Below are 54,425 nucleotides of genomic sequence, written 5' to 3' on the forward strand. Positions count from 1 at the left end.
TCAAATGCACACTCAAATGCGCACAGCACACATGAAAACCGATCCAGCGCAGTGAACCACAACCTGACTTTCTTTTTTTTTTTAAACAGGGTAGCATGTGGTCTCGAACAAGCTGGTGCTCAGCCACACCATGCCACACACTCTACTTCCTTGTTTACCTGACACCGCCCACCTCCGGCTCTTAAAGGGGTACACTCATAATTTCAAACACCGCCCATCACCAGTGCTTTAGTTAGAAACAGTCTGGGCAACGAAGAGCGAAGGCAAGTTAGACATGCTGCTTATGTTTACGCTCGATAATAATGGCAAAATTAAACAAAAAAGAAATGATGTTGCTTTAATGAATGTCGGAGTATGTGAATAATAATAATAATAATAATAATTGTAATAATAATAATAATGAAGAACAAAAAGAGGTGAAACCGGACTGGATTTTCTATTTTTTAAGGAAAAAAAGTCTGGTCTGAAGCCAAAGTAGAAGGTGTAGGATGAGATGGTGTATAATGTTAAAAATTCCACCTTGGCGCACCCTGATAGTGGATGAAAGCACAGACAATACAGGGGACAAAAAGCTAATTCTGTATTTTAAAAATAGGCGACATCATAACATTAACCTGAAAACTGCAGCAGCAACACCACTTCCTGAGGGTGCTCAGGAAAAACTATCTGGAAGCTAAACTGCTGCTGGCTTTGAACAGAACCACCATGGAGAGCATCCTCATAATCTGCACACAGTGTATGTCTGTGGCGCAAGCCATGGAGGCCTATCCAGACCTTCCCGGTGCTGAGGTTGACCTGTTGTTGTCACATCTTAAACACCATTTGAGGAGTCAGCACACAGCGAAAGATCTTTGTCCATTTGTCCTGGCAAGCACAAAGGCCACAGATTGGCAACCTTCATTTCACTTGCTCTATTCCTCATCACTTGATGCTTATTGGATTCAGTCTACCACATTTTTTGCCAACTTATGTTTTGTAGTACCAGCTTCTGGATGGACACCATACCCGTAGAAATATCACGTCCCATCGGAAACGAGAGTAGGACCCAAATGCAGGAACTCGGAAGACGCAAGGTAGTTCAAGAAGAGACTCGTTTATTGTATGCAGAGTTCGGGGAACGAGCAGGCAGTCCGGTGCAGCAGCGGTAGTTGTGACGTCGGGCGAAGAGAACCGATGAGCGGACAGGCAGGAGTCGGTACACGGGGAAACAACGCAGGCAGAAGGATCAAGGAGTCAGGCTTGCAAGGCTGGTCGGAGAACGGACGAAGGTTGGTACACACAGGATCAATCAGGAGTACGAGAGTGCTGGAACGGGACATAAAGCTCAACGAACTGGCGGAGCACCAGTCGTCATCGGGGTTCTATATATACGGGTGATGATCAGGCCGCATGAGGCACAGGTGTGTGCCTCCCAATCAGCGCAGCCGCACAGCTCGTACTGAAGCGGCAGGATCATGACAAGAAATGACACTGGAAAGTTTCGCATGGTCCATGTGTGGGTCAATGTGCGAGCAATTAATGCTGCCGTTCTAACTCCCACTTTGGCAGTCCCGAACCCTCACTTGACATTGTCCCAAATGATATCAGCCCACACTCATTTCACTTGCATTGACTTGGCAATTGCTTTCTTTTGCATTCCTCTCCATCCCTTTCTGCTTTCACTTGGAATGGTGTTTGTTTACTCCTACAATCTCTGCCCCAAGGTTTTGTCCTTTCCCCCGGACTCTTCCATCTGAAACTTCTTGTCTTGAAGCCACTAGGTCTTTGCTCTCTTCTTTCCATTGCTGCAGCTCTTGCGATTCCTGATTACAGCCGCATGTTCTATCTTGATGTGTCTGTAAAGGTAAGCAGTTTTTCTGCTGCCTTTTGTCAGAAGACGGGAGGAGGAAGTCGACAGTGTGCAAACATCACACAGTACAGTCCAGTACATCACAACTCAAGCTTTCACCATGACTTTATTCATGAACATGGCTGAGGGTCTGCTCGAAGGAGTACCGCACTGAACTCTATGAATAGACACTGCTTGACAACCTGGGCTTGATTCTTTTCACTGACAGATGTTGCTTCATGGGCAACGACTGCCTACAATCTGGATTTGCAATAACCCAACCCACAAAAACAGTTTGGAAGAAGTCCAAGCAGTAAGAATTTTAGGCTCCCAATCAGCACAAAGAGCAGAAATTTTGATATTGACAGCAGCTCTCAGGTTGGCAGAAAACCAGGCAGTAAACATTTACACAGATTCAGCGTATGCACACATGACAGTTCATGTTGCATTAGATTTGTATTGGCGGGAAACGAATCAGCATATCGAGCAGCAAAAAAGGTTGCAGGGTACCAAGCAACACTCCAACTAAATGTGAGTCTGAATGTGAAAATCAACAGGAGGTGACAATAGAAACAGTTAAGTTGTGGCAAGAAAAGGCAAGTCCAGAAGAAAAGGAGTGTGTGGAAGTCGAAAGGGGGTGTCAAAGATGAGGATAGCATATGGTGAAAAGAGGGTAAATCCATTCCATCTCAGACACAATTGAAAAATCTAATTTATGAAGCCCATCTATCATCCACAATCAGAACGTCAGGTTGAGCGCATAACCAGGAACAACAAACCCCTCAACCACGATAAGGTGAGGGGGTACACTGTATAAACTTAACATACTGTGGGGGGTTGACAGACTCTAATTGCTCTAAATGCCAGAAGACTGCATCTTTGCACAACTATGACTCTTCTAATAAATAGTTCCCTATTAAATGAATGTCTCTTGTTCCTGGTTCTTGATGTTTGCTTGTTCTTCTTCTCAGTACTCAACATGTATATTGTACCAGGGCAGCACCGACTATTGGAGACAAATTCCTTGCATGTTGTCACATACTTGGCCAATAAAGCTATTCTGATTCTCTCCCTCTCCCTCTCTCTTTCTCTCTCTCTCTCTCTCTCTCTCACTCTCTCTCTTTCTCTCCCACTCTCTCTCTCTCTGACAGCGAAAAAAGGGTCAGGGGTGCGGGAGATCCATGGGGAGGGGAGTGTTCATTCTCATCACTGACCTCTGCTGGGGAGGGAAAAACATAGTGGAAGGGGAAGAGGGCAATTCAGAGAGAGAGAGAGAGAGAGAGAGAGAGAGAGAGAGAGAGAGAGAGAGAGAGAGAGAGAGAGAGAGAGAGAGAGAGGGCAGGCTGTGTAGAGTTCTGTCCCATATTTGGAAAGAAAGCAAAGCAGTGTACACACATACAGAAGGGCCTAGTCCAGTCTTCTCTCAGGATTAACCAAGCACTGCTTTCAAATGGGATGAACGACATGCAGGCAAGAATAGCTTTAGATCTCACATTTGCTGGGTGCAAAGGAAGGAAGGAGTCGGATGTTGACATGTCCACCACCTCCAAACGTGTGTTTGCTTTGAAACTGGAAGCTGTAGTTTGTGATTGTGGGCTGACTTGTACGTGTTGGACTGTCAAAGACCGTTGCTCATTGCATTATTTAATTTCCACTTTCAGTGACATGAAAGAAATGTACATGCACAACTGCTTATTCTTATTATTTGAGCCTCTTTGTAGGGTGGTCATTTGTAAAGTTGGTCCACATTGTATTGAGTTAAATATTCATAATGAGAAAGACATTATTATTATTATTACTATTATCATAGGAATGAATTTTGAGTAAAAGTTTGGAAAATTCTTCTGTCTTCAACAATTTACTCTTGTGAAGTGTCTTTATTGTTTTGATTTGAACATAGCTGTGTCTCTAATCTGGATAAAGCATAAGAAAGCCAGGGATTAAGATATGTACATGGCTAAAATGAGATATTCAGACAACTTTTCATTAGTCAACGTAACACAAAAATAAATTTCTTCAATTGATGAATGAATTTACATTTTTACCGCATTTTTTTTTTTTTTTTAGTTTGCATTTCAGCAGAGGCCAAATTGATTTGCAAAGAATGTAGTTTTTATAGGCTCAAAGCGTCGAGCTCTGGTATGGGTGAGTCTCATTTGGTGAGGCAGATTTTTGAAAGCCTTCTTTTAAGGGTGCATGCAGCCTCACAATCAACTTGATGCTCGACTATAATGAGCATCCTTGTGTGTGTCCATTTGTTCTTTGTTTTAACACTCCTGACCGGACTTCAGGCCTCTTCCACAAGTCTCTCACACACCATACTGGTTTTTGTTTGTATGTTTTGTTGTTGGTTTTAATATTATTTATTATTATTTATTATTTCCTGTCAACGCTGTCTTTCCCTGGCAGGGCTCTCGGGTTATCCATGCACGCACATTCCAGTGATGGACTACAACCCAACAAACGCTAACTGTCACCAGCATTCATACAGCCGCATTCCTCTTCAGTGAGACCAACTCCACAGAATGCTGAGTCCTATTGTCCCCTATAGTGAGTACTTTGCACCTTTTCTCCCTCACTACTTCTGCATGCTTGTCACAACAAACAACCAGCCAAGTCAGGCTTTAGTTGAACTTTGCCTTAATCAATGAGCACGAACACCCCAACTCCACAACTCCAAAGCAAGCAGGAAGCTCTGTTGAGACACATACAGTGGAACCTCGATTTACAAACTTAATTTGATTCTTGAAGGGAGATTGGAAATGGAAAAGTTAATAAATTGAATATAATTTTTCCCTAAGAAATAATGTGAACTTGAATAACAGGTTCCAGCCTTGACAAAAGTCCTTATTTCAAGTAAGGTTTGCACATTTGAACAGACTGTAAACCTTTCCAGATTTGTTTATCAAACATAACAATGGGTGATCTATTAAAAGTCTTTATTAACAAGTTGACAACAACAGCGGAACAGTTCTCCTCATTCAAATGTAGCAGCCCTATCAACATGCTCCCAAACATTGTCAGGAGTCCCTCTGGCGTGTTCATAGTCTCCAAAATGTTACCATCACAAAACCCTTAAGTTTAACATGCAGATTTCGACAATTATGAAGAACGGAAAAGGAAATAAGTACAGTTTATCTTGACATCTTGGCTTGCAGTTTCCTCTTTTCTTGACAAGAAATTGGCATGTCAGAGCCGCATCTTCTCGCTTCCTAGCTCCTTTTAATTTGTCCAACCGAGCAAGAGCTTTTTGACTTGGTCCAGAAGTTCCTCTCCTGTCGAAGATAAATTCACTCCCTTTACTATGTCAGCAGCAACACTAGTACAATAGTAGAAATTGTGGACTTTTATTTTCCATATTTACAAGCAAGATCTGCAATGCATGCATCATTGATATTCTACTCACAAACATATGGTGCAAGATTCTTTCAAAGTAAAATATATGCTCTAAAATTCTAATTCATAAGCATGAGAAAAAATGGTTTTTTAACTTAATCTTGAAAACTATTACTTTGGGTTGACTTTACTTTGATTGGCATAATATTCCATTTGTATGCAATATAACAACTACAAGCTTTGGTTTGGACTCTGTGCTCCACTATAGAACCTGAGTCTGTAGATTTCAGAGCCCTACTGGTTTTATGATCCATGAGTATTCCTCCAATGTATTTGGGCCCTCAATCATTTACTGATTTATAGACGAGTAGCAGAACTTAAAGTTCTCTTGCTGAGTAGTAGCCAGTGTAGAGGCTTTAGAATTTGAGTAATACCCTCTGACATCTTTGACCATTATGTTTTTAAGACCACAGTGAGTCACTTCCTTTTTCCAAACTTGTCTGTTACTTTTCTTTGACCCATACAGAACTAGAAAAATGTAAAAATAAAGCCAAAAAACACCAAAAACACACGCAATGCAAAGCATTTGGTGACAATTTTGTCATATTGTTTTTTTGGAGTGCATCTCTCTCTCTCTCTCTCTCTCTCTCTCTCTCTCTCTCTCTCTCTCTCTCTCTCTCTCACACACACACACACACACACACACACACCACACACACACACACACACGCACACACGCTCCATTTACTCATGTAAGAAGTGACCTCATTGACATGTTAATTTCTGGCCTCGCCCTCAACTGACTCATTTACACCCCCACCCCTTCCACGCCCCCAAAAAAGGACACAGACATACTCACACATACACTGGGGTTGAGTCGAAAACAGCATTGTTTGGCAGTCAGCATGGTGCTGCCTCAGCCTCTTCCTCCTCTGTAATCCTCCGCAAAGGACCTTTATCAGCATGAGGGTTACAAGACAAAAGGGAGAAACCAAATGCAAGGGTCCATTTCAAAAGTACAGTGCTATCAAATAATACAGTACATAAGAGTCAGAGATATTTGCATAAAAAGCCATAAAGATTAACAAGATTGTAATATTTGTGTAGGTGTGCAACTTCTACCAAGACAAATAAACACCCATTTCCACCTGAAACTGTTAGTGTTGTTCTTAAAGTGATGCTCAGAATAAATCTAAAAAAGGGTTGTCATAAACTCTCAGCTGAATCACTAGCAGTGTACAAAGACACTCTACCTTCTTAGGAACCTTCTGCTCTACGTTCCACTAATTCTTTATGTCTTGATTAATTGTCATTGTGCAATCGTTCTGTGTTTTTTGTCACTGGATTGAGCAGATGTGCTCTGCAGGGTTGGAATCATTGCAGAACAGCTGCATGTGTGTCAGAACGTGTGTAGTGGTGTTACACAGTCACGCTATTTACTTTTATACCGATGACACACAAACACGTCCCTGCGCTCGCTGGTGACACTGTAGCCCGTTGCCTTTTGAGGGAAAAACTGCAGTTGTGATTGAGTCCGCACAAATCGGATGAGAAATTTGTAAAGATAATGACTTTGAAAATGGAATTCTGTATTTTGGAAAATAGAGCTTCCCTGCTTTTTAATGGTGTATACATTGTATTCTAGTATATATATTTTTTTGCAGGTCGCATGGTGGCTCAGCTGGAAAGCATTGGCCTCACAATTCTGAGGATCCAGTTCCAATCCCAGCCCTCCCTGTGTGGAGTTTGCATGTTCCCCCTGTGCCTGTTTGGGTTTTCTCCAGGCACTCAGGTTTCCTCCCACATCCCAAAAACATGTAACATTAATTGCCCCTTGGTGTGATTGTGAGTGCGGCTGTTTGTCGCTATGTGCCATGCGATTGGCTGGCAACTAGTTCAGGGTGTCCCCTGCCTTCTGCCCTTTGACTGCTGTGATAGGCTCCAGCACTCCTGTGACCCTTGTGAGGATAAACAGCAAAGAAAATTGATGGATGGTTGGATATTTTTTTTGTGCTTCAGTAATGGTTGTGACTCAGTTGCTAGTCTTATTCACAATCACAGTCTTACTGCTCTGCAGCCAAAGGATTTCAAGATGTAGTGATCAGGCCTCAGTCAGACCTTTGAGAGATTCCAAGGATCATGGATACTCCTGGAGGGATTTGGTCCAAAGAATCTGTCATCTCTACTTAAAATAAACTCTTAAATCAGTCCCACCCTACCAACCCATGACTGCCCAAGCTCTTGTTGCTCGGGGCCCCTCCTGCTTAGCGATACCTTTTATTTTAAGAGTGAACGAAAGATGAATTGAGAAGCAGCACAGTTCTGGAAGTTTTTACAATTCATCTCCATCTGACCCCTCAATTTTCTCTGTTGCTCGTTTCTTTTTATCTTTGCTACGACATTTTTTGCAATGAAGTGGCTTGCATTGCGGAAAACAGGAGCAAATCTCATGATAACTGAGCTCCTCACCTTATCTCTAAGGGAGAGCCCGGACACCTTGCAGAGGAAACTCATTTCGGCCGTTTGTATCCAGAATCTTGTTCTTTCGGTCACGACCCAGAGCTCGTGCCCATAAGTGAAGGTAGGAACGTAGATCGACTGGTAAATTGAGATTTTCGCCTTTCGACTTAGCTCACTGTTCACCATAACGGACCGATACAAACTCCACATCACTGCCAGCCATTTCTAGCAGACCCTGAAAATGTGTTTGGGCCTGCCACGTCGGAGCGGCATCTTCCCCCACCATCGCAGCCAACTCACAACCAGGTGGTAGTCACTTGTCAGCTCCACCACTCTCTTCACCTGAGTGTCCAAGAAATGCGGTCGTAAGTCCGATGACACAACTACAAAGTCGATGATCGAACTGCGGCCAAGGATGTCATGGTGCCCGGTGCTGATGATTAATTTTTGATGGGGAGATGGCTGCTCCAGTTATGCGGTGGTGGGTTTTTGTTTTTAGGGCAGTCACGTGAAATGTGACCTTTTTCTCCACAGCACCAGCAAATAATTTCTTTTTGATCAAATTTGCGTCCCCTCTCCATTACTCTTCCCCTGTCTCTTCCTCATCTGCGGCCACAATTATTAAATGTTTCGCATAAAACTTCATAAATTTCTTCTTCCTCTGTCAGAAAGGTGTCAACTTTCTTTTTCTTACTTTGTAGCACTCTTTCTGCGTGTAGTGCTTGGTTAACATATTGTTACAGGCTGCCAGTTGGTTTGTCAACTCAATGTTTTTCAGTCCATTGTTTTGTAGGATTATTTGAATTCGCATGAAGAGCATTTTTAATTGCTCTTGATACACACTTGATACACCATTTAAGTGTTAAGATTTTCTCAAGTCTTCCGTTCCCTGGACGAATTATGTTACATCAACTTTATGAGATGTGATACCTTTTACAGCCATCATCTTGAGTCCAATTTTTTTTTTTGTTGTGTGTGTGTGTGTGTGGTGTGTGTGTGTGTGTGTGTGTGTGTGTGTGTGTGTGTGTGTTTCTCTTATTTTATCCTGCAGGTTAAGTATGTATATTTTTTGGGTGTGTGTTGAGCTGGCCAGCAAAGCCATATTGTGTTAGCCACAAATTTAGGTGTTTTGTTTTAGTAGGACATTGGCATTCTACAAACTTGTAGTCCCTACACATTCCTTTTTTTCCGCCCAAGATGTTCTGTTTCAACTATTTTGCCATTTATCAACTATTTTACTATTTGTTTTTCCCCTATTGGAGTCAGTGATTCACCTAGGGTGACTATACTGACTTCCCCCTGAACAGGGGGACAATTACGTTCTGTTTGAGGTAATTCTCAAGCCTCTACCACAAGTAGCGGAGAATTCTCACCTCTACATCCTCAAACAGATGTCTCTCAATTTCCTGTTCAAATGAGGTTGTGAACCTCCACTCACACTTTTACACATGCACGCGTTGCCCTTTTCTCAGTTTTATAGACTAATTAGTCTACTCGATAGAGATTAGTATTCTCGAGGTTTGGTTCTGCCGCAGTCACCCAGATGCGCATTGACTCATTCCTCATGAGTGTGGGAGTTTCCTACTCACCAGAGATGCCTTTACTTCCTTTGGCTTCTCGTCAACTCTCAGCATCTAGACGCAAAGTCGACACCCAGTCCCAGAAAGGGTCTCAAGTGCCATGGTCACGGTCTTTGCCTGGATGTTGACTCAGCCCCTGGAAGCCTCAGGTATCTTAAGATACGGCTCGAAGGACCATGTAAATGTCAGGTTTACCAATAAGACATTCATTAAACTGGACAAAAAGGAAGCAAAGACACCAGTTCAAGACTTGCGAGGAGAGAGGAGAGGAACTGTCTCATACAATCCACCACTTCACTCTCTGATTATCCTCTCCTCAGCACCTCTATTTATTTTGTTTTAAGACGCCCCTTATTTACAATGATGTTACAAAAAGGAGACGGCAAGCAAAATAGTTGGAAACAAAGTGTACTTGTTTGTTCATGTGTGTGTGCATGTGTGTGGAAGATTGCTGAGTACATGTGTGGTCATCATTTCCTTAACAGGCAGCTGTTCTAACAGTTCCGATGATTAGATGTTTTTGTTCTTGCTATATCCTGTACATATAGCTAATAAGATCGTAATTTCGATCACACCCATGATATTTACTTCGCCTGGCATGGGTCCTCCGAAGTACGTTACATACACAGGACTTGTAAAAGGGTTAGGTAATCGAACAATTATGGGCCAGTCATTTTGAATATTTTATCGGGTCCCTCGTCCACCTCATCTACCCACTCGTCTGTGTCTGTCGGGGAGTTTGTTGTCAGTGGAGAAGTGATCATCTAAATATGGCCCAAAACGGTATGATAAAACAGCCCCGGTTGCTTCACCCGCTTCTGAGATGTTTTCTTCCACCAAAAGACCTTCAGTCTCAGAAGGGGCATCAGAAAAATAAAAAATCGCTCCAGTGTGATGCCTGCACATGACATCACGGACAAATATGTGTCAAGTCAGACTTATACAACTTTACAGTTTTATAAAACGCTCCCAGCTCACTTTTTCCGACTGATATTATCATCAAAGTGATTATCTGTAGTTTTGAAAACAATACCCATTTTAAAATGTGATTTTTTTGTGCCAGTACCACTTTAAGACTACGTTTTTAATCCTCAATCCATTACATAAGTACTCTTTCCATCTCGGCAACAATCGAAGAACGTTTGCGATTCCTGTGTTCCTCATAGAAGCGAAACCCTTCACGTGGGCTAAAATACGTGCTTTGTCCCGAAAAATAATAGCCACGGTCTTCCGACTGAAGGCCAAGTCTTTACCGATGTCGGTGTTATTCCTTTATCCGATCTTTTTATGATGCTAAGCTTTGTTTCCATGGTCATGCTTTTCTTTTGACTGGACCAGCATTGCTAAAAAAAAACACAGACTTCTTCTTTTGGGCCATAATGTGTAAAAAAGTGGGCAAAAAAGTCAAAGAAACTGCCAGCGCACAAACTCAGATAAGCAATATGCATGAGCTAAGCAGAAACACTACAGTGCTAGGACCAAAATGGCAGACAAGACACAGGCATCGTAAAGTCGAAATGTTTTAGGTTGAGAGCATTTTAACGCAAGAATTCCCTATATACTACAAAATCGATCAAGAATGCATTGGCGTCTGTAGTGTGCATCATCACGGAGCATGTGACTAAAACGGACAATCACGAGAGATGATCACCGCGGCTACAATTTGTGTGCGCTTCAAGTGACGCATAGGGGCTATGCAGGGCCGGTCGGCTCTATGCAGCAGTCACGATGCAATGCAGAGACTATTGGGCACGCAACTGCAGGAATATTGAGTCCTGAACATGTTCACAAAGAATCAGGAAGATTGGTGAGTGGGGCAGATGAACAGAGTGATTTGTCATCATCATCGTCATATTGCCCATATGCTGTACTGCTAGAACATTTTTCCCTTCTATGAAATTTAACAGGACAACCCACTTCTGTGGCCCCTGAAGGGTGCATCATAAGCAGCAACACCCAGGCAATGTGCATCAGTCCCCCATCTGATATTTTCCCACCTCCTCATCACTCCGTGACATACCGCCAATAACTGGGAGGCTGAGGTCATAATACTGTTGTGCCAGACTTCCAGAGGGTACTTTAACTAATGATGGGCGTGCCTTGGGCTATGTGAACTCGCAACGCAACTCAAAGCGAGCTAACCGACAATACATGTCATCCAAGTAATAGAAAACACTTTACACATCAGGGAAGATGTATTTTTTTGAGGTGTAGGCAAGGTTTGATGGCCAATTGCATGCTATACAGGGAATAATGAGTTGCATGGTGTAAGGATGCCTGGTGTTTATATAGTGAGGGAGGTAACTCGTGCCAAAAAATAAATGCCACAGCCTGTTGTCATCATGAGGCTAGTTTTTACCTCTGCTATTTAGAAACAATATACAAAATGTAGTTTAGTTCAGTATTAAAGGTAAACTCTACCACCTGAGAAGAACACTTGTCTACAACAGCAGGATTCTAAAAGCAACAAGTATCACTGAGATGTAAACACAGACTCTCCCGCCACGGATCTACTTCCCACATGTTAGCTTTGCTTGCTAGATAGAATTGTTTTTTTGATGTTTTCAGTGAGACGCAATTCCAACATAGAGCATGGCAGTCTGTCACATAACACTACGTAGAGTTTAGGACCTGGATGTGGTTGTCAACTAATAGCAAGTGAGGGAATAGCAAGTGAGTGATAGTATTGTTGATCTGTGTGGCTAGTAGCTAGCCTAGCCTGGATGCATCTGTGTTTACGTCATTTTCATGTCCTCACATACTGCCTCAGGAGCATCCTCCTCAGGTGTCATGGAGCAGGTGACTGAACAGAGTACAGTGCATGTTAACTGGGACTTCACAGATAAGTGTGAAAAAATTGCAGGGTTAGGGTTCGGGTAAATTTACTGTCAATAACCCCATTTATGAGGGCATACATCACTTTTTTTCAGACTCGTTCAAGAAACTATAAAAGAGATTAATCCCCTGGACTAGATGGAACACCAGGCCCCCCACGAAGCTTATTTTGGCTAAAGTCAGCTCTGCCATTGTCTTCATCACGCTTGTTGACAAAAGGATGCAGCTCAAGATGTTCCTTCACTAAATCCCAGGAATGCACAAATGCTCTCTGTTTACTGCTGCTGAATAGATTAATAAGATTTCCATAATTAGAAAGGCCTCTCACAATAGAATGCCTCAGCCCTTGTCTCAGGGGCAGCATCAATGTTCGAACTGTGTGTCGGCTGGATGGTCATCCACTACAATGGCCGCACAGATAGCAAGGCTGTCAGCAAAGGGACAGCTGTCCCCCCTGGGACCATGCAAGACTCACACATGCAGTGGGAAGTTTGAATGTGTACTGTATATCCTTGAGCATTTTATCATTTCTCTTGCAGCCGGCTGAGGTCACTGGTCAGCAGAAAGAGGTGCATTTTCAAAAGTTTACATACAGACAATAATAAAAAGTTGGGCAGTGCAACTGCTCAGTTAGTAGAAATGAGCAATTATATTTTTTCCTCTAAATAAATACAGGTTTTTAGACACTATTCCTTGGACTTTACACTGGTAGCATGGTTAGGTGAACTCCCATGCACCCTCATGCACCCTGTTGAGGGTGAAGAGAGGGTCCACTGTTTCATGGTAAGGACGAAAACTACATTGCTCCTCCTGACTCTGAGATTCGAATTGCTGATGGACCCTCCTCCCCACCACCATTGAATGGACCTTATTGGGGAGGCTGGTGAGTATGATCCACCTGTAGTTGGAACACATCCTCCGGTCGCCCACCAGGAGGACCACCATCCAAGTCTGCCAATCCAGAGGCACTGTCCCTGATGTCTATGCAATGTTGCAGAGGCGTCTCAACCAGGACAGCCCTATGAGATCTAGAGGCTTTAGGAACTCTAGGCAAATATTATACACCCCGAGGCCTAGCTACCGCAGAGCATTTTAACCACATTGATTACATCGACCGCAGAAATAGGAGACCCTGGCTTTGAAACCCCAGACTTTGCTTCCACAGGGAAAGGCATGTCAGTGAAATTGAGGTGGTCAATGCAGTACTCGCCTCATCAACTCAACATCCCGAGTCGAAGTCAGCAGCATCCCATCCTCACTCTACAGAGTGTTGATGGTCCACTACTTCCCCCTTCTGAAATGCTGTATGGTGGATGAGAATAGAGGCACTGAACATGGTCCACTCGGACTCAATATTCCCTGCCTCCCTTGCAATGAGGGTGAAGTTCTGCCAGAGGTAGGAGTTGAAAATCCTTCTGGCAGAGGATTCTGCCATATGTTCCCAGCAGACGAACACAAAACATTTGGGCCTACCAGGTCAGACCAGAGCAACTCGCCACCAGGTGTGGTCTGTGACACCCCGCCTCCTCTTTATACCAGTCCAAGGTACCAGTTCAATGACACGATTACAAAGTCAATCATTGAATGCAAACCTAGTTTATCGTACTGCCAAGTGCATGTATAGACACCATTGTGGTTGAACATGGTGTTTGTTGTGGACAATCTGTGGTGAGCACAGAAGTCCAATAACAGAACACCATTCAGGTTCATATTGGGTGAGTTGTTCCTCCCATGTCTTACTCTCATTGCCCACATGAGGATTGAAGTCCTCCAGCAGAACGGTGGTGTTCCCAGTGGGAGCAAACTCGGGCCGTTTGGAGCAGAGGTGTCCAGAAGGTGAAGGGAGGCTATGCTCTCGTCGACCAGGGTGAACCCCAATGTACAGGCGCCGAGCCGGGGAATATAAGCATACCCACACCCAATGTTCCCTCTAAGCTGCGCACCTGCACAATTGCACACTTGGAGTGTAAACTCAGTGCAAATGAAAACCGATCCAGCGCAGTGAACCGCAGCTTGACTTTTTTTTTTTTTTACCACAGCAGCCACAGTCTCTAACAATCTGGTGTTCGACCACACCATGCCACACACTGTATTTCCTTGTTTACCTAACACCGCCCACCTCTGGCTCTTAAAGGGGTACACTCATAATTACAAACACCGTCCACCCACAGAGTCTGGGCAACGTAGAGGACAGACGAGTTAGACATGGTGCTTTTGTTTACGCTTGATAATAATGGCAAATGAAAAAAAAATGCTGTTGCTTAAATGAATGTCAGAGTATGTGAAAAAAATAATTGAAATAATAATAATAATAATAATAATAATAATGAAGAAAAATTGGTGAAACTGGATGAGATTTTCTCTTTTTTGAATAAAAAAGGTCTAGTCTGAAGCCAAAGTAGAAAGTACAGGATGAGATGGTGTATAATGTTAAAATTCCACCTAGATGCAGCCTGATAAAGGATGAAAGAACAGACAATACAGTGCACAAAAAGCTAATTCTGTATGTTAAAAATAGGAGACATCATAATATTAACCTGAAAAATGTTTGGTAACATCGTTCAGCTTTCAACATGCATTACTAAAGATATTGTGCAAGCAATAATTCCGTTTTACACCAATAAAAAAAGATGGGGATATCATTCTCGGTTAAAAATAAATAAATGAAACAAAGTTGGAAGTGACATTTCACATTTACAGTTCATAATTGGCTTGGTTTGGTTAGAAATATATTTTTTTGTTGACATTTTCAACGCAAGTTTGCAAAAACACAAATAAAATTGTTCTTAAAATTTTCTGATGGTAATGTAAATGCTGTAATCTGAATCTTTTAATGAGGCATGTAACTTCAATGGAAAACACCAATCTGACCACAGTGCATACGCCTGATGTTGCTCACACCGGTCAAAGGGAGTGGTCACGGGCTTAGCGTGTTTGCTCAGACACGTCAAAAATTAGAGGGAACATTGCCCACACCTACTCTGCACCTCTCTGAAAAGTCTCCAACCCCTCCCAAGAGGACTGGTAACAGAGCTCAAGTCTTGTGTGGAGGTGAGCTCGATTATACCTAGTCAGAACATCTCGACCTTACACACCAACTCGGGCTACTTCCCTGCCAGAGAGATGACATTCCACATCCCAAGAGCCAGTTTCTGTACCCAGATCCGATTGTCAAGGCCCCCTGTCTCCGGCCACCACCTTGCTCACACTGCACCTGACCCCTATTGGCAGTGAACCCACAAGAAGGGGTACCAACATTAGCCTTTCAGGCTGCCCATGGGTCCAAGACCGGCCACCTTCAAGCACCACCTCCAGGCCTAGCTCCACAGGGGCAGCCCCGGTGATATGTGTCTAGACAAGGGAATACCAATCATAGGGGTTGATGGAGCCATGCTTTGGTCCCTCACCAAGGAACTGTTTGCCATTGGTGACCCGACAAGGGACATGAAGCCCCAAACAACTTAGCTCCAAGGATCATTGGGACACACAAACCCCTATTAAGGCGACAAGGAGAAGGGTGCGGATCAGATTACAAGACAAATGAGCTTTTCCGCAATTGCACAATGTCAGACTTCGGCAATAAAATCTTGTATTCTAGAATCCCTTTATTCATTTATTTATTTTAACATCATTGGGCTTCATCTATTTAACTGAAATGTAACTAGATGACAACATCATTGGATCACACTGACTGTATTATAAGAAAAAAATGGAAGGTGGGGTGGTGTTGATGCTCAAGACGAAGGAGGACATTCATGTCTGGCTTGAAGTATATTCACATACTTTTAATACGATATGGCTTCCAAGCCATCAACAAAACTTTACGTAGCCTAGCAAACCCATGCAGGCACTTGTGGTTGTGTGTAAACATGCTATTATTCTGTTGAACACTAATTGACCAGAGCTCTGAATTCCAGATCAAAACCTGTTTGTGGCCAAAACATTTAATTGAGAAGTAAATATATAAATGGGTTGGACAATGGAACAGCTGTAAAGCAATGGCCTCATAGTACTGAGGACCCGGGTTCAATCCCGGCCCACCTGTGTGGAGAATGCATGTTGTCCTCATGCTTGCCTGGGTTTTCTTGGGGCATTCTGGTTTCCTCCCATGTCCCAAAATCTTGCTTTAATTAGAGACTCTGAATTGCCCTCAGAACGTGAGTATAAGTGCAACTTGTCTGTCTCCATGTGTCCTGCGATTGGATGGCATCCAGTTCAGGGTGTACCGCACCTCCTGCCCGATGACATCTGGGATTGGCTCCAGCACTCCCACATCCCTTGTTAGGCTTCGTGGTGAAGAAAATGGAGGGATGGATATCTAAACATTTCTTAGTACGTGACATCATGTGATTAAGACAGCGTAACTGGATTGGCTGGGTGTTGGGTTCTAACCAGTAGTAACCCTGCCTTCTTAACACTGAATTTAGTAAATTTCAGACTGTGAATTGTAACCAGTTGAATTTCAGACAGCGAATTGTAGCCAGTTGAATCTCAGGAGACTGAAAATATTGCGTATGAATTTTAAAGATTTAATTTTTTTACATGGTGACTTTGTTAAAATTGAAAAGTTAAACTGAAATACAGCTATTGAAAATGTTATCAATTTGAATTTTACAATATAACATTTCAGTGGCATTTTTAATTCACATCAAGGTGTCACATATTTACTTCCAAAGTCGTCTTCCGTTTTCTGATATGTCTGATATTTTCCTTTCCATTTTAATGCATTACAGATCATTTCAATTCATCTTCATTTAATGCAGCCCAATGGGGCCACAAGCCAGTGCTAACTGTTGGATGCTCCCAAGCCCAGATGGTTGCATCAGGAAGGGCATCCGACTTCAAACCTTGCCAAACTAATATGAGCATTCATCAAAAGAATCCCAGAGAGGATCGGTTGTCACCCTTGTTAACAACGCCCATCCCTGGCACCTTTAACCTCCAGGGCGTTGACAGAAATTCAGCTCCTGTGGGTTGAAGACAAAGAAGAGGAAGAAAGCGAATTTGTCGGCAGAATAAGAAGAGAAATGTATAGAGCCTACAACTGGGTGTAGGGACTTTGAACCTTGGGACGATGACAGGAAAAGCCCAGGAGTTGGTAGACATGATGATTAAGAGAAAGGTTGACATATTGTGCATCCAAGAGACCAGGTGGAAATGTGGAAATGTAGTAAGGCTACATGTTTAGGGGCAGGGTTTCAATTATTTTACCATGGAGTAGGTGGGAAGAGAAATGGAGTAGGGGTTATTTTACAGGAAACGCTGGAAAAGAATGTCTTGGAGGTGAAAAGAGTATCAGATTGAGTGATGAGGCTGAAACTTGAAATTGAGGGTGTTATGTATAATGTGATTTGTGGCTATGCCCCACAGGTAGGATGTGACCTAGTTGAAAGAGAAATTCTGGAAGTAACTAGATGAAGTCGTTCTGAGCATCCCGGACACAGAGAGAGGTGTGATTGGTGCAGATTGTAATGGATATGTTGGTGAATGAAACAGGGGCAATGAAGAAGTGATGGGTAAATATGGCATCCAGGAAAGGAACTTTGAGGGACAGATGGTGGTGAACTTTGCAAAAAGGATTGAAATGGCAGTTGTGAACACCTTTTATTAGAAGATGAAGGAACATAGGGTGACCTACATGAGCAGAGGTAGAAGCACACAGGTGAATTACATTTTGTGCAGACAATGTAATCTGAAGACGCTTACTCACTGTAAGGGGAGAGTGTAGCGCAACAGCATAGGATGATGGTGTGTAGGATGACTCTGGTGGTGGAGAGGATGATTAAGAAGACAAAGGTAGAGCAGAGAACTGTGTGGTGGAAGCTGAAAAGGGAAGAATGTTATGGGGCCTTTTGAAAGAGGATGGAGTGCAACGGTTATAAAAAAAAAAAGGGGGTGAGGACAGCCATGATGTACGAATTAAAGATGGTGGCACTGAAGAGACAACTGGAAGCAGATTTGGAAGATGTGGTTCTCTCTTGGAGTGAGCAGGTTAGATAGGATTAGATATGAACTCATTAGAGGGACAACCAAAGTTGGATGTTTTGGAGACAAGGTTCGAGAGAGCAGACTTCGATGGTTTGGACATGTCCAGAGGTGAGAGAGTGAGTATATTGATAGAAGGGTGCTGAGGATGGAAGTGAGAGGCAAAAGAGTGGGAGGAAGACTAGGTTGATGGACTTTTTGACAGATGACATGAGGGCAGTTGGTGTTAGAGAGTAAGATGCAGGAGATAGGCTTAAGAGGAAAAAGATGACATGCTGTGGCGACCTTTAACGGGACAAGCCAAGAGAAAAAGATTTTAGCTGAACAGCCTCAAATTTTTTGCACCACTTTATAGGGTTTCCCTTCTCCAATCAAACTTTTAATCAAAGTAAGCCATTCTGCTGAACGTGTTGAACAAGCGTCCCAGGTTTTTCAAGGACAATTGCATGTTCAACAAGTGCTGGCTTCATCCTTAAATAGGGACTACCTGACTCACAAATGTTTTTCACAAAATCGATGACCTCAGTCTTGAATCCCACGCTATTTTTTTAACACACCCCTTTCAACAAATTGATTGACAGCCTTAAGAGTGTGCATGCCATGAATGCTGGGTCTTGTTTGTTTTCTAATAATCTACTGCACCAACTGGTAACGTGTTTCACATTAGCAGCAATAAAAAAATAGTGAAAACATGAACTCATCTGGTTTGTCACATTTGACTGCTATTATTTTTAACACTATTGAACATGCTTTCAGCCTTCTACAATATATAAAATAAAAGTCCAACAGTGTCTGTCCATTAAATCTCTTTTTAAAATATTTTTCCCTGAAAAAAAACTGCTTTCCACTAGCCCCCAGTTGCATATCACTGGTTCTCAGGTCTCATGATTAACCTGAATAAAATCAAGTGAGAGAATGTGCATATTCTCCTGGGATTGTATTCTTTCGTTTCCATCAACACAACAGTACCACATCATAGATTATAGCATTTGGATTGCTAACAGGAGTAACAATTTTCCGTTTGAACACTTCCTGAGAGACATGTGAACAGGTGTCCAGCACTTGATCGATGGCAGTAAAAGGGATTTGTGGGGATTTACTGTGAAAGAAGTCCATTCTCCACCAGCAGTATGCTTATTATGGAGCGGACAGCATTTAATTTGCTTCAATGAGTACTCTAATGTCCATTCTGGCCCGCCAGGAGGACCTAGCGCCTGCTGTAAACTTTGCCCTCTCTTCACCACACCTTCTTTCCATGACTTATCCCTGAAGGTTTTATGAGTTCCTATCTCTGATTTGATATGAAGGACATGATAATCCCAAAGCCATCTGGTCTGATGGTCTCATCTGTCTGAATAAATAATGTGCGTCATCTGAAAACACACAGACAGAGGGAAGTTTGGAAAGAGTAAATAAAGTGTAGTTAGCAGTGAGTGGAATCTCCGGCTGCAGATGTCGAGGTTTGATTTACAATGCACTAAAAACCCTGGGTCCGACATAGTCAACTATGAATAATGAATCATCGTGAAAAGCTATAGGGCCAGCAATGGCAGCGGCTTATTTTATGTACTGCTTTTGCGGTCTCTCTCTCTCTCTCTGACTCCTCTCAACCTCAGGCTCATCTGTGACAGTTCAATCATGGCAAGTTATGTGGTGAATGTCAACGAGCATATGCTGCATGAGGTAGCCCACGTCTATGAGTTACTCGTGATAATAGTTGCAAGTCGGCACGGAGCACAACATGCAATTAAAGTTCCATCCAGTCAGTTCATGTCAGTGTAACCAAGTTAAAAAATTGCTATAGTTAAAATAAATAGAGTAGCATTTAGGTTATAGATTTTCTTCATACAAGGTGGGGGAATATTTGTTAAAGCGTGTGCTGAATTTATTTTCTTTTGAAGGGATTTTTATTTAAATGTGTTTTATTAATTTGTGAAAAGAAATACGTTTGTTTGTCATTTTATTATTGTAACCAGTGTTTAAGAAGGACAGGACATGACGTGTTGAGGAGAAGTTGAGGAGAGAGAGAGAGTGAAAGAGAGAAGAGGAGAGAGAAAAAAAGAGAAGAGGTGGGAAGGAGTGCAAAAGATAAGTGGCTAGTTTGAATAAAAGAAAAGTTAAGGGCAGATATTTATCAACATTGAGCAACGTGTTCGACAAGGATGGTTGACAGTTCAATTGTGATAGTGTGTCGTTAGAGTGGACTACTCAAATCACGTCGTAACATCATGGAGTTAGCCTAATACAGAGGCTAAGTGGATGTATAGAACTTTGGGAGGACACGAGGCGTGTGTTGGACAACGAGGAAGAAGACAACAACGAGGATGAAAGCTTCACAACAGATCGTAAGGACTTGGATGAGGCTGGACAAGTGGACACAGCCTTTGACTTTCTTCACTCCTGCCGCTTGAAACACTGTAGGGACATTGGGATTTGAATTATTTTGTTTTGCCGGCTATTTTTCTATTTGTTTGGGCCCTCAAATTATATTAAATTACCTTGGATTATTTTTTGCGAGCATTTTGTACCTGTTATGTTCACTTTATTTGAATGATTGTTTGTTTTGTGTACATATTTAATTTTCCATCCTTTTTTTTTAAATTAAATGTTCATATTTTTTGTTACATAACCAGGTCTATTACTTGACTATCTGCAAGAAGGTGAAAAAAATTGGGAGTTTATATGGTGGCTTGGTTGTTTAAATTAGGATAACCTTAACTCATAAAGGAAATATTATTTCAGAGACCTTATGATAGGGAACAAGTGCACAAGTATATAGTAAAGTTGTCATAGAAGTTTAGAGTAATTACTATTAATTGATTAGGTCCTCATTTTGATTGGGGAAAGAATTCATGTTAGCCACCTCTCATCAAAGTATTATACACTAGCGAGGTGCGACATAAAATGGACGCACCGCTTGGATTCTAATGAAATTTATTTGTGCATTTATTTTGTTAAATTTTGTGCCGGTAAATGTTGATATCTTTAGTTCTAAAATGGATACACAGACTGAGTTGGTTGACATTTAGCTGCAAAGTGTTCAAACGCAGAGAACCAGTCTAAAGTCATCAAATACTGATTCAAGCCCTGAAGCAGGCAAAGTGCAATCAACCATCAGGGGATGCCTCATCAAGCAAAGTTAACTGCTCAGTCAAAAGGAGTGCAGTTGAAGTGCCAGAGACTACAGACATTCCTGATGGTTGGACCACCTAGTCTGGTGCCATTAAAAGTAAATGGACAACCATGTACGGCCCTAATGTATAGTGGGTCGCAAGTGACAATAATATTTGAGCCCTGGTATAAAGTGTACTTAGCTGATATTGCAATTCATCCTGTATCTGGTCTATCCCTCTGGGGATTAAGTGAGACAGAGCTTAGTTACCCTTACGTTGGGTATGTTGTAGTTGATCTTGAATATCTCTCTGAGGTGCTGGGAGATAGTAAAACTGTCACTGTTTTAGCTCTCATATCTCCCAGACCCAGGATGGACGATAAGACTTCAATCATTGTGGGCACAAATGCTAGCCATGTCCGATGGTTGTTGAACCAGTGTAGGACAAAGCAGAGGTCAGGAATGCACTCGGTCTGAGAATTCATGGGAGAGAAGATCATATTAGGGCTGAAAATAATGATTCCTTAGTTGAGGAAGATGATGAAGCTGGTTGTGTCCGATGGATGGGACCATTTCCTTTGCTCTTATGATGTCAGTAAAAAGCCATCTGGAGCGGTCACTAGTCAGCTCATCCTTCCCAAGGAGTTCCGTCAGATGGTCATCCAAGCTATCCATGATGATCTTGGATATCTTGGACAGGAAAGAACTGTCAACATCCTCCGGACCAGATTCTTTGGGCCCAAAATGTCATTGGAAGTGGAAGAATACATCAGAAACTGTGGTGTGTGCGCCACTCACAAGACTCTGGCACAGAGCGTTGCTCCATTGCACCAGATTGTGAGCCATGGACCTAGTGTGCATGGACTTCCTTTGCATGGAACCAGACTCAAAGAAAATTAACAATGTCTTAGTGGTCACAGATCATTTTATGAGATATGCACAGGCTTTTACCACCAAAAGCCAAAAGGCTTCAGTTGTGGCAAAGGTCCTAATAGAAAAATATTTTGTACATTATGGACTTCCTGCAAGAATTCATTCAGACCAAGGACGAGATTTCGAGAGCCGACTAATCAAAGAAATGTTGAATTTGATGGTGATACGAAAATCGCAAACCACCCCGTATCATCCACAAGAGACCCACAGCCAGAGAGGTTCAACATAACTCTAATCTCCATGCATGGTACATCATCATGCATCATGATCATGCATGGTAGCCAAGAAAAGAAGCGTAACTGGAGTCAACATGTGCCATATCTCGTTCACACATACAACAGCACAAAATGTGATTCAACTGTATATTGTCTGTACCATTTAATGTTCGGCAGGGAGGTAGGACTTCCTATTGATCAGTGTTTTGGAACATCGGCTGGTGAGATAGAAGATGCATGTCACACTTGCTATGTGTCCAAGCTTAAAGAAGATTTGAAACAAGCATACAAAGTAGCCTCTGATGTTGTGAACAAAAGGCACCAGATAAACAAACAGTTATATGATTGAAGATAAATTTTTCAGTGCATAGAGGTGAGAGACAGAGTTCTTCTTCGGAACTTGGGCCCGAGAGGAAAGCACAAGTTAGAAAGCAAATGGGATCCTCAACCCTATGTTGTCGTTGGTAGACTGCCACATCTGCCTGTGATTAAACTCAAATGAGAAGATGGTAGACCAGGGACAAAGACAATCCACAGGGATCACCATTAGCCGATTGGACAGTTTTTCAGAATACCACCAGTTAGCCAGAGCCAAGATCCACCTGTCAGACCTAAGTCCAGAGCAGACGTCTGTAAGAAACAGAATCCTAAATTCAGAGACTCCAGAGCTCCAGGACTTCTCTTATTCATCCTCAGATATGGAGTATTTTATCACTCATAGAGCTACCCCATCACCGTCTGCTCAGAGAGTGTGGAATGCTGCAAGGCCAATGGAAAACATTGGGAATGGCGCTGAATTAGCCAGTGATTATGCACATGAGCCAGAAAGTGTGCAAGTACTTGAGTCAGAGGATGTGAGCAACAATGAAGGAGACACAGATGCTGATCTACCAGAGGATAAACACCCTGTCCTTAGATCAGTGGACGAGAGTGAAGTGGAATGTGAAGAGGATCCTGAAGTTTTTGATGAGGTAGAAGAATCTGGTTCTGAAGGCTGGGAAGACAGTATGAACACCCGCGCTGAGCTTAGACTGAAACGAGCCATTAAGCCAATCATTAAACTCTCATATGACAAGCTTAGTAGGTCCAGTGACAGGCCTTAACTATAGTGCATAGGGGTATCGCCATCGAAATTAGAAAACATCAAAACACAACTTGTGCCTTACAACCCTCATGTTAGCGTCTGGTGAGGACACAGTTTAAAAGAGGGGAGGGTGTAACCAAGTTAAAAAATTGCTATAGTTAAAAGTTAAAATAAATAGAGTAGCAATTAGGTTAAAGGTTTTCTTTAAAAAGTGAAGAAAATAAGTATTTGAAGACCCTGCTATATTGCAAGTTCTCCAACTAAGAAATCATGGAGGGGTCTGAAATTTTCATCATAGGTGCATGTCCACTGTGAGAGAGATAATCTAAAAAGAAAAATTCAGAAATCATAATGTATGATTTTTAAATGTTTTTTTGGGTTGTGATACAGCTGCAAATAATTATTTGAACACCAGTCTATCAGCTAGAATTCTGACCCTCAACGACCTGTTAGTCTGCCTTTAAAAGTCCACCTCCACTCCATGTATTATCCTGAATCAGATACACCTGTGTGAGGTCGTGAGCTGCATAAAGACACCTGTCCGTGATTTTTGGATGTTTCTTTTTAGAATATGTCTCTCACAGTGCACATGCACCCACGACGAAAATTTCATACCCCTCGATGATTTCTAAGTGGGAGAACTTGAAATATAGCAGCGTGTTCAAATACGTATTTTCTTTACTGCACAAGGTGGGGGAATATTTGTTAAATTATGTGCTGGATTTCTTTTCTTTTGGAGGGATTTATAATTAAATGTGTTTTGTTAATTTGTGAAGAGAAATACATTTGTTTGTCATTTTATTGTTGTAACCAGTGTTTAAAAAGGACAGGAAGTGATGTGCTGAGGAGGAGTTGAGGAGAGAGGGAGATGGCGTGAAAGAGAGATGAGGAGAGAGAAAAAAGAGAAGAAGCGGGATGAAGTGCAAAGGACGAGTGGCTGGTTTGAAGAAAAGAAAAGTTAAAGGCGGACATTTATCAACGTTGAGCAACATGTTCGACAAGGACGGTTGATAGTTCAATTGTGGTAGTATGTCGTTTGAGTAGACTACTGAAATCACGTTGTAACGTGGTAGAGTTAGCCAATAATACAGAGGCTAAGTAGGACGCTAGTGACAAAGTAATGCAAGCTCGCAAGGCCTGTGTTGGACCACAAGGAAGAAGACAACAACAAGGACGAAAGCGTTGCAACGGATCGCTAGGACTTGGATGAGGCTGGACAAGTGGACACAACCTTCGACTTTCTTCACTCCTGCCACTTTAAATGCTGCAGGGACATTGGGGCTTGAATTTCTTTTGTTTTGCCGGCCATGTGCATATTTGTTTGGGCCCTTAAGCTATCTTAAATTAGCTTACATTATTTTATGTGTGCATTGTGTACCTGTCATGTTGACTTTGTTTATTTGAATGAGTGTTTGCTTTGTATACATATTTGATTTCCATCCGTTTTTTTGTTATTATATGTTCACATTTTTTGTTACATAACCAGGTCTATTATTTCACTATCTGCAAGACAGTTAAAAAAGGTGGGGAGTTTATATGGTTGCTTGGTTGTTTAAATTAGGATAACCTTCATTCTTAAGGGAAAATATTATTTCAGAGACATTTTGAGAGGGAATAAGTGCAAACGTACAGCGTAAAGATGTCATAGATATTTAGAGTAATTACCATTAAATTAATCAATTAGCTCCTAACTTTGATTATGGAAAGAACTCTGGTTTGCCACCTCTTCTTAATGTATTATACACGAGAGAGGTGCAATACAACGTTTATCCTCATTGGACTAATGAGCATGCTGAAGCTCGTCCAAGCAGTCTACGCCCTGAACTGGTCACTCGCTAATTCCAGGGCACATAGAAACTAGAAAGAAAGAAACTAGCAAGAAACTAGAAACAACCGTTCGCACACATTCACACCTACGGACAATTTAGAGTGTTCAATCAACTTACCATGCATGTTTTGGGGATGTGGGAGGAAATCGTGAATATTCATAGAAACCCCACGCAGGCACAGAGTCATATCCATATCCATTTTTAACACTGCTTATCCTGGTTAAGGTCCTGGGACGTTGGAGTCTTTCCCAGTTAATTTGGGGCGAAAAGCGGATTACTGTACACTGTGAACTGGTTGCCAGTCAGTCACAGGCCACATACAGTATAGAAACAAACAACCATTTATACTCACATTTACACTGTTACTGAGTGGAAACTGGATCCATGCTGCCCACACCAAAGTCAGGTGAATGTACCACACCATCAATGACTCTAGACTTGATATATACACTGTATATATATTACCTCAGCGAACAGGAAGGGGCTCAGTGCTGATCCCTAATGCAATCTCACCTTCATCTTAAATTCCATTCAGAAGAACAGTGTACTTTGATTAAAAGTTTGAATGAGTAGGGGAACCTTACAAAGTCGTCTTGAAAATATGGGTGCTTCAGCTAAAATTATCTCTAATGCCTTAAAATGGAGAGCAAAACCAGAGACCTGTGGGAGAATACAGAAGATGACCATCAAAATGGATTGCAGAATAACCACACTGACAAAGGCTCAGTCAATGACCAGATCCAAGATGATCAAAGACAGTCTTGAATTACCTGTAAGTACTGCGACAGTGAGAATACGTCTGTGTGAAACTAATCTATTTCCAAGAATTGCCCGCAAAGTCCCTCTGTTAAAAAAAAAAGGTATGTGCAGAAGAGGCTACAATTTGCCAAAGAACACATCGACTGACTTTAAGAGAAATGGAAGAACACTTTGTGGACTGATGAGAGTAAAATTGTTCTTTTTGGGTCCAGAGGCCACAGGCTGTTTGTAAGACAACCTCCAAACTCTGAATTCAAGCCACAGAATACAGTGAAGACAGTGAAGCATGGTAGTGCAAGCATCATGATATGGGCATGATTCTACTACTATGGTGTTGGGCCCATTTTTCACATACCAGGGATCATGAGTCAGTTTGCATGTCAAAATACTTGAAGAGGTCATGTTGTGTTACGCTCAAGTGGACATGCCCAAAAAATGGGTTTTTCAGCACGACAATTACCCCAAAACACTAGTAAACATGTAAAGTCTCAGTTCCAAACCAAGAAATCAATCCAGAATTTGTGGCGTAACATCAAAAATGCTGTTTCTGAAGCAAAACCAAGAAATGTAAATGAATTGTGGAATTTCGTTCAGGAATAAAAGGTGAATGAAAGGTACCACAAGTTAGTTGACTACATGCCATACAGACGTGAAACAGTTATAAAAAGCTGTGGTAATACAAGAAATATTAGTTTATCGATTCAAAGGAATGGTAAATCCTAAAAACAAAAAGGTTTGTACAAAATAGTTTTGAGTTTGTAAAGTCAACAGCAGCCTGCTATTTTTTTTTAAACACACCCCTATCAACAAATTTCCCAATTGCACAGCCTTAAGAGTATGTATCTCATGAATGCTGGGTCTTGATGGTTTTCCGAGAATATACTGCACCTCCTGATAACTTGTTTTATATTTATCAGTTGAATATTACACTGAAAACATGGGTTAATCTGGTTAGTCACATTGGACTACTATTATTTTGAACACTACTGTACCAAATGACAATTAAATATTTCTTTTATTTCATCTGTGCCTCTTGTCATAAGGTAATAGTTTAGTGGGAATTTTTCCGAGCAAAGACTTTAATAGAAAAGCAAACATTTTTGAACAAAATTATGATGACTAAATTTCTTTTTCACTAGGTTTATTAAAGATGCACTGGAATCCAGAGCATGCCCATCCCCTCAGCCAGTGGCCGGAACAATATCTAGACGTGTCCTCCACCACCTCCTCTGCAGCAAGTGAGTTGGACTCCTACTCCAGTTGCGGCCGCAGATCCTACAACTACTCTTGGGCCAATGATGACATCTCTGCCCTAACCGCTTCCAATCTGTTGAAGCACTATGCCGAGAAGTACTCAGGTGGACTGGACTCAGCACACGAGCGGGCACCTGCTGGTGCCACCTACCAAGATCCAGGTGTCTTTGGAGGCCTCAATGGCCAGAAGACTGTACTGGAGCCCTGGCCACTGACACACAGTACTGATGCCTCCGATTCTCTCATGCCCCCTGGAGGGCACGAAACCCTCTCCATTTCAAAGGCTGTGGCCACGAGCTCTGGTTCTACTGGGATTAGCAGTCTGTCTTTGGTGAACAGCAACCTATCAGACTCCAGGTACAGCTGCGGCAGCTCTTGCAGTGACTCCAATGACTACCCCTCTGCCTATAACAGCATTTATCTCTCATCTGGATACTCTCGGCAACCCAGTGAAGCCCTTCCTCCAACTTCCCTTCATACAATAACCACTCCCACTCTGGTACCCTGCTATATTACAACCAGACCTGTCTACAGCTACCCATCCACCACATACCCTACACAGAACAGCCTTGTCCCCAGCTGTAGCTACCCCTCTACAAAATTCTTGGCCTCAGGTCTGCCAAAGCCCACTCCTGTTTCCCCCAGGCCCTCACTGGTAGGAGGCAGCTACAGTTCCCAGAGCACCAACATTGGCAGATTGGTGTCTGGTATGGAGTTGAAAAGAAAAGTATTTGAGATGGCTGTAGAAGAGAATGAAGTTGGGGACAAAACTTGTTGCAAGAAATACAGTTATTATCCATTCAAGTTAGGAAGAAACTCACCATACAGCATGGGTGACAAAGCAGAGTGTTGCAGAAACAGCTTCAGCAGTTTGGTAGGCAGTACAGATCCACAAAATGTTAAACACAGCAAGCCCTCCTAACAGCCACTGGTATCTCCTCAGTATGGGCAAGCCCGGGAGTACACTCCTCCTGCTGCCAAGACAGGAGATAGCAGGCCTTCACCCGGCAGCAGACTCACAAGCAACACGAGTGCGCTCAGGCCCTGAAACACTTTTCACTGTGTGATCCCACTGTTGACACTCTGGAGAGTCTGGATCCCTATGTGTTGAACCTCATTAACAAAGAAATTTTAGACTGCAGCCCAGCCCGAACATGGGGGGAGTTGGCTGGCCTCACCCATATAGGCTGCCTTGGAGGAGGACCTACTGTGGCCTCTTTTGAGGCTCAATCAAGTTATGCAGCCCCCAAGAAGTATCCTGCTGTTTGGTCCCCGTGGAGGGGGCAAAACCACCTTGATACATTCTCTGGCTTCGCAAATCGGAGCTTCCCTGTCCCAGTTGAGTGGCACCTTGTTGACCTTGAAAGGGAAGTCTAGGGCAGAACAACTTCTGGGGTCTGTGTTGCAAGTGACTGGAGCACAGCAGCCATCAATGGTTCTCCTCAGCCAAGTGGAAACCATGGAAGAGGAAGGGCTGAGAGAGACACTCCACAACTTCTTGGAGAAGGCTCAGCTGAGCATAGGTTTGGTCATTGTTGTGTGTGCCACCAGGAGGCCGGATCTGCTACAAGATGCACTGCATCGTAGTTTCCCCAAGCGTTACTACGTCAGCCTGCCAGATACGTGTATGCGCAGGCAAGTGCTGCTGCAAGCACTTTCGTGTCATGGCTATAGTCTGAGTGAGCAGGAGCTGAGCGCAGTGCTGCAGCGCACTGAAGGCTACTCTGTTTGGGAACTGCTCCAGCTTGTCCAGCACACTCTTTCCTCTATATTATCCCCTGTTGGAGCCATCCATGGCAAAGCCCCCGCCATCACAGACTTTGAAAATGCCTTCTGTAAGATGTGCCCAAACAGCAGGACAAAAGAATCGGACACTAAGATACTGATAGAGTGGGGCAAGATGTATAACCCTTGAGGAGTTAACAAGTCACTATTCTCTGACCCAATCCTTGAATGAGAGGTTATTGTTATTTTTAAAATAAATATTGTGCAGCCAAACTACGACAAAGGGTCACAAGATCAAAAAACAAATGGAGGAACAGAAACATTACCAACACAAAGACAAATACCCATAAACATAACAATGGTGAATGCCAGTACAGAGATGAATACTAAGGAGACATAACGGTGAATGCCAATACAGAGGTCAATACTGAAGAGACATTTATAACAATGGTGTTGAGGAATATCTGCTCAGCAAGTGGGTGCATAACTTAGGGTGTCGCTGGGTTATACTTTGGGTCAGACAGCTGCCAGGAAGGAGAATGATTCGGGCAAGGATGATATAAACAAATGCATGATAAAATAATAAATCTATCACTTTCAGAAAAGCCCAAAGCAATAGTGTTTTTCGAATGTATCGTTCTTTAAAGTGAATCCAACATAAATAAAGAATTACATTTCATTGCAGTTATTTTTACTCTCAAAGGGGACAAATATCCATCAATGAATCAATTTTTTAATCGCCCATGTCCTCTTTAAATTTGCGGGGAAACTGGAGTCTACACGACATGACTTTGCAGGTTGCAGATAACCCAGAGTGGTTGCCAGCCAATTGCAGTGCAGATCAAGACAAACAGGCATTAACAATAACATTCGCATCCAGGGAAAATTCTGCCTTATATTAACCTAAACTGATTATGTGCAAGAGAGGTGGGGTACTCCCTAAACTGTTTGCCAGTTGTAAAGCACATATAAACAAACAGCCACTCAGATTCACACCTATGGACAATTTAGATGTCCAGCTATCCGTTTTTGTACAAATTATCCTCTCTAGGGTAAGCGTGGTGTAGTGTATCCCGGCTATCTTCGGGTGAGAGGCGGGTAAAAGCCTGAGCTGATCGCCACCTAATGACAAGGGACATATAAACAAACAACCATTTTCACTCACATTCACACCTGCGGGCAATTGAAAGTCTTCAATAAACCTGCTACTCATGTTTTTGGGATGTGGTACAAAATTTGAGGACCTGGAGAAAATCCACACAGGCACATGAGAGAACATGTAAAGTCAACACAAGGAGAGACTGGATTTTAACCCACGTACTCAGAACATGCAAACGCAACACAAGGTGAGGCCACATTTTAACCCATTTACTCAGAACTGTGAGGGAGATGTGCTAATGCAAGGGTCACCAATGTAGTGCCCACAGGCATATTGTTGCCTGTGAGGACCACTAAAGGCGCCCACGAGGCATGTTCTAAAAACAGCACAGGTCACAAATTATTATCGATCAATTTTCTTAGCCGCTTATCCTCACAAGGGTCGCGGGAGTGCAGAAAACTCACAAAGACACGGGGATAACATGCAAAGTCCACACAGGTGGGCCCGGGATGGAACCCTGGACCTCAGAACTGTGATGCGAATGCTTTACAGCTGCGTTGTATAATATAAAAAAAAAAAAAACGTTTTTTTTCTAATGTATATTGAAATCTGACTCTGCAGTTTGCCGCAAACAGGTCATGAAGCCCTTCATATGGTGCCCTCGAAGAAGCCCTCGGCCTCAAAAAAGTTGGTGACCCCTGTGCTAATCAATCGGCCACCATGCCGCTCAATTTGGAGCTCTTCAATAAAATTAAATTAAAGTTGAGAAGGAGAACACCCTGGACTATTTCACACAATGAATGGACAAAATTTTTGGGACACCTCACCAAATCAATTATTATTATCACTCTTAACAGCCAATCACAAACTGGGTAATAGACACCTCCCTCCACTCCCCTCAATAAAACAATTGTCCACCTACAACTACAATGTTGAGGGAAGAGCTTTATTTATTTATAAGGCATGTTTGGATGAGTTTGGTGTGCAGAAACCCAATAGCCATGACCTCCCTCTTTGGGATGAGCTAAAATCACCGTTTCCTCCATTTTCATTGTCAGGTGTCCCAATACATTTGTCCATATCCTGTCTCTCACAATGAGAATTATTTTCTTCTGTCCTACCCTTTCATTTTTTTTTCTGTCAATGTACTCTCATTAGCCACAATGCACAGTGGCCATACAGTGGCTTATCTTCTCCCCCGGCACCATAGAAACCTTTGCCTTCGTTGAAAGTGCTATTCGTTTCAGTCCACCACCCCAGTTCAAGCACACTGACGACCCTGCATACTGCAGAGAGAACTCAAAGTCAAAATTGTGATGATACACAAATATTCAGCAAGACTCTTAAGAAGAGTAGTTTGTCAGTTTTTATTTTTTAGACTTTGTTTGGACATGTAATGTTGTTCTTCTATAATTTCTGTAAGAAATTCTACCTCATTTTGTGCGGCATATTGTACATGAATGTATTTATTCAATGTTTTTATCAGCTCCATGTGCGTACAGCTGGACATAGATAATTGTCTTGTTTTGTCTTTCTCTCTCTCACTTTAATATAACAAAAAGACTTTTAGTCTCATCTTTAGTAAGGGGTGACAACTCGCAAGACGTGTACCTTTTCCTCTCTTTGCAAAGACTTTTCTGTGTTTTTGTAATAAAAATCCACAAAGACAAGATTGTCTCCTTGCCAATGGTGTCAGAAAAATATTTGGTCAAAATAGTTGGTGTCAGAAGTGGGATTTCAGGATTGACCACCGATCCAGAGGCTCTCTGGACCAGTGCCTGATCGTCCAGGATGAGCGCACTAGTCCTGTGCTTACCCAAGTATTAGGACGGCGGACTGCCCAGCTGCCTTCCTGGATCGGCCATCACCTTGGGATTCCAAACAAGCCACAACAAAGGACCAGGGTAAAGAATTTTATCTTTTATTTCTTGATTTTTGGTGGGAACAATCGTGTCTTTGTATTCAGGGGTACTGTACTGGGAGTTGCTCTCCCCAGACTCCATTGGTAGGGTTTGAGTCCATATCATAAAGTACAGTTTAGTGGGGTTTAATGCTGCAAGATTTGTCTCTGTAGGGTTCATGTCGCTGGGTTTAAATTCAGTGGGGGGTTCGGTGCCACAAGACCTGATAGCGAGGGATAGAGTTCCCGGGGTTAAATTCATTGAGGGGGTCAGTACCCCAAGATCTGATGGTGAAGGGTCCATGTCTCCAAGACCCAACAATTATGGGGGTTCGAGAGCCAGACAATTTTGAAGACGTTTTAATATTGTGATAAAGACAGGTGCTTCTGAAAAATGGGGATTGGGAAGAGCAAACCCAGTGATAAGAGCAAAAACAGGGAGTTACCAGTGTATACATGATGCAGTCCTATGGTGGCACAAGCCAGAGCAATTTGTAGGCCAGTCCAAGCCCGGATAAATGCAGAGGGTTGCGTCAGGAGGGGCATCCCACTTTAAACTTTGCCAAGAAGTGGTAAAGAGGATTAAGAAGATGAAGGTAGAGCAGAGAACCATGTAGAGGAAGCTATGAAAGGAATAATGTTGGGCAGCCTTTCGGAAAGAGGTGGACAGGAGGAGGTCCCAGAAGACTGGGCTACTACAGCCAAGGTCATCTGAGAGACAGACTGGAGAGTACTTGGTGTGTCTTCTGGAAGGAAAGGGGAGGAAAGTGTGTGCACTTTTAGAACTTGCCAGAAAAAAATTCATGAAATTTCATCACACTTGTGTGTGACGCGTGCATCCAAAAAGGCCAATGTAAAAGACGACTGTTTTGTTAAACAAGCACTGAAACGAGTTGTTGGGAATATCTTTTGGGATGGATGAGGTCAAGGCTTATGTTAAAAACATAATGAAAACAATGGCAAGGACTGTGGGATGGAGGGCACGCAGGACGACATTTTGATAAAATAGAGCTGATGGTGGGGGGCATGAAGGCAGTGTGTAGAAATACAAGGGGACAAAATTATAAGATTAGAACATACGGAGCAAAATGGAACAATGCATTTAATTGGGAAGCGTTTTTTTGTATGTGGAGTGGAAGGATGAACGTGTTGGACATGTTACTGTCAAACATATGAAATAAGTCGAGGGAGACCAAGAGTTGACTGGAAAAAAAAAGTGGGGTTCCAGTATTAAATCTTAGAAATGTACTCAACACTGAATAAATTCAAACAAAAGCCTTGTTTAAGTTTTTTAAATGAAACCGGATTGATAGAGAATCTAAAGTGACTAAACCTCTCCTGTTTCAGGTCAGTCAGGATCACAAAAAGTATTTAATTTTGTGAAATCGCACATTAAAGAGAGAGATTGTTTTTTCCAGAATTTTATATTTTCTACGGGTCAAAATTTTACATGAATTTCCTTCGTATCAAGTAATATTTCCTTCAGACTGTATGACTTGGGTCAACCGTTTTGGGTAACCTTCCCCAAGCTTCTGACAGTACTGTAGAAGTAGTACTCGACTATCGAGCAAGCTATAGACCCATCTAAAATCTCCCTTTCATAGGCAAGATTCTTGAGAGTTATTTTGAATCAACTCAATAATTTTTGAATCTGAACATTTTGACAAATTTCAATCAGGTTTCCGAACTCACCACAATACAGAATCTGCTCTTATATAAGTGCTAAATGATATACTGTAAGGTTGAATACTGACTGCGGAATGGTGTCAATTTCGGTCTTGTTGGATCTGTTGGAGGACGTTTTTTTCCTCCGTGTTGGTTTAATTTCGGGTAGTGAGAATGTTGGTTATCCAAATAAAGGCTGGAGATGATGAATAGTTTCTTCAAAGAATTTACTTACAGAATATTCCAGGCAGTTATGAGTTACAGACAAAGGCTGTAGAGAACAGATCACAAGTGCCAAGTTACAGAGAAAGCACACATCTTTTGTCTTGTCATAAGGGCGGACCATGGATGGTTTCAAACCTGTGGCATGAGATAGGGACTTTCCACTTAGACAAAGGGTTTTTGTCTCAACCGGTTCTAGCTGGCAATGGATTATTACAAAGTGTCCAGTCTGCAGTTCATCAAGGTTAGCCTACGTGCAGAGATGCGCTCAAGCACACATCTGGCTACAGAGCAGAGCTCCAGTGAGGACATGAGGAAATTATGCAGTCATGACTAAATATGGGCATAAGACATACTTCAGATCTCAACGCAGCTTTTGATAGGATAGATCGTAATATACTGCTGAACAGGTTTAAACGTGGGTCGGACAAAATGGATGAATTTACTATAGCTATTATGCTGCACACAAATGGAAGAAGTTGCCTGCAGGGGTGAGGTCAACCCCAAGTGTGAATGTTTTTAAATCCACGTTGAAAGCGTTACTTTTTCTCGTGCTTTTCAGAGTATTTGTGTCATGCTCCTGGATTCCAGCCCGGCCTGGGCGTGGCCAGCTAATCAGAAGGCGCACACCTGCGCCTCATGACCACTGATTTGACCCAGTACATATAGGACCCGGGGGACGACAAATACTCTGCTAGATCGTTGTGTCCCACTACAATCGCACTAGAAACCAGCTGACTAAAGAAATTAACATTGCATTGAGGGACTATGCAGTTATACTGGAAAAACATCTCAGTGCTAATGATTCCAAATCACTTTGGCATGGATTACACTCACTAATTACAGGCACCGTTCTCCCCCAGTAGAATGAAATCTGTGATACAAATAAATTTGCTTTGCTTTGGAATCCTGGCACATTTCTCCAGACAGAATTGATGTAACTGAGTCAGTTTTGTTAGTTGGCTTGCTTGCAGATGACTTTTCATATCTGCGCCCAAATTTTCGATGGTATTCAGATAAGGGCTTTGTGATGGCCACTCCCAAGTCATTGACTTTGTTATCCTCAAGCATCTCTTTAATCATTTTGGCAGTATGCTTAGAGTCATTGTACATTTGGTAGACCCATTTGCACCCAAATTCTAACTTCCTGGCTGATGTCTTGAGATGTTGCCTTAATATCTGAATGTAATGTTCTTTTTTCAAGATGCAGTCTATTTTGTGAAGCACTCCAGTTCCTGCCCCAGCCAAACAGCCCCACAACATGATGCTGCCACCTTCATGCTTCACAGTTGTTATGGTATTCTCAGGGCTACAAGCTCCCCCCCCCCCCTCTTTCTTCCCAATATAATGTTCTTCATATGGCCGAAAATCTCAGAACCACATGTGGACACCAATTACCTGCAGAGAACTGGGACAAAAGTAACAAAAGCTACAAACACTAACACACTACACACCAGAGACTTAAATCCGGCAGTGACGGATGTGTCCCACTGGTGAAGCCTGTCTGAAGTTTGCAAAAGTGTTTTTGCGTGATAAAGAAGAGGATTGGGAGACTGTCCTATGGTCAGATGAAACCAAAATGGAACTTTTTGATAAAAACTCAACTTGTGTTTTTGGGAGAAAGAATGCTGGGTTGTATCCAAAGACCACCATACCTACTTTGAAGCATGAGGGTTGAAACATGATCCTTGGGGCTGTTTTTCTGTGAAAGTCCCAAGACAATTGATCATTATCATACATAGAAATTAGTGTTTTGCTGATGTCATCGACTCTTTCATATGCCTTGAACGCAGATAGCTAGTGCCATTCCACCCATCCACACACAATGTAATTTCTAAATATTACTCTGCAGCAGGTTCCTTTGCGACTGCATTGGGCTAAGGTCCCGTCTATGCACTTGCTTTGGGGAAATCACAGCAGTTCATCAGAACAGAATTTTTATATTTTTTTATCACCGCTTCCGTTGCTAAGAACTAATTGTGCTTTTACTCCATTAGAATGATCTAAATGTCGAATGTCTAAAACAAAGAAAAGAAAGAAACCGGATCAATCGCCAGAAGAAGAAGAGGAATGCACAGTGCCTACAACTGAGTGTAGGCACTTTGCATGTTTGGGACAATGACAGGAAAAGCTTAGGAATTGGTTGACATGATGATTAGGAGAAAGGTTGATGTATTGTGAATCCAAGAGAGCAGGTGGAAATGTAAGTAAGGCTAGAGGTTTAGGGGCAATGTTTAAATTATTTTACCATGGAATAGATGAGAAGAGAAATGGAGAAGGGGTTATTTTAAAGGAAGAGCTGGCAAAGAATGTCTTGGAGGTGAAAAGAGTATCAGATCAAGTGATGAAGTTTGGAATCATGGGTATAATCTATAATGTGATTAGCGGCTATGCTCCACATGTAGGATGCGACCTACAGTTCAAAAGAGAAATTCTGGAAGAAACTAGATGAAGTACGTCTGAGCATCCTAGACAGAGAGATTTGTGATTGGTGCAGATTTTAATGGACATGTGAGTGAAGGAAACAGGGGTGAGGAAGAAGTGATGGGTAGTACAGCATCCAAGAAAGGAACATTGAGGGACAGATGGTGGATTTTGCAAAAAGAATGGAAATGGCAATAGTGAACACTTGTTTCGAGAAGAGGCAGGAACATAGAGTGACCTAGAAAGCAAAAGTAGAAGCATGCAGGTGGATTATATTTTGTGCAGATTATGTAATCTGTTGGAGGTTACTGATTGTAAATTAATGGTAGGGCCTCAACAGCATAAAATGGTGGTGTGTAGGATGACTCTGGTGGTGGGTAGGAAGATTAAGAAGACAAAGGTAGGGCAGAGAACCATGTGGTGGAAGTTGAGAAAGGAAGAATGTTGTATGGCCTTTCTGAAGGAGATGAGACAGGAAGAGCTCCCAGAAGACTGGACTACTATAACCAAGGTAATTAGAGAGAAAGGCAGGAGAGTACTTGGTTGTGCCTTCTGGTAGGAAAGGGGAGAAGGAGACTAGGTGGTGGAACCCCAAAATACAGGAAGTCATGCAAGGAAAGAGATCAGCAAAAAAAGAACTGGGACACTGAGAGGACTGAGGACTGAGGAGAGGCAAACGGAATATATTGAAGTGCGGCTTTGGGCAAAGGTAGAGGTGGTGAAGGTTAAAAAAGAGACGTATGACGAGGTTAAAAAAGAGACATATGACAACATGTACACCAGGTTAGACACGAAAGAAGGAGAAAAGTATCTCTACAGTTTGGCCAGACAGAGGGAGAGAGATGGGAAGGATGTGCAGCAGGTTACGGGATACCAATGGAACTGTGTTGACTGGTGCCAGTAGTGTGCTAAATAGATGGAAAGAATACTTTGAGCCACACAATGAAGTTATGGGAAAGAGTAGTGGAGGCTAGACTCAGGACAGAAGTAAGTATCTGCGAGAAACAGTATGGTTTCATGCCTAGAAAGAGTACCATAGATGCATTATTTTCCTTGAGGATGCTAGTGAAAAAGTACAGAGAAGGACAGAAGGAGCTACATTGTGTCTTTGTGGATCTAGAGAAAGCCTATGACAGAGTACCAAGAGAGGAACTGTGGTACTGCATGCGTAAGTCTGGTGTGGCAGAGAAGTACGTTAAAATAGTACAGGACATGTATGATGGCAGCAGAACAATGGTGAGGTGTGCCTTAGGTGTGTCAGAAGAATTTAAGGTGGAGGTGGGATTGCATCAGGGATCAGTTCTGAGCCCCTTCCTGTTTGCAGTGGTAATGGATAGGCTGACAGATGAGGTTAGACTGGAATCCCCTTGGACCATGATGTTCGCAGATGATATTGTGATATGCAGTGAAAGCAGGGAGCATGCAGAGGAACAATTAGAAAGATGGACACATGCACTGGATAGGAGAGGAATGAAGATTAGCCGAAGTAAAACAGAATATATGTGCGTGAATGAGAAAGGTGGAGGGGGAAGAGTGAGGCTACAGGGAAAAGAGATAGCGAGGGTGGAGGACTTCATATATTTAGGGTCAACAATCCAGAGGAACGGTGAGTGTGGTCAGGAAGTGATGAAACGGGTCCAAGCAGGTTGGTAGGCGGAAGGTGTCTGGTGTGTTATGTCACAGAAGAGTCTCTGCTAGGATGAAGGGCAAAGTTTACAAAACAGTGGTGAGGCCGGCCAGGATGTACGGATTCGAGATAGTGGCACTGAAGAAACAACAGGAAGCAGAACTGGAGGTAGCAGAAATGAAGATGTTGAGGTTCTTGCTCGGAGTGAACAGGTTACATAGGATTAGAAATGAGCTCATTAGAGGGACAGCCAAAGTTGGATTTTTTGGAGACAGGATTCGAGAGAACAGACTTCGATGGTTTGGACATGTTCAGAGGCGAGAGATTGAGTATATTGGTGGAAGGGCTCTGAGGATGGAGCTGCCAGGCAAAAGAGCGAGAGGAAGACCAAAGAGAAGGTTTATGGATGTGGCGAGGGAAGACATGAGCGCAGTTGGGGTTAGAGAGGAAGATGCAGAAGATAGACTAAGATGGAAAAAGATGACATGCTGTGGTGACCCCTAACGGGACAAGCCGAAAGGAAAAGAAGAAGAAGAAGACTCCAAGAAGTTCCAAAATAGGTGAGAAATGAAATAATCTGTGTTTGTCTCGATACAAAACCCATGTCTAATACATTAAGATTCCAACAAACCGAAAAGAGAGCCATTATCCTCACATGGAGAAAGAATGGAAGAATAGTGAACCTGTGGCCGCACTTCAAAGACCCAACCAGACACAAGAGAACAGTAATGAGTCATCCAGGAGGCTATGAAATCAGGACAACTTCTAAAGAGGTCCCTTACCTCAGTTATACGGTCAGTGTTCATGACACAACAATAAGGAAGAGACTGGTATCCATGCCAGAGTGCCAAGGCAAAAACCACTGGTGGCCAAAAACAAAAGTCTCATCTTGCTTTTGCAAAAAAAAACATCTAAATGATTCCCAAGACTTTTTGTAGACTATATGGAGTAAAGAGATGAAAGTTGGGGGTTAAATGTAGCACAGCATTTCAAAAAAATAACATCATACCTAAAGTCAAACATGTTGGTGGTTGCATGATGGTCTTGGGCGGCTTGGCTCCTTGAGAACCTGGACAGCGTTTTGTGATTCATGGAATGATGAATTCTGTTCTGTTACAGAAAATCTTTCAGTAGAATATTCAGGCATCAGTTTGTGACCTCAAGATGAAGTGTTCTTGAGTTCTGCAGAAGGACAGCAATCCAAAGCACACCAGCAAGTCAACTTCTGAACTCCTGAAGGAAACAAAACTAATGTGTGTCAGTGGCCTAGTCATAGTCCTGTCTTGAATCCAATGCAGTTGCAGTACCTTATAAAGGTCAGGTCATGCTGCTCCCATTACACCATTGCACCATTGATGCTCAGAATCCCTCCATTTTTTTTAATTCTGCAAGGAAGGGTGGGTCAGAATATCTCTACAGAGATGTGAAAGACGTATTTCCAGTTATAGAAAACGCTTGATTTCAGTTGGTGGTGATGAGGCTGACCCAAATAGTTATTCGTAGGGGGCAATTACCTTTTCACACAGGGCCAGGTAACTTTAAATAGGTTTATTTTTTTATTATTAAATTAAATCACCATTTAAAACTGTATTAAAAGTTCACGTGTAGAATATTTGTCTGAGGTTTACTTTTCTTTGATGATCTTAAAGTGGAGAAACTTTGCAGTAAAAAACTGAACATACTGTTTTTGTTTAATTCAAAATGTTTTGATCGAAAACAGATTGTGTAATAATTAAATTTGGAATGTCATTTTTTAAATTAATTTGCTCACTGCCTGGATTATCATATAAATGATGAATGTGTGCTTGTATATACTGTATATAAATACTATACATCTACAGTATTTACAGTATATATATATGAAATGAAACAAATATTAGAATGCCCTTTTTTCATTTTCTTGTTCATTATAATCGCTGGAAACACATAAAGGCATTGTATCTGAAGAATAAAACAAAAAACTTCATTGTATTATTTAATTTAATGTTGGTTATTAGGGTTAAGAAAAGTAACGAAAATGATTAGCCAGATATCACCTCTTATACTAAACGCTTAATTTGTCCAAACAAAGGTACCTTTAGTTGCACCTGTCAATTAAATAATAAACAAGAAACTTAAGAAACAAGGGGTCTAGTATAGCATTTATTAGTGCTATTTTTACATTTTTTCAAGATTTCATAAACATAAATCAATAAAAGGAGATAATGATTAATATGATGATACTGAGGGTAAGTAAAATTGAGTAAATGATAAAAGTAATAAAAAGCAAAATAATGAAATAAGGCTAAAACCATTAGGTTATCAGGAAAGTATAACTTTTTGAGTGAGCCTTTTCGAGGTGATCAAGTCCTACGAAACTTGAAGCCTAATTTAGTAGTAAGGAATTTTAGGGTTAAGGATTAATTGAACAGCCAACAATTCCTTCTTAAGTATCCACGTAATATTGATGGCATACACCGATTACAGTATATCCTTTGGTAGTTTACCTAAATAGTAGTTTAGTAGTTTCAAAGCATCTTCTACTTCAATATAGGAGAGAAAAAAAGAATGTCAAAACAGCAAGTTAAAACTGTATTAACGAAAAAGGTGAGATCAGCGCTTGGAAACATCCTTTTTGGCAATTCAAGGGTGCTGCAAGCATCCTGTTTGGCAATTCAAGGGTGTTGCAAGCATCCTGTTTGCTTCAGCATTCTTGCCGCTACAAACCGCAGGGTGTGAACAGCTGCTGAAAGTCATCCTGCTGAAATATTTATTATAAAAACAAAGATATGAATACAAAGATGTGAAATCAATCAGGTTTTAAGGTTCCTGACTTTGGTATGTGTATGTATTGTGGTGAGAATTGTAAAAGAATAAGGTTTATTTGAGAGATTGAAAAGATTTAAAAGACCAAATTGGTGCAGTATCATTCGCGTCGAAGCTGCTCGCCCCAAGTTAGCCTAGCACGCTAACGTTATTCCCTAGGTAGAGTATACAACGAGGACCAAACATCAAGCGTTGACTCAAACTTGTACTTTATGTGCGAACTGTCTTAACTGTGATTGCTTTCATTTGACCTTAACCTTAACATAAATTAGGTAGTATGTAAATTGTGTATCTTTTGTGCTGACTTTGTTTATTTGAGTGCTTCTATTTGATTATCTGCAGCCCGTTGGGCAGAACATTATTGTGCTACCTGTCGGCCGGTCGGTCCCAAGCAGAGGGTTGCGTCAGGAAGGGCATCCGGCGAAAAACTGCCAAACATATATGAGTGTTCATCACACGAATTCTACAACAATTAGGTCGTGGCCCGCACTTCAAACACGGGTGCGGACCTGGAAATGATAATCTACAAGGTGTAGGTAGAAATTCAGATTATGTAGGTCGAAGAAAAAAAAAAAGAGGAGGAAAGCGGCTTAGTCAGAAAAAGAAGAAGAGGAATGCACAAAGCCTTCGGCTGAGTGTAGGGACTTTGAATGTCAGGACTATGACAGGAAAAGCTCAGGAGTTAGTTGACATGATGATTAGGAGAAAGGTTGATATATCGTCCATCCAAGAAAGGAGGTGGAAAGGTAATAAGGCTAGAAGTTTAGGATCAGGGTTTAACTTATTTTACCATTGAGTAGATGGGAAGAGAAATTGAGTAGGAGTTATTTTAAAAGAAGAGCTGGCTAAGAATGTATTGGAAGTGAAAAGAGGATCAGTTTGAGTGATGAGGCTGAAATTTGAAATTGAGGGTATTGTGTATAATGTGATTAGCGGCTTTGGCCCAGAGGTAGGATGTGACCTCGAGTTGAAAGAGAAATTCTGGAAGGAACGAGACGAAATAGTCCTGAGCATCCCAGAGAGAGAGAGTGTTGTGATGGGTACAGATTTCAATGGACAAGGAGGCGAAGAAGAAGTGATGGGTAAGTATGGCATTCAGCAAAGGAACTTTGAGTTGCAGATGGTAGTGGACTTCGCAAACAGGATGGAATTGGCAGTGGTGAACTTATTTCCAGAAGAGAGTGGAACATAGAGTGACCAACAAGAGCAGAGGTAGAAGCATGCAGGTGGATTATATTTTGTGCTGACGGTGTAATCTGTAGGATTTTACCGACTGTAAAGTTGTGGTGGTGGAGAGTGTAGCTCAACAGCATAGGATGATGTTGTGTAGGATGACACTGGTAGAGGGTGCAAAGACTAAGAAGACAAAGGTAGAGCAGAGAATCAGGTGGTGGAAGTTGACAAGGGAAGAATGTTGTGTGGGCTTCTGGAACGCGATGAGACAGGCTCTCGATGGACAGGAAGAGCTCCCAGAAGACTGGAATACTACTGCCAAGGTATTCAGAGAGGCAGGCAGGAGAGTACTTGGGGTGTCTTCTGGTAGGAAAGGGGAGAAGGAGACTTGGTGGTGGAACCCCAAAATGCAAGATGTCATCCAAGGTAAGAGATGAGCGAAGAAGAAGTGGGACACGGAGAGGACTGAGGAGAAGCATCAGGAATACATTGAGATGTGTCGTAGGGCAAAGTTAGAGGTGGGAAAGGCTAAACAAGAGGCAAATGATGACATGTACTCCAGGTTGGATATGACAGAAGGAGAAAAGGATCTCAACAGGTTGGCCAGACAGAGGTATAGAGATGGGAAGGATGTGTAGCAAGTAAAGGTGATTAAGAATAGCGATGGAAATATGTTGACTGGTATCAGTAGTGTGCTCAGTAGATGGAAAGAGTACTTTGAGAAGTTAATGAATGAAGAAAATGGGAGAGAAGGTAGACTAGAAGAGGGAAGCGTGAATGACAGGGAAATTGTATTGGTTGGTAAGGGAGAAGTTAGAAAGGCAGAGAACAGAATGAAAATGGAAAGACAGTTGGTCCCGACGACATACCAGTGGAGGTATGGAAGCAAGTTGGCGAGTTGGCTGTGGAGTTTTTGCCCAACTTATTCAATAGAATAGCAACGGGAGAGAAAATGGCTGAAGAATGGAGGAAAAGTGTGCTAGTCCCCATTTTTAAGAACAAAGGTGATGTTCAGAACTATGGAAACTTTAGAGGAATAAAAATGATGAGCCACACAATGAAGTTATGGGAAAGAGTAGAGGAGGAAAGACTCAGGACAGAAGCAAGTATCTGCGAGCAACAGTATGGTAGCATGCCAAGAAAGAGTACCACAGATGCACAATTTGGCTTGAGGATGTTTGTGGAAAAGCACAGAGAAGGTCAGAAGGAGCTACATTGTATCTTTGTAGACCTAGAGAAAGCCTATGGCAGAGAATTAATATAGAAACTGTGGTACTGCATGTGCAAATCTGGTGTGGCGGAGAAATATGTTAGAGTAGTACAGGACGTGTATGAGGGCAGCAGAACAGCGGTGAGATGTGCCGTTGGTGTGTCAGAAGAATTCAAGGTGGAGGTGGGACTGCATCAGGGTTCTGCACTGAGCCCCTTCCTGTTTTCTGTAGTAATGGATAGGCTGACAGACGAGGTAGACTGTATTCCCCTTGGACTATGATGTTCGCAGATGATATTGTGATTTGCAGTGAAAGCAGGGAACAGTCGGAGGAACAGTTAGAAAGATGGATGTACGCACTGGAAAGGAGAGGAATGAAGATTAGCTGAGGTAAAACTGTATATATGTGTGTTAATGAGAGGGGTGGAGTAGGAAGAGTGAAGCTCCAGGGAGAAGAGATAGCGAAGGTGGACAACTTCAAATACTTGGGGTCAACAATACAGAGCAATGGAGAATGTGGTCAGGGAAGTGAAGAAACTGTTCCAAGCAAAGTGGAACAGTTGGCAGAAGGTGTCTGGTGTTCTATGTGGCAGAAGAGTATCCACCAGGATGAAGGGAAAAGTTTATAATAAAGTGGTGAGGCCAGCCATGATGTATGGATTAGAGACGGTGGCTCTGAAGAAACAACAGGAAGCAGAACTTGAGACAGCAGAGAGAGAGCAGACTTCGATGGTTTGGACATGTTCAGAGGCGAGAGAGTGAGTATGTTGGGAGAAGGGTGATGAGGATGGAGCTGCCAGGAAAAAGAGGGACAGGAAGACCAAAGAAAAGGTTGATGGATGTTGTGAGGAAGGACATGAGGACAGTGGGCGTTAGAGAGGAGGATGCATGAGATACGCTTAGATGGATAAAGATGACACTCTGTGGCGACCCCTAACGGGACAAGCCGAAAGAAAAAGAAGAAGAAGAAGCTTTATTTGAGAGACTTTTGCTGTGCTGGGAATCCGGTTAAAGTATAATTTGGTTTGGGGACATCTAGTGTCTGAACTTAGTGTTTGTTCTCGGGCTCACCTCAACACATGAACCCAAGCCACTCAACCAATTGCTCCAATTGCTTCACGTGGCATGGCAACCTGTTTGACACCCCCTCCTTGAGCTGAGACCAAGTCTATGAACTCGGCCCATACCTCAGGGATGCGGTAACCGAATTAATAATAACTGCCGAATCATAAACTTGAGTGTTGCTTCCCAAAGCACCCATCAGGAGGTTCACCACGTCGGGCACCTCGGGGACAGCTGGTTGTCGGGGTAGTGACTCAGGCAAGTCCTGGATGGGGGATTCACTCAAAATGGATAGGGGGTCAGACATAGGGGACCAGTGGCTTGGATTCCAGGGTGACTGCCACCTCCTCGTCCTCGTCTTCCTCCTCATCTGACTCATTCACCACCGGAGACGCTGAACGTTTCACCGGAGTAACTCTACCTACTGCCAGTGCCCATCGGGCGGCACTGGGCTTGGAGACTCCAGCACCAAGAACCCGGTCCAGGCTATGGACAGCGCCAATAGTCGGGGTGGAACTCTGCTCCTTCTGTGGAAGTGTTAGGGGGCTTTCCGCAATACAGGTGCCGCACTTCAAATGGAAGGTTATGCGGCGGCTTCCGTCAACTCAGCGCCAGATCATGCAGAGTAATGGATGAACCATACCCTTAATTTGACCTTCTGATTTATTAATTTTGATGGGTACCGATAGCGTATTTTTTAAATGAATGTGTTGAAACACTTGTGCTCGCCAGTTCAGCAAAGTCCTCCCATAGCCATTCTTCAGAGAAGAATAATGAGTTGTTGGAATATGCATCGGCATCCAAGTAGAGCCCTTCAGTTACAAGCCAGATTTCCTTCTTTTGGGTAACAAGTGAAGGGAAAAAGCAATGTCCTAAGAAGGACCCTCCCATGCCATGCAGATCGAAGTAAAGCAGATCCACAAAGGGCACACCGCGGTGTAATTGTATTCTGTAAACATACACTAAATCAGACCAAAATCATTTATATTTGTATGGGACCTTGGTTATCACCTTGGCCCAGGCAAGGGTCACTCGACCCTCCGATTGGTAGATGGCAGTATTAATTTTATCAAGAGAGTGTCTACGTATAATACACGGGAGTGGCAGGGTCGTCACTCGTCGAGTAGCCAATCTCTGAAGTGGGAGGATAAAGAAAGCTGAATATGTAAAGAACCAGGCAATCAAAACTGTTTGAACAACTATGCGTATCCAAAGAAGTACAGAAATAAATCCCCAAATTGTTCCCCAGACTACCAATTTAACCACGCACCTAAAATTGTGTACACCACCACATGATCGTCTTGCTAATTTTACTGCACGGTAAATCTTCTTTTTATCAAAAATCATTGCCCAAGGTCTAAGGTTATTATTGGGATTAACCCCTCCCCCAGAGATTCTTGTGTAATTAGGCCACAAATCTTGTTCTTTGGAGTATATCGTTGCTATAAACTGGTACTTAACCCAGTAATTCTGTGTGATGTTTAGGCAGGGAATCATTTATATGGCGACCATGCTCCCGTAGAGATCCATCTTGGCATGTCCTTTTTCCATATCCAAGGTAGGGATGGATTCAGCCATAGTTCGTACTGCACCTTAGTCCCTCTGTAATACAGGCTACTCGATGTTTCATAAAGGCGACCACCGCTTTCCCAATTAAATGTTCTTTCATAGCCTAATACATGGTAGAGAGTACTTGTACATGAGCGACCAGTGTTCCAGAAACACGAATTGAGTTTTCCTGATAAAGTCTTCTGACACCCTTTGAACTTATCTGCGTCTTTAAAAGCTCATCGTTTACGTAAAAGCAGTTTTGGTGTTTTGTTCTCTCTCTCGGCTGTTTAAGGTTGTAGTGCCGCTGTCAATAGTAGAAAAGTCAGTGGTTTTTGGTTGTCATTGTCCATAGGCAACGCTTTTATACAGGTGAGATTCAAGCAGTTTCAGCATGGTTCCCATTTCGGCCGTATTTTTGTAAAGTTATAGTCCAAGGGTGCCGCAGGGGAAACGATGTCGACAGATGATGAGGCCACCAAATATCCTCCTGATTTATCGAGCAGACTTCAACAAAATTCATTAGAGTACCATTGTGGTACTTTGTTGCCAATTTTGAGCCAATTTTTCCTGACCATTCTTGACTCTCTCTTTTCCAAGCATAGTATGGTCAAATCAACTCCAGAATCTTCGGTTCACCATCGAACTTGCTGAACCACATGCCTGGTACACGTCTTTTTAGGTTCAGCAGGATAGGTGGTGCGGTTCTTTAGCCAAGGTGGTGTTTCTCTGTTTGTTCGCATATTCATTACTGAGAGTTTTATCGGTCCTCCAGGCGACCTTTTGCAGTTGTCATGTCCGTTTTGTCTTTCGCTGGAGCTCATCTCATTACACTGCTCTGTTGTCCAGGCTGTATGTACTTTCCAGCATGGTTGGTTGGTTGGTTATCTTGGTTATTCCCGTTGAATAGTAGATAATCCCAGTGGGTCAAATCTCTTTTTGCTGCTGGTGTTGAGGTTAATCAGTGCCAGCACTAGGATATAAAGAGTAATAAAGCCAAGGAGGATGATCAAGGCATGTCGTATTTGTTTCTTACACTTGTTCAAGAACGCCCGTATGGTCCCATAACAGGGTATGTTATCCGAGCTGTATGATTCATATCCATCTCTTGGTATGGCCATTCATGAAGTGTTTCCCTTGGTTCGGCTTCACTTGATATCTGATATACTGGTTCTGGTCGTTCTTTTATTTGTCCTAAGTTGTGATATTCATGAAGTTTTTGTCCTACCTGCCGAGGTCCTGGCACAGGGACGTCTAAAGTGGTTGGTCGTGGAGTTTTGTAGTTTCCTGTTTCTGGAACTTCATAACGCGGGGTTTCAAAAGTTTGTAAGTCCCACCAGTCCATTTCTTTCTTCAATTCCAATTCCATTGGGCTTATAGGTTCTTCTGGCTTTGAGTCTTTGAATTCTCATTCAGCCATGAGTTCCCATGCTTGCTCTTGGTTGTGACTGCTGCTGCTGCTGCTCTTTATCCAGTAGTCCTTTTTTATACTGTCTCAATCTTTTTATTGCATCACACTCATCCCACCTCTTCATCTGGGGTTGGTCCTAGTAGCTCAAGTATTTCGTCAAGTCCGTGAAGTCCAGTTGAGAGAGGTCTTCTACTTTTCCAATCCTGTCGGCAAAAGCTGTCTCGTTTGTTTGTATAGTAAGCAGGGTTTTAATCGATTCTTCTGCATATTCTTTCATCTCAATGGCAACGGTTTGTTTGTATAGTAAGCAGGGTTTTAATCGATTCTTTCGCATATTCTTTCATCTCAACGGCAAAATCTATGTGTCTTTTTTCCAACGCTTCGTGATCTTCCCTTATCTTCTTTGCCATTATGAACATAAGCCTTAGTCCTTGGGATATGTTCTTCTCTCCTTCCTCCAATTTATCCAGGTGGACTTTCAGATTGTCATACGAACCCATCTTTTCTGTTCTATAACATATAATTCCATTCAGAGGGGTAAAACGGTGCAGTTCTAACTTCTCTCAAATCAGTCCCAGTATATATATTTACTTATCCTCCACCTTCTCAGGGGGTAGAGGGGTTTTTTACTAATACTTTGATTACTTACAATGTCCAAAAGTCAATGCAGTTAGGTCCAGTCAAAAAGTCATTCTTTTCTCCTTACTATTCTATTTCTTGTCCTGTGAGAATGAGGGTCCAGAGTTCTCTGATAATGCCTCCAACATTTCAGCAGTGGCTTTTAAAATTGCTTCCACTCTGTGTATCAAACACATTAATTTTTCTTGTGTTGCTTCCATAAAATTATCTATTTAGGCAAGAAAAGGAACTTCCAGTTTCCATTTTCTTGGACATTTCATCATCCAATGTCAAAATAAGACTTTTCAACCACAAATGATCATCTTGGATCCACTGTCGTGTTATCAATGTCTACTTAATACTTCCAACTTAGAAGCTGCTTGCGTTTCCAAGACGGTCACACGGTTAAGTCACGAATTTGATCTTTTATCTTTTTCTATCCATCCATCTATCCATCCATTTTCTTTGCCGCTTATCCTCACGAGGGTCGCGGGGAGTGCTGAAGCCGATCCCAGCTGTCAATGGGTAGTAGGCAGGATACACCCTGGACTGGTTGCCACCCAATCACAGGGCACGTTGAGACAAACAGCCACACTCACAATCACACCTAGGGGAAATTTAGAGTGGTTAATGTTGCATGGTTTTGGGATGTGGGAGGAAACTGGAGTGCCCACACAGGGATGGGGATAACATGCAAACTCCACACATGGAGGGCCGGGATCAAACCCTCAGAACTGTGAGGCCAACACTTTACCAGCTGAGCCACCATGCCGCCACCCATCTTTTTCATTAAGTCTGTATTAATTCTAACTCTTAATTATAAGTTTTGGATACATTTTTCCAGTCTTTGTCTTTTCTTTAATCTTATTGTCTTTGAACAAGAAGGGGGTCAATTTCTTGGTTCTAACTTGCTTCAGCTCTTAATTAATTAGTATGTAAGTTCCGCTTTTACTCAACCAGGGGAGGCTTCAAAATTTTCCAGCAAAATGTTCTGTTTATCTTCTGAGATTTCTTTCAAAAAGGTCGTCCAAGTGAGTGGTCTTTACTTCCTTTTATGAAAACATATTTCTTGTGATTTTTGTTCGATATACTGCAACTGTTCCAGTACTTTACTGGTAAACCCTGGAAGTTCGTCCAGTATTGGGCCCGCTTGTTTGCTAAAATTCTGAAGTGCTATGACAAGTCTAGTCACTTGTGAATAGTCTTCTCTTAGTGTTTGCAACTGCGTTAGTGTTAGTCCAAATGCCTGTGTTTGGGCTTGTGTCCGACTCTCCAATTTATTTAGACGAGCATTCAACTCACTGTTTTGTTCAGCCATTCATTCTTCCTTCTCAGCCTTAAGTCCGTGTCGAAGAGGATGATGACGCGGCACTTGGTCTATTCCATAGACGAGACAGCCGTTCTTTAATGTCTTGTTGTCTTTCTACCTTCCTCTCTTCACTATCATCTCCTGGTAGTAAGTTGTTTGTTTTATCTAATGTCTGTTCCTCCTCCTTTTGGGAGGATTCCTTCCTTTTCATGACCCATCGTTGTCAAGGCCATCGCGACTTTTTGGGTTCCCAATTTTCATCACCTGAGGCTTTTCTTCTTTTTTCTACTTCTTGTCCTATTTTCCTCCATTTATGGTTATCATAATTGTCTGGTCCCTTTTTATTATAATTAGGGCATCCCCTGAATGACCAATGTCTTGCTCTTTTAAGTAGTACGTGCCCCATACCGTAACAGTTAGGATGAGGACAGCTTTTCTTCCCTTCGTTGATTTAGAGTTGTTCCTTCAAACCCCTCAATTCATCATTGCTATCACATGCACTATCTGAAGTGATTTCAATTACTTCTTCTCTCTTTTCTAATTCTCTTACCACTGCATTCACTAGCGATAATAAGTTTGAGTTGTGGCTTGGGATCCCTATGGCGTTATAGTTTTGACAGTATTGTGTGTTTTCTTCAGCCGTGCTCATTGTCATTTCCATTCCTATGGAGTATATTCCCTCGTAGGGTATCATGGCCATTATAACTTTGAATTTGATCCAACGTTTTGTTTCTGTGGTGTTTGGAAACATGAGGTGAAGTTTCCCATGGCCTGTTTGTGTTACAGCCATTTTATTAGGCTTTCCAGGGCTTATTTGCATTAGAGCAACTTTACTTTTGTACTCAATTTTCTTGGACGTTCCATCCAATAACGTTTGAGTGTAGAAGCCACTTCCTCCCAATTCTCGCTCGTGCGGAGCTTCTGGTAAAGTGGTTAGCTCAGATATGTCCAAAGTCCGGCCCCCGGGCCAATTGCGGCCCGTGGACAAATTTTTACCGGCCGCGGCCTCTATCATGAAATCAATAATATGCGGCCCGCCAGCACTGTTGACCACAGTATAAAATACATGTGTACAAAAAGCTATTTTTCATATTTTTCATTTCACCAGAAGATGGCAGTAGCCCTGTGGCCGCACTCTGGCCGCCGTGACCCTTGACCTTGCGTGATCGTTTCAGCCCAGCCCATTTCTAACATGGCGTCTGTAAACAAAAAAAGGAAAGTTGACCGCGAGGGCCGCCGCTTCCAGGACAAGTGGAAATTTGAGTATTTTTTCACTGAAATACGAAACAACTGTGTCTGCCTAATTTGCCAAGAGACTGTGGCTGTTTTCAAGGAATTCAACATCAAGACTAAGAGGCACTACCAGACGAAACATGCTAGCTACGACAAGCTAACTGGGAACAAACGCGGTGAAAAAGTGAAGCAACTGGAAGCTGTTTTAACGGCACAGCAAAGCTTTTTCACAAGAGTCCGTGAGTCAAATGAAAATGCCACAAAGGCAAGCTACGAAGTGGCAACGCTGATTGCAAAGCACTGCAAACCTTTCACTGACGGTGAATTTATTAAAGACTGTGTAATGAAAATGGTTGAGAAAATTTGTCCCGCGAAGAAGCAAGAGTTTGCCAATATTTGCCTGGCTCGTAATACTGTGGTACGGAGAATTGAAGACGTTTCATTAGATATTAAGAGACAGTTAGAGGCAAAAGGAACTGAGTTTGACTTTTTCTCGTTAGCGTGCGATGAAAGCACGGATGCGTCCGACACCGCTCAGTTACTGATCTTTTTAAGAGGAGTGGACAATGACATGAACGTGAGTGAAGAGCTTCTGGACCTCCAGAGTCTGAAGGGCCAAACAAGAGGAACGGATTTATTTGTTTCTGTTTGTTCCACCGTAGATGACATGAAACTACAGTGGAATAAAGTCACCGGGATTATTACGGACGGCGCACCTGCCATGGCTGGCGAGCGGAGTGGATTATCAAGCCTTGTCTGTAACAAAGTCAGCGAAGAAGGAGGCAGCGCTATTAAACTCCACTGTATTATTCATCAAGAAGTTCTCTGTGCCAAATATATGAAATATGATAATGTTATGAAACCGGTGATAAAGACTATTAATTATATTCGCTCCAAAGCGCTGTGCCACCGCCAGTTTCAACAGTTTCTTCTCGACATCCAGGCTGAATACGGAGATATTTTGTATCACACCGACGTAAGGTGGCTCAGTCGGGGGTCTGCGCTGCAGCGCTTCTTCTCTCTCAGGGAGGAAATTGGACAATTTTTGACTAAAAAGGGACAACCCATGCCACAATTAAATGATCCTGTTTGGCTGGCTGATTTGGGATTTTTAGTTGACATAACGCGACATCTGAATGCGCTGAACACAAGCCTTCAAGGGCAAAATGCAGTGGTAAGCCAACTGTATTCACACATCAAAGCCTTTCGGACCAAGCTGCTACTTTTCCAAAGACACCTGTCACAGGCGCAGCCCAATACCGCACATTTCCCGTCGCTGCAGGAAATTGTGACCACTTTCCCACAGATCAATATCAGTGCGCAAATGACAAAGTATGCAGCAGACATCTCATCTCTGGTTGAGGAGTTTCAGCAGCGCTTTCGGGACTTTGCAGCTATTGAAAAGGAGATCACGCTTTTTTCCTCTCCTTTCTCCGTGGACCCTGATGACGCTCCAGACCACCTGCAACTGGAGCTCATTGAGCTGCAGTGTGACGCCGAGCATCGCAGTCGGCACCAACAGCTCCCTCTTGTCAACTTCTACCGCCATCTGGATGAAGGCAGGTTCCAAGCAATTCGGACATTTGCTAAGAAAATGCTGAGCTTGTTTGGCTCCACATACATGTGCGAGAAGACATTCTCCGTTATGAACATTAACAAGAGCCGCATGAGGACGAGACTGAGTGACTCTCACCTGCGTGACGTCTTGCGCATCAAAACCACTGCTCTTGAGCCAGACATGGACTACATACTGCAGTCAAGATCCCAGTATCACCCTTCACATTAGTGCAGGCAAGACCTTTGTTAAGTCCTCTGAGTTGAATAAATTCTTAAATCTCAGTTAATTAATTTTTTTGTGATGGTCAAAATCACAGTTTGAATATGCAGTGATCATTGTTTTGTTTTCAGCACTTTTCCTACAGTGAGCATATAATAGTGAATAATATGTAATGTTTCACATGAACTTAGATATCCTTTATAATTTTCTTAATTTTTTGTGGTTTGTGATTTCGGTAAAAACCTAAATGTAAAAAAAAATGTAAAAGTAAAAGTATGCCATTTGTAATTAAATAAAAAAAAATCCCAAAAAGTTAATTTGTATTTAATGTTAATGGTTCAAAGAATGTCAGGCTAAATAGTCGGCCCCCACACATTTTCACCTTACCAAATCTGGCCCTCTTTGCAAAAAGTTTGGACACCCCTAACCGTTAGCTGGATGTCTTCTCTGGCCAAAATATGGCTAATTAGCATCTCCCAGGATACTTCCATCCCCAATGTAGAGAGGTGATTTGTTTACATCGTAGACGCCACATGCATTGATGGTTCCATTAATGTTATAGGGCGGTCATTCTCAGTCCACACTGGCCAATTTATACTTAGTAGATCTGGGAGTCCCATGTCAACTCTCCCTTTGTTTTTGTCCATTCCCTCTGGGCAAGTCAAAATGGGAAGCAACCGGCATATTGGGGTGTCTGCGTTGGTTACTTGCCATCCTTCCAGCTTGACTGGCCAGCTCTTACTAATGTTCCTTTCATGACCTTTCTCCAACACTGGTCACAATGTAATAACATTTGTCCATCCCATCTATATTAACAGTTATTTTTTTCTGTATCTTCTCCTTGGTTTAAATCCCATTGGCCATAAAATCTTAATCCGGGCAAAAATTCCGGTCTGCATTTCTTACATATGTAGGCGTCGAGTACCTTGGCTGCACCCAAGCATTCCAAGGCTGGGAAGGAGGTTGTCCAAATGTAGCTGGTTCCAGGTCTTTCGTCGGTCCTCTGTTCGGAGCTTCCACAAGCGACGCAGCCTTGGTTTGCCCAATGCCAACTTAATTTCTCCACCGCTTTGGATAAATATCCTCTTTTAACATTCATCAGAAGTTTGAATGTTTGTAACGGCCATTATTCCATCCAAAGTCCTCCGTGTGAAAATAACTCCTTTCATCATGACCAACTTGATAAAGGTGGATCGTCTTCATCGTTTTCTATACTCATTTTTGTTTTACTCCTTGGCTTCTAGCCGAATCGACCGGTATCGGTTTAAGATGCTCTACCCATTGGTTCCCTCTCTCCTTGAGGCACACTGTGTCTCTGTCTAACACTTCTTCTACAATGTAAAGATTGTTGTATTTGGCTTTCACTGCTTAATTGTCGGATAAGCCGTGTGACTTAATCCACACTCGCTGTCCTACCTGAAATGGACACTTCTCTTTATGGATGCTTGTCTCTTCCTTCACTCTGCCTCTGTCAGGGGCGACAAATGGGCGTTGATTCAATTCCTCTGAGGGGGACAGTGTCACAGTCTTGCTCCTCCCATTCAAGTCTTTGACCAACTCCACCAATTTTTCACTCCACTCTTTTCTGTTAGCATTTTTTCCAAGCCAATTTTTAGCTAGGCCAATGGTTCTTTCAGCAATATCATTGGCTTGGGGGGTGTAAAGTGGTGAATAAACTCTTGTTATTCCCCATTTTTAACACCACCTGTCTACCGCAGCGTTTTTGAAATGGGTTCCACTGTCAGTTCTTAATTCTTTCGGTACTCCTCGCCACATGCAAACTTCTTCCAATGTTTTGGTTACACTATTAGCATTTACTTTTCATACTGATTTCAGTCCAACATATCCCAACATCGAGTCCACTAGGACAATCAAGTATTTCTCACCTTTTGTGCCGTTTACTCCCTGGGCCTGCTACGTCCATGCAGACTGATGCCAATGGCACAGTGCTCTTGATGGTCAATCCTTCCACTTGCTGTCCACGGCATCCTGCATTATATTTGTTATATTGTTCGCAGTCTCATAGAACAGCTCTGATTTTCTTTTCTGGGATCCAACGTTTCAGTCTTTCCAACTCTTTCTTTGTGGGTAAGACACCTGTGTGGCGTAGCACTTATGTACTGCCATAGTAACCTCACGCACAAACTCATCTGGGACCACTTTTCCTCCAGGGGTTTTGTCCCAGCCGTGTGCTCCTATAACAGTTCGTTTTCTTTCTTGGATGTATTTATCAACTTCATCACTTCCTCTCCAATGAACCCCTTCTTTAACGTGGGCTCTCTGGTGGACAACATCGATGTTCATATTTAACCTTAGCTCGGCTACTTTCTTCTACAGGTCTGTATGGGAAACTAGTTTGCCCTTTCCTCCCTCATATCCATTTTCCTCCCAAATGGATAGGTCTTCT

The 54,425-nt window shown here is 42.4% G+C and overlaps 1 protein-coding gene across 1 annotated transcript; it reads left to right on the forward strand.

Annotated features, from left to right (window-relative positions):
• Positions 1–3,233: 3,233 nt before the first annotated feature.
• On the forward strand, positions 3,234–31,630 carry fignl2 (fidgetin like 2). The gene is given in 5 exon segments (XM_061805814.1): positions 3,234–3,380; positions 4,238–4,378; positions 27,096–28,199; positions 28,202–28,394; positions 28,396–31,630. Coding segments are annotated over 4 exon segments (2,052 nt in total). The 5' UTR covers positions 3,234–3,380; positions 4,238–4,353; the 3' UTR covers positions 29,126–31,630.
• Positions 31,631–54,425: the final 22,795 nt, after the last annotated feature.

Source organism: Syngnathoides biaculeatus, chromosome 2 (genome assembly GCF_019802595.1).
Source record: "Syngnathoides biaculeatus isolate LvHL_M chromosome 2, ASM1980259v1, whole genome shotgun sequence".
Lineage (NCBI taxonomy): Eukaryota > Metazoa > Chordata > Actinopteri > Syngnathiformes > Syngnathidae > Syngnathoides > Syngnathoides biaculeatus.